The sequence below is a fragment of the Mauremys mutica genome, chromosome 13 (genome assembly GCF_020497125.1).
Source record: "Mauremys mutica isolate MM-2020 ecotype Southern chromosome 13, ASM2049712v1, whole genome shotgun sequence".
Taxonomy (NCBI): Eukaryota; Metazoa; Chordata; order Testudines; family Geoemydidae; genus Mauremys; species Mauremys mutica.
The window spans coordinates 23,901,229-23,973,317 of record NC_059084.1 but is presented as its reverse complement, the minus strand read 5'-3'; the positions used below and the strand labels follow the sequence as shown (position 1 = coordinate 23,973,317).

The 72,089-nt window shown below is 43.6% G+C and overlaps 1 long non-coding RNA gene across 1 annotated transcript; it reads left to right on the top strand.

The window, feature by feature from the left end:
- Nucleotides 1–44,487: 44,487 nt before the first annotated feature.
- Nucleotides 44,488–68,189, top strand: LOC123348948. Its single transcript, XR_006573287.1, has 3 exons — nt 44,488–44,588; nt 55,826–55,995; nt 68,074–68,189. It is a non-coding gene; the product is annotated as an uncharacterized LOC123348948 (long non-coding RNA).
- Nucleotides 68,190–72,089: the final 3,900 nt, after the last annotated feature.

Here is a 72,089-nt window from a genome sequence, read left to right as displayed (position 1 = left end):
GTCTTTTCCCTCAGAACAAGAGAGAGAAAAGAGACTCAACAAAGTGTTATGAGAGACTTCAGACTGGGTAAATGCCTGGGATTTCAAGTTCTCCGTTGCTAAAACCAAAGAATTGATCTTTACAAAAAGGAAAGCTACAAAAGAATGTAAATTATAGCAGCATGGAGAACAAATAGATATAGTTTAAAGATTTAAATTTCTAGGGATACTATTTGATACTAAATTACTCTGGAAAAATCATATAGGCTATGTTAAAGAAAGGAAGGGAAAGGAAGGATCAACCTGTTTAAAAGTATTGCTGGTATTAATTGGGGAGCGGATATGAAAACTCAGCCAATGGTATACAGAGCCTTAATCGGACCAGTCCTCAGTTATGGCTGTTTAGCTTTTAGGTCAGCATCAAATTCAGTACTTAAAAATTAGATTTAATGCAACAGCAGGTACTATGAGTTTTATGTGGAGCATTTGTTGCAACACCCATATGCACACTACAGATAGCTGCTAGTGAAATGCCAGTTACACTACAAATGAAACTACTTGACCTAACTTTCTGGGCCCAAGTTAATGGGAATCACAATGATGAAAATACAAAACAAATATACGAGAATTGTTGGGAATTTTCTAGGCAACCTATAGCACACAGTGTTAGAATTCCACATGCCCTTTGAGTTAAAATGTGAATGCAGGAGTTGAAAGACAAAGAAAAGCTAAATGAAGTCAAAACTTTTAGTCCTGAAAACATTAGTTATGGATGGAAAGCCACATGTCCAGAGGTAGATTTAGATTTATTTTATAAACTTAAGGGTAAAAAGGAGACAACAGGTATAAAAAATAAAGTGGACCAGTCTACAGATGAAAAGTGGAGTTGTTTTTGTCAAATGTATGCAGAGGGGTCCAAACAAGAACAAAACCAAACAAAACCAGGAAGAGTAGCGACATCATATCGTGCACCAAAATCAGACATTAGTCCATCTAAAAAAATGTCCGATTCTGTAGCTGTCATAACAGTTGAACTAGTGGCAACAACACTAGTGTGAAACTAGATCTGGGATGTATAGCCAGCAGTGGTGGTCATTATTTTGAATTCAATATCAGCCCTTATGGCAATCAAAAAGGATGTCTGCATACACAGAAGTGATTTAACCAATGAAATTATATTTCTAATAACAGAGTGAGCACAGATGGGAATACATGTCGCATTAGCCTGGATCCCAGTGCGTATCGGGATAACAGAATGAAATGGCAGACAAAGCAGCTAAATGTGCTGTAAGAAGTGGAGAGATTGGCACAGAAATTCCTGTGAGTAAAAAGGAATTCAAAAGCTGAATACAGAAAAATTTAAGAGAGGGAATGGCCAAAAAATCTGATCAATGAAAAAAGAGGAAGGTTTGGTTTGAATTGTGCCCTAGAGTTGAGGATAATGACATACTTCAGGGCCCGGATAGGAACAATGAAGTAATTTTGTTTAGGGTACTAACTGGCCATTGTGGTTCAAACAAAAATCTTTTTTGAATAAATGAAGATGGACTAATAATGTGCTGTAAGGTAGAAGAAACAGTTGATCACCTTTTATGGGTATGTAAGGGCTTTGATAATGAAAGGGAAAAGCATTCTGAGGAATTTAAAAGGCTTAAGGTTACAAGTTACATTGTTATTTGGTAAAAATAGCAGGGAAATGGGGTAGTATCAGAAAGGTGTTGTCACATTACCTGAAAGACACAGGGCAGAATGAGAGAATATAAACAACTAGGGATGTTGGAATGATAGCTGGTGGAAGCTATAGACAATCCAGTCAAGTCTGCTTTCCTCAGTTATAGGATTACACGGACCTTCCCTGGTGCTCTGAGCCCACTCGCTCCCACCTGCCACCTCCCCTCAAAGTGCTCCCTTCTCACTAGGGTTTGGCATCTTGCTTCCATATGCGTCATTACAAGGGACACCTGTCCTTATACAGGTCCAAATTTGTCTCCCCATTGACAGACCAGGTGCTAGCTCATTTAATTACTTTAAAGTATGTCAAAAACACTGATTCAGCAGGTGGCTGTAGAGCATGTTGTCTGGGTTATGTAAATGAACCTCACATCACTGCAAGCTTCCCGCAGTGATATTTTATTTTTGGTCTTTGTTCTGTTGTGTCTATGGCAGGCTGAATTTCCACCCTTCAGTGCTTCAGCCTCCCTTATTCCCCCATGGTAGGAGTATAATTCCTTTGTAGGTGACTTGACGGGAAGGGTGACTTCCTTCTACCCTTCAGGGGTCACAGCACTCCTGGGCTTGCCAGATGAGGGCTTAGTTAATTAACCCAGTTTTATTGACTGTCTCCTTGGCTTGTCTTAATCTCTGGGGCTCCTGGTAAATAACAGCAAAGGATTATTGCCCCTGTTTGCTAATGGTTATCAGCTCATTTTCCTTGCCCTTCTATTTCATTGGAAGCCATGGCAAAGCACATGACTTCGGGCTGCAGACTAGCATTGCTTCAAGGATTCATGCAAACCACATGGTAAATCATCAGCTGTATAACAACTGCTACTATTTAGTGAAGCTGCAACAAGATCAGCAAGGAACTGGATTGACTTATCTGAAGGAGTTTGGGTAGAAACAATCTGCTCTGTAGAGGACATGACATTATTTTCTAGGTGGCAGCGATGGGTGTGTGTGTGTGCAAATAACACGCCAGATAGGAAAGTGTTAGAGTTGCTATGGGATCATCTCTGGAGGGCAAGAAGCAGGGGCGGCTCTAGGCATTTCGCTGCCCCAAGCACGGCAGGCAGGCTGCCTTTGGCGGCTTGCCTGCGGGAGGTCCACTGGTCCCGGGACCAGCGGACCTCCTGCAGGCAAGCCACCGAAGGCACCCTGCCTGCTGCCCCTGTGGCACCGGCAGAGCGTCCCCCCGCGGCTTGCCGCCCCAAGCACGCACTTGGTGTGCTGGGGCCTGAAGCCGCCCCTGGCAAGAAGGTAACTTTCTCTCCTTGGGTCATTCAGTCCTCTACCTCTTTGCTGATACTGTGAACTAGAGGACAAAGGGTGATGGGGACACTGTCCCTTGGAAACAGAGTTGAGATCACTAGCTTAATTGCATGTGGGGCCAGATTATCATCCAATGTGCATGAAATGGGCAGAGCGCTTTTGAAAATCTGCACCTGAAGGGATGAGCACTTGGAAATATGGCCCATAGTCTATTGGGCAGTCAACAGATACTTATGACTCTAGGGCATCACTCAGCTGTGTTAGATTCATACTACAGTAATAAACTGGAGGAGAATGGTAATTGGGCACAGAGCCTATCACCTGAGCCAGGTTACCTGTCTTATCCTGGGATCAGATTTTCAAAACAGCTCATGGGCAGATTTTCAGGTGCTCAGGACCCATTTAGGCACCAAACTAAGGGGCAGATTTTCACAAATGTTCAACTCCCAGTGTGACATTTAGGGCCAAGTTTTCAAGAGCTCTGCATGCTATGTACACCCAATGTGCTGAGCAATTTTGAAAATCTGGCCGTTTATTGTGGTGCCTAAATGGGAACTGAGCTGTTTTGAAAATCCTGGGTCCAGTTTTGAGAGCTGAGTGCTTCCATAAATGCTGGCCTTGCTGTTTGTTTCAGCCAAATAGGGCATTCTCCAAAGTTCCAGGGAATGGCTCAGTGACCCAAAGCAGACATGGCAAATAAACTAGTGAATCAAACATTCACGAGATCTAGCAAACTGTTTGACACTGCAGTACACTAATTATCCCAATTATCTTGACAGCCTCTTGGTCCAGCGCCAGCTTTTTAGCCTGTTCCCTGATCCCTGTTTAATGATGGATCACTCCTGTAGTTAATTTTTATATTTATGAACCTGCCGTCATATTTTGTGGGTCTGTTAAATGTTATGTGCTGTAAAATTGTTTATGATTAATGATGACCCCTGTGCTACCTTAACTGCAGTGTATTATTATTGTAAATCCTGTGTTCAGTCTCCCATAGTTATGTGTTTTCCTTTCCCCTGTAGACACAGGCCACAAACTGACTAGAGGCAGCTGGTCCCCTATGGCAGGTCATGGACTAACATCAAATGAAACAAGCAGTGCTTGTGAAGCAGAGTGTGGGTAAGGGAGGAGGAGAAGGGGAGAGTGCTGTGTTTGAGGGGTAGGATGATAGACATTAGAAATACTAAGACTTTCAAAAATGACCTGTACTTCTGGGGCGGGAGTCAATATCTGGGACCTAACTTTAAAGGAGCCTGACTTTCAGAAACTCACCTTCTGAAAATCAAGCTTCTTTAAGGTGTCTCACATTGGGCACCCAAGAATTCAGTCATCTAAAATCACTAGGCACTTGTGAAAAATCTCAAGCGTATATCCCAAGCTTTCTTTTCATTTAGTTTTTATTAAACACTCAACATAGCTAGTAGCAGTTCTTCCTTTATGTAGAACAGCTACTAGCTATAGTGGGTGAACTTTAAAATCTTTGCTAGTTTAGATAAGCATCCAAAAGTTCAGGTTAGGGAAGGCAAATCCTGGCAATGATTTGGCATTTGTGAAAACCCTGGAACTTGTCTTTTAAGTTTTAGATGACAAAAAACCTTTTCAAGTTTAGCAAAACAGTGTTTGTTTGTTTTTTCTTTATTTCCCTCCCAATAAGACATTGTTTTTCAAAGGAAATGTCATTTTAAAACCTGTGTATTTCTGTGGAAACTTGTGTTTTGCAAACCCTATACAGTCTTGTTTGGAATTTATTCCTGAATCTTACTGTGTGTTAAGCAGGCAAATATATATATTAAAGATGCAACATCCCACAATTTACACAGGTCAAGAGGCAAATGGAAATCAAACCTCAGTGGTTGTGAATTTTGTTTTAAATATAGAAGCCATGATTTTTGAATAGGTTCTAAATAGATATAGAGGCTGAACTCCTAGCTCTGTTGAAGTCAAGGGAAGTTTTGCCACTACTGTTAATAGAGTCATAATTTCCCTCATGGATTTTAAGATCACTAGAATTTCACCTAGAGATGTATCTACAACAATAACACATATTTTCTAGAAAGAAATCCAATCTTGATTTAAAGACTTGAAGTGATGGAGAATCCATCACATCCCTTGGTGATCCAGTGGTTAATTATCTATTTGGCAAAATGGTTCTGGCTATGTCTACACTATTGGGGTAAATTGACCTAAGTTACACTACTCCAGCTATGTGAATAACATAGGTGGAGTCAACGTACCTTAGGTCAACTTACTGTGGTGTCTACACTGTGCTGGGTCGATGGGAGATGCTCTCCCGTTGACTTACCTTACTCCTGTTGTTCCCGATGGAGTACTGGAGTTGACCAGAGAGCGCTCTGCCGTCAATTTAGCGGGTCTTCACTAGACCTGCTAAATGAACCCCTGCTACATTGATCATGGCAGTGCCAATCCCACGGTAGTGTAGACATAGCCTCTGACTCATAGATTTTAAGGCCAGAAGGGACCATCAGGATCGTCTAGTTTGACCTCCTGCACATTGCAGGCCACAGATCTTCACCCATCCACTCCTGTAATAGACCCATTACCTCTGGCTGAGTTACAGATGTCCTCAAATCATGATTTAAAGACTTCAAATTACAGAGAATCCACCATTTACTCTAGTTTAAACCTACAAGTGGCCTGTGCCCTATGTTACAGAGGAAGACAACTTTCCCACTCCCCAACCAAGTCTCTGCCAATCTGACCTGGGAGAAAAATCCTTCCTGAACCTAAGTATCTTTGTCAGTTGGACCCTGAGCACATGGGCAAGATCCAACAGCCAAACACCTGGGAACAACACCTGTAGCAACTCAGAGCCATTCCCATCTCGTGTCCCATCTCTGGGTGTTGGGGATATTCGCTACTAGGAGTCATAGATGGGCCACATGCCTTTGTAGACAGTCTCATCGTACCATCCCCTCCATAAACGTATCAAGCTCAGTCTTGAAGCCATTTAGGTTTTTTTTCCCTCCACTGCTCCCCTTGAAAGAGTGATTTAGAATTTCACTTTTCTGATGGTTAGAAACCTTCATCTAATTTCAAGCCTAAACTTGTTGATGGCCAGTTTATAGCTATTTGTTCTTGTGTCAATATTGGCGCTTAAATTAAATAACTCCTCTCCCTCCCTGGTATTTATCTCTCTGAGGTACTTACAGAGAGCAATCATATCTCCCCTTGGCCTTCCACTATCCCTAGTGCAAATCTTTATCCCAACCTTATCTGAATGATCTAAATCTCTTGAATCATCACTCTTTTGACTGGAAATCATGCAGGAGCAAGGCTGCCCGGCGGGGGGGAAAGTGGGGCAATTTGCCCCAGACACTGGGCCCTGCAGGAGCCCCCACGAGAATATAATATTCTATAGTATTACAACTTTTTTTTATGGAAGGGGCCCCCGAAATTGCTTTGCCCCAGGCCCCCTGAATCCTCTGGGCGGCCCTGTGCAGGAGGCTGCAGCACATGTCCTTTCTCCTCCTTAATGAGCCCAGACTGAGCTGGGCCGCCTCCTGTTATCTGTCCCTTCCACCTGGAGTATGTGCAGCAGGGGTGAGGGAGCATGGCCTCCTGGGCCCACAGTGATTGGTCATGCCCCATTGGCTCAGTGTAGGGTACAGCCCATCACAGGAATGTTCCAAGAGTGGTCACCTGGTCAGAAGACAAGATACTGGGCTAGATGGACCGTTGGTCTGATCCGGTATGGCCGTTCTTATGTTCTTATGAGGTCTTCAGTTGCTATCCAGGTGATTCTGATACATATTTTTGGGAGTTTGTTGGGATGTTACTGTGATGGGCTGTACCAACCCCGCACTGGGCCAGTGGGGCAGGACCAATCACTCTGGGCCCAGGAGGCCATGCCCGCTTACCCCGTCTGTGCATACTCCAGGTGGAAGGGACAGATAAAAGGAGGTGGCCCAGCTCAGTCTGGACTGGCTGACGAGGAGGAAGGATATGTTCTGCAGTCTTCTGCAGATGTGCCTGCGACTCTCCAAGCAGTGAGAATTGTGGTCCCGGACTACAGTGCAGATGACCTGCTAACCGTGGAGACTGACTGGGATGCCAAGCCACTGCAGCCAGGGAGATGCCTGAGATGCACCTTGCGATAGGAAGTGACCCAGGGAATGTAGTAGAAGCCAATGCTTAAACCCTTGATGGGGAATTTTCCGGCTTCATAGGGCCCTGGTTCAGAACCCATTGGAGTAGATGGGTCCAGATTCTCCTACCCCGCCACTTGCCACTAGGTCTGGCCACTGTTTGTTTGGTCTGACCCAGAGGGTCAGAACCCCCAAGTGGTATTGCCTGCCCCATCAAGGAGGTTTAGGGACTATAAACTGTTTGGTTGTCCTGCTCCACCTGGGGTCTGTGGAAAAATTGTTTGCTCGACCCTGCCAGGGGTCCTGAGCCCGCCTTGTTGCAATTACCGGATCCTACAGGGAGTCCTGATGACAGTGTGATGGGGTGTCACCTCAGCATTGGGCCAATGGGGCAGCCCCACTCGACTCGCAGGGCCCCCCACGAGTTCTATTCTATTCTCACACTTCCTCCAATGCTTGGTCCCATTTGAAAAGTCCCAAAGCCATCATTTGGACTCCTTAACAAAACGATTAGCTTATTACACACAAGAAACAAAATGAGATCTAAATGGCAGCCTTAATGTATGTAAGCAGAGTCAGGATGAGCTCTACCCTGACATCTGGTGGTGAATTATGGGGAGTGTGGAAAGGAATTTCAAGTGTTTGCATTGGCACACCCATCCTGCCTAGCATAGCCCACGGCAGCCTGGGATGGTTATTTTGATAGCTATGGGATCCCCAATTTCTTTGTTATTGGGGCAGGTGGAATAAAGTGTTGTCAACCTGACTATGTGAACGAGGAATTATGAGACTGCTTTATGACAGAGAGTCTCACCATTAATTAAGTAGCACTTGCTAGACAAGGGACATGGGTGCCAAAACCCAGTGAATGGAGAGAGGTTGGGGGCTGGTGTGTGTACCTGATGGTATGGGCCCCTTTTGAGGGCCTGGAACACCAATTGCACCTCTGCCTCTCTCCACTGTTGAAGAGCAGAGCTAATTTTGATTCCATTAGGAGTCCATCTAGAGGCTGCTGAGCTGAATTCACTTTGGGCCAATGGTGCACCAGCACTGGGGCTCCCCTACTACAAGCTGAAATCACTAAGAGCTGAAATCACTAAAAGAGCTAAACTTACTGAGCTGAGATCACTGAGTGCTGTGTTAACTAGTGGGGGAGCCTGAAGATCTATCACTAAGTGGCTGGCAGAGCGGAGCAGTTTGCAGCATGGTTGGAGCGGCCCATGGAACAGTGAGCAGAGCAGAGCGGTTTGTGGGACGGTTGGAGCGGCCCACGGTACAGCGAGCGGAGCAGAGCAGAGCAGAGCGGAGTGGGGCAGTTTGCGGGGACAGCTGGAGCGGCTCACAGGTCGGCTGGAGGAGCGGCACAGCTGGTGGAGTGAAACCGGTCGTGGTGAAGGCTTCAGCAGAACTCCACAGAGAGGCGGAGCAGTCGGCCCCGGCCCACATAAGGTGCCCCTTAACACCCTGTGTACCCTTCCCCATTTCCATCCAGGCTGTGGGGGTAAAACTCTGCAGATAAACTTTTGAACTCTGGGGCGGCACTGACCAGGGACAGAGACTTTTGGGTTGTTGGACTTTGGGGTGATTGGACCTAAGAACCTAAGGGGAAAAGGACATTGCCAAAACTTACTTGGTGGGTCTTTTGCTCATGGTTTACGTTATGAATCCTGTTTGTGGTGTTTCCCCAATATGATGCCACATTGTTTCCCTCCTTTATTAAAAGGATTTTGCTATACTCAGACTCTATGCTTGCGAGAGGTGAAGTATTGCCTCCTAGAGGCGCCCTGGGGGGCGGTATGTAATTGTCCCAGGTCACTGGGTGGGGGCTCGAGCCGGTTTTGCATTGCGTTATTGAAACGGAACTCCTGGATACTGAACCCGGCCCTTGTTGCTGCCAACTCAGAGGGGCAGAAGGGTTACATGTAGAAATGAACACTAAACTCCCTAGCTTTGTTTCCAGATATATTGGCCAAGCACAGTGAGGTCTAACACTCATCTGGATGGCATTGCTCTGTCTGTAATGTAATGACATTTGAAGACTGTGTCCCATCACTTCCAAAATTTCAGGGAACGTTCTACTATTGATTGCGGTGACAATTGGAAAACCAAAACATGGAAAAAGCTTGACTACCAACCAGTACCCATTTGGTGCTTACAGGCATAGTATTGTGACATCAGAGGTAACCCAGCTAGTCATCACTCACTCCCTCTAGTTTATTTATATACTTCAGTCCCATTACTTGAAGTACCAATAGTCTCCCTCAGAGTCTAATCTCATGGGATTACCACTGCTGGTTGGCAGATTCAGGAGATTTGTGTAGTCTGGATGAATTTCAGCAAAGCATCCGAACTTTGGGGTGACTAGTCTCTGAACCGTTTGCTGTTCATCATTAATTTACAGTTTTTTCCACTTTTGCTCCCTTTAGACGACACTCTTGGGGCTAAATCTCGCAGTTCTTAACCAAATAATACTTTGGATTGCTTTAAATGAGTGTTCTGCATGAATGACTAAAGGATCTGGCACTTATTTTGAACTGTACATATCAACCCTGAGTCTAAGCTTACTTATATCAGTTTTTACGCTTGGCAACGTCAGTACAGCTTCTCCTGATTTACACTGCTGTAAATAAGAAACAGAATCAGACCATATCACTTTTAATTGTATACACTGAACACTTCACTTGGCTCATTTCACTTTGCTCTGGTTCTTTTCACTTCAGTAGTTTGGGTTGCCTTGGATTTCTCTCCCCGACGTGTCTGTGCCATAGTTCTGCCTTTGCTCATGTTAGCTGTCCTTTGGATTATTTTCTCACAGTTCAGTGTGTTTCCTTGTAATGCCACATCAGTTAGTCTTTACCTGCCCTATAGCGCCAGGCACTTCTGCCACGGCAGTTTGTGTAAATTTCGCTAGTACTTCTGCCTAGTTAACTAGGTCACTTTGGGGCTCAAGCCCGAATTGACGCATTTCCTCTGTCTTTTGTATGCTCACCTCATCTCATCTTGTCTAAGCAATCAGAGAAAAGAATTTACCCTGTGCAGCACATGGGCCAACCTGTGTCAGATAAACCTCTCACCCAACATTGTCAGATTCCATCTTGGATGCTGCCCGTGGTACCAAAGACTACCAGGTACCAAACAGGGCATATTGTCTCTGAGGAAGACATTGGAAGCTGGGCCTTTTGCTAACAACTAGATTCAAATGACCTAGTTCTTTATTACTCCGAAGCAAAGCACTTTTTGTATGATCTGGACAGCATCTTCAAAACAGCAGCAATTCCATGCAAAACATAAACCCCCCATTCTAATATAGATTTCTGATGCTGTACTTGTGTAGCTTTCGAGTAACATACACTGTGGCTCCTACAGACTGCCTTTGCAATCCCAGCCTATGGTTATGTGGACCTGATTCTGCTCTCACTCTCTCTGATGGAAGTCAGAACTAAGCCTGAGGTGAGCTCAGTGGAGTTACAACTGGTGGGAGAGGAGAATCAGTCCCATACATCTTTATTTATTTATTTTTAAAGTGGTCTGTGATCCTCTGGTTAAAATTGAGCCACCACCTTTGTTTTGTTTCAAAGAGAAAGGAAACTGAAGTCTTCCCAACTGGAATTTATTAGAGTAATGAAGGCTGGTCATCTTTCTAGCTCTGCTGAGATCAGCTTAATTCCTGAAAGATACCAGGTTGAGAGAGAGAAAAAAACCCTGGCATGGATGTTCACCAAGGTGAATACTGGATGATGTTAACCATCAGAAGTCATAATAGTGCAACCTGTTACCTCAGGGAAAGGTTCCTTGTCACAAGTGCTTTTGCTCTGTTTGATTTCAACACTGTGCACATTTTTCCAATGCGTGAGAGCCAGCTGCACTCAAAAGTAGAGACTTGTAAGCAGTGAAACTCCCAGAGCTGTGCCAATGCTATTGCTAGCCCAGAATTAGCCACCAGCATTTCAATATACGGGCCTAATTTTCAAACTTGGATGCCCAAATCTAGTATGTGGGATCCTCAATTTAGTACCTAAATTTAGTGCCTATTTTTTTTGTACCTCAGTGCTGATGTGAGATCCAAATATGAGGTTTGAGTATGCTGGTTAGGTGCTCAAGTTTGAGAATAGTCTGATGAAGTGCCTGGTGGCTAGGCAGCAAAAGCCATATCTTTCACAGGCAGCAGCCAGGGATGAACTTTCACAGCTATTTGCTGACAGCAGAAGAAGGTTCAGACTCAGGCATCCTGAATTGTATTCCAGGTTCTGGGAAGAGCATTCTCGAGTAGTTACAGACTATTCTGTCTCTGATCCGATTCTGTCTGACCATGTCCCCTTCAGCCTGTCCCTATCTCAGCCCTAGCCTCCCTTCCCTGCTTCAGCTCCTCAGAGCCATCCCACCTCTTCTCCCTCTCCTTGGTTCCTTAACCCAGTCCCCCATTCTCCTCCAGCTCCCCATTCCAGTCATCTGACTCCTTCCAGTCCCCCCTTTGTCCCCCCTTGGCTCCTCATCCCAGTCCCCCATCTCTTCATCCTAGTTTCCCCCTTTTTTTTATACCCCCACCCCAGCCTGCACCTCATCCCCCTTCATTTTAATCAGGTTGATTCCTCCTCCTCCTTCTCCATGCTGCACAAGAGTCAGCAGGCGAAGCACTGAGAGCATAAGAGGGACGATCTCCCTGCTCTTCCTTCCTCTGCCTCGCACCACAGTGGAGCATGCTCAGTGCAGACAGAACTTCTGGAGAATTTAGCTGTGGAACTCTAACAATTCTCTACTGAGCATGTGCAAATTGAGATTTTCAGAGAGGTATAGCTTTGGCTGGATTTTCAAGAGGATGGCACATCACCTACCAGCACAATAAGCCCTCTGGCAAATTTAAAGGGCCTTTCCTAAAGCATGGAGATGCTGGAGCTTCTCAACAAAACAGTTGTAAGAATGGTTTTAGCATGGGGAAGACAATGTATTGTCTCCTAGCTGAGAATCAGCTGAACCATTTTTGCTGAAAATTCCCCTCCTCACCCCCAAATATTCAGCCTGTGATAAATTCCTGATGTGGTTAAAGTATAGCGAAATTATAAGTAACTGAAAACGGGGTCTTATAATGGGAAGTGTCAGCCAACCTTAGCTGTAGGCATCCCTACCTACATTGTTTATAGTACACAGGATTAGTACATGTGATGTCTCTGGTACCAGCATCTCTAAAAAGGCTACTCCATGCTCGATGAGTGGTTACCCCTTTAGCTTAAGTGTTAGCAGCCTGTGCTTTTGATTCTGAGTTGTTTCCCCTGAGGGCAGTCATAGCTGTAGGTGGTCCCAGGTCTTTTTTTTGCCATTTTATATATTGGAAACTGAGGCACAAAGAGACTAAATGACTTGCCCCAGGTCACATAATGGTAGATCAGGGCACTGACCCCAGGGTTCCCCACTCCCAGTCTAGCACCCAAACCACTGGGCCATCCTTCCTCTGTACATATGGCCGCACTTAATTAAAGCCACTGGCAGGGTGGAAGCTGGCAGCTGGGCAGACTAACCATGCTAATTCCACCAGCAGCTTGGTATTGGAGATGCCTTTTTGTAGCAGGAGTAGGCAGGCATGGAAGATGCCATTTCTTTGGTTGATATAAAAGCACTGCATAGCTGAGGACCACAGGTGGAGTAACATGGGTAAAACTAGCATTGCTCTGCATGCTGCTGGACACTGAATCTGCCTTGCACCCAGGTTAGGGTGTCCTTTGTGGGTGCTTATGGACTACAGCCAGAGAGGCCCATCTTTAAACAGGGCTGGGACATTCAGCTTTCATGGGGGAGAAGGTAGTACCATTCTGAACCAGGGCTCAGATGTTTTGATGCAGGAGTAAAAAATAACAACCTGAGACTGAGCATAGAAAAGAAACATTAATAGGCGGAGATCCCTTCATGTCAGAGCAGGTGTCTATTAGTGAGCAAGGGCAAGTTTTCTTTTATCTCTCCCTGAGAAATAGAGGGGTTGGCAGGGAATGGAGGGGGCCGAAGGGCCCTCTAGGATAACCCAGACATGCATAATCAAAGATACAAAAGCAAATCAGCATCCCCTATATGCCAGCCCTTTACCTTTTCTGCCTGTAGCCTCAAGCTCCATCAATTATTTCCTATACAGACCTTGTCAGTGTCAACCTTAGTTTAAAAAAATAAAGAGAGAGAGAGAGAGAAACAAAACAAACTATAAAAAATCCCCTTGGACATATGAATTATTGATGCTCTCTCACTACTTATCTCTTTGGCGGCGGCTGTTGTTTTGGTTTCCTGTTGCACAATTGCGGGATAAAAAGAAATGTGCCGAGCTAGGATTCCCCGAAGAAGCGTGTTTTTCCCATGTGCCCCACAACACATTCATGTTCCGTCTCTCAGTTTCTTTATTTATGACAGAGGACTCATTTGCTCTTTGGTTTTGCACTAATCCTCTCCCTTCATTGATGGGAACATCACCTGGATGGAGGACTCCCTCCTCCCCAGGCCTGAAAAAGCACTTCCACCCCCTTGCTGCCAGCGCCGATAAGCTGTGATCTGCGTGAATGAAACATATCCTGGGAACACTGTGATGTACTGGGTATATCTAAATCTGATGGCGCAGGATGAACACGTTTGAACTCGTTATCTGTGGGTGGCCAAGCAGAGGCTCTCTGTGGGCTGGGAATGAAGACTGCTGATGACATACCTCATGGGACCCCAGGAATGTATGCACATATTGGAATAACACCCTACCCCCACTGATTCCAGCCCCAAGAGGGGTGTGAGTAATAATCGTGATACAGTGTGCTCTTCTGAGCAATCCAAAAGCGTTAAGGTATCTTGGAAAAATAAAAGCAATGCAAAACACCTCCTAGGGTTTTTTTTTTTTAAATAAAAAAAATCCCAATACTTTTATTCAACTGACTAAATAGCTTATGTTAACATTCCCCATTTAAAATACAGCATCAGCCTGCTTGTAAAATGAGCTTTGAAGTGCTGAGCTGACAAACCCCAGGGGAAAGTGTGGCTTTTATTAACAACTGCTGGTGCACTTCAGGAACCTAATTCTAATGTTTAGTGAAAATCTTTTCGGCAAGAGTAAAAGGAATCGTCGGATCGGGAAACCTGCTGGACATGGCAGGACAAATTGGTGCTATTTTACTATCTGTTCTCTGTTATCTGGTTCCTAACTGGAAAGTTTGACTGGCCACCTTGTCTGATTGCCATTATGGCAGGGGCACTGTAAACACGTTGCAATGGACCAAACTTGTGAATATCGAAGATTAGGTGTAAAATTTTCAAAAGCACTTAGGTGAGTTACCCCCACTGATTTTTCCCTGAGACTTAGGTTCTTAAGACCTAGATCCTCCAATGTGTGATTGGTGGCTAAATACCTCTGGGGAGCTGTTTAAGTCCCTAAATCACTTTTGGAAAAGGGACGTAGGCTCCTAAGTCAGGTAGGCACGTTTGAAAATTTTATACCTAGTCCATTATATTTACTATTATGATCTACTGCAAAGTATTTACAGTGCCACTGCGATAATGGCCCTCACACACGGTTCAAATTTTACCCTAGGTCAGTATTTAGCTGGATCAAAATTAATGCTGCTCTCAGTTACATCTATGCAACCCTAATATTCAAGTGTAAATGAAGGCAGGATAGAGCCAGATTTATATTAAATATATTTATATAATGTGAAAAATTGGGCCAAAATTCCATCATCTCATAAAGCTGTATGATACTGTATAGAATTTTATTTGAAATTAATGGAGGACTACAGGACCCTGTCTCCAGCCCAATTTCTGTGTTAGAGACGGGTAGATTAAGATGGTGAAATCCTGTCCTCATTGAAGTCAATGCAAAATTCTCATTGGCTTCAAAATGGTCGGTTGTTCCACTCTGTGTCTCTGTAGTTATAACCAGGGGCGGCTCCAGACCCCAGCACGCCAAGCGCGTGGTTGGGGCGGCAAGCCACTGGGGGCGCTCTGCCGGTCACCACGAGGGCGGCAGGCAGGCTGCCTTCGGCGGCTTGCTTGCGGAGGGTCCGCTGGTCCCACGGCTTCGGACCCTCCGCAGGCAAGCTGCCGAAGGCAGCCTGCCTGCCGTGCTTGGGGCGGCAAAATGCCTAGAGCTGCCCCTGGTTATAACAGGGAGCCGCGATGAATGGTTGTGCCTGCAGAGAGCCCCATTGACTTCAATGGGGTTTCACATAGGTGCAGCAGACCACCTGCGTTCTATCAGATATGGGATCAGTGCTTAAATTGGGCCGGTACAAGATCCACACATACAAAGGATCCTCAGCTGGAAGCTGAAGGGCTTGCAGCACTCTCGACTCCCTGCCTAAGGTTACTTCCATGGCAGTCTCCTAAATAGCCTGGCAGTGGCCCTACCTTATGGGAATCCTTGGATCCAAACCTTAGATTCTTCTCCCAGAGTCCTGGATATTGCCTAAATTCATCTTAGAGGATGCACCAGTCAACAGCTGTGCTACCTCTCATTGCCTCAGCTGGGGTGGGAGCTCTGGATATACATTTGTGAAATTTCACAACCACCCTTTCCGGCAAGATCAATATAAAGATCCCTGTTTTGTGAACCTAGAAGGTTACAGAATTTGTCCAAGGCCAAAGAGAGGGGTCAGTGTCAAAGCTGGGATTAGAACAGCAGTTGCTGGCTCTTGGACTCAGTGAGATGAGAATGGCTGATATAGAATGAAATATGAACATACTGAAATTTTCATATTGCCATTCAAGTATATTTGGGCTGGATTCATCAAAGGAATAAGCAGGAGAGAGATTTTTCATTTGTAGACTCACTGAATACAGGGAATTGCTATCCATTATTTATCTACTTTCACATTTTAATTAATAGTTCTAGTGGCCATTTATGATTTTCTATATTTATTGAAAGCCAGGACTTCAAAAATATTGAATTATGCTGCTGTCTGTACTTGTGCCTTTTTGTTTTTTAACTTCCCTCCTACTGCAGAGGACCGGAAACTGTCCCTGGAATTTTGTTATAATCTGTAAGTGGATAAATGAGGGAGGAGAACATCATTCATTTTCCATCCCTTTTGGTCATGCCAAAGGTTGGCTCCTTTGTTCCCTTTGCTTTTTACAATGCTACTGACAGATAAATCAGCCAAGGAAGCTGATGCACACTGGGACCACTAGAGGCCACCACACACCTCCTGAAGTAAACAGGCACAAACATAAATAAATAGACTGGAAAAAATCAGAAGTGGGGATAGAGAACTGGGGTTCCCAACTATCCTGGGGAGCAGTGCTGCTAATCTAGGTGCTTCATAAATGACATCCATCAGACACAGCTTTATAGTGTATGTTGTGCGCAATTCCTTGCAACAGCCAGACATCCTTACCTGTTCTGACATTATAGCACAAGTAAGACTGGAGAGAGTCCCTATTGCCTTGAAATAATATTGACTTCCAAATCTTCACCTGGTCAAAGCAGCACTAACTAGTCTAGAAGTTTTAGATGGGCAAGGTTTACTTGATCTTGCGGAAGCTGTTCCAGAAGTATTTGTGGATCTCAGAGAATGAGCTGCTCCTCAAACTACATAGTAATAATGCTCAAAGAAGTACTAGTTTCGTAGAGTCATAGGTTTTAAGGCCAGAAGGGACCATTGTGATTATCTAGTCTAACTTCCTGCATAACACTTACATAGGGCCAGAGTTTCACCCATGAACTTTTATGTCACTGTTTTATTCTCCTTGTTGATACAGAGGGAACATCTGCAACCCAGAATGTAGTAAAGATGAAAAACATAGGGCTCTATTGCTGTTACTCTGTTCAAGATTTTCCAAGCAGTGCATAGGACTGTGCCAAACTAGAGAACATTTTTCAAAGAATTTCCCACAAAATCTTGCCCATATTTGTGTCCCTAAAATTTCACAGAAATTGGCTCTTTGGTAGCAAAAAACATGAACTGGCAAAATATCACCTCTTTTTGCATTAGGAATACGCTGTCTCCAGACTGGGCTTGTTTTAATGTTAAAATTTCACAAATATGGGACTGAGTTTGACTTCACAACAACATATGGAGATGCCCACGTTTCAAATATTTAAGAATTCCATTGCACAGCTATTTCCCACAGCCAGAGTGGAGAGAGCGAGAGATACAGGGCACCTTCTTAATAAATTCATGGCTAAAGCACAAATAAAGATTTTTGAATAACATTAATAGCACTATCTCTGCTCATAGCATTATTGGAAGGAGGGTTGTGACTTTTTCTCTGGATGTGTTTATAGAGGAGAATGGGACATCACGTGGCCCCAATCCTGTAAATATTCATGCATGTGCTTAAGTTTATGCAAGTGAATAGTAGGGCTGGTCAAAATTGTTTCACAGAAACCTTTTTTGGGGGGTGGAGGGGTATGGAACAGTGAATTTTTGACAAAAATAAATTGCAGAAATTGTCCACTTTCCCTGAAAACTTTCTATTCTTTTTGTCAAAAACACCAATAAAGCCAAAATTTTTGGCCCAAAATATTTTTGTTTTCAGAAGTTTCCAGGTAATTTTTTTGTTTTTCTATGAAAAGTCTTTTCAGAATTTTTTTTGACCCGCTATAGTGAATAGTGCTATTGAAACCAACAGACCTGCTCAAATGTGACACATTAAGCACGTGCTGTGAACAGGAGTTGTGTGTGTCAAAGTTCAATGAGAATTTTGGACCCAGATTTTTAAAGCTATTTAGGCACCTAACTCCCCTTGACTTTAAATACATTTTAAAATGTGGCCCTTTGTTAATAGCCAAAGCTGTGATTGTTCCCTTTCTCTCTACTTTTCCTTCCCTCACACCCTTCAAACATGGTGAATGGAAAAAAGCAGCATGTCAGCTTGTGGAAGGAAAAATCAGTTTCTCTCAGAGCTGGCATAAGCAGACACATGGGCAATCAAAGTGAATGGGAGTTGTGTCTGTTTATGCCAGGGATGAATTTGGTTGTGTGTGTGAAGCAGAGATTTTTTTTGTTCTTCATCCGAGTCTGATAATTATGGAAAAATCAGCACAGAAGATTAGTAAAACCAATCAACCTGGAAGGGTTACAGTAAGATTCAAAGACAAAAGAGAGCCTAGACCATGGGAACCTTATTGTGTCTGCCACAGAAGAATGGCCCAGTTGATGAGCTGAAGGGATTCTATGTATGTTCTAGACAGGAAGGGGTTAAAATCTCCTTAAACAGCCAACAGCTGTTAGCTCTGCTAACAAAATGGGGTGGATTAGCAGGTGTTCCCCACAAAACAGTTAATGAGTTTAATTGGCAGTGGGGTAACTGATTCCCTGAGTATCTAGTAGTATCATCTTGTAGCAGAAGAGAGGCCAATATTGAGGATACAGTCTGTGTGCTGGGTTCAGGCAAGTCTCTTATGTATTTAGTTTAGGGGTGGCTGTGGTCAGCCTCTTGGCTTTTTGGATGGGGGATGATAGCAAGAGCAAATTTTCTGTGTTTGTGGTGAGGTCAAAAGGGAATGGGGGGGGGAGCCCTTTCTTTGTATTTAAAATACACTGCACTGCACCCTGTGCTTGGAGAGTGTCTTGCTTGACAACAAATAATAAGAGGCAGATTGGGGCTTCTCTGTGAAACCTATTAGCTTCCATTGACTGCCTGTGAATATTGTGCCATGCATGAATGGCTAGATGAGTGTCACTTATGAGATGCTCACCCATGTGTTCTCTAGAAAATGTGTGTTACCTGCTTAATGTTAGTATTATTAGCTACTTATTATGGTAGCCCCAATCTGCATCCCATTGTGGTATGGGGTGGCATGAAAACAGAACCTGATGTGGTCCCTTTGAAATCCCTTGCCTGGTTTTCTTGAATATGGATTGAGGCCAACAGCAGGGTTTGAACCCAGGACCTTCATCCCTAAAAACCTGAGTTCCTACAGCCTGAATGAAAGGAGTAACTCCATTAGCTGGAGTATAATCTTATGTGAGCCAACCACTAGGAAGGCATAAAGACACACACACACTGTTAATGTAGGTTATATACTTCTCTTTTCTGGAGACCTTCATCCTGAATGTTTGAGGTTCACCAGAGTGTAACTTCATTTTGGTGTCCTGTTCCCGAAATTGACCCTACCTGAGTTCTCAGTGGGTTTTGAACCAGATACCTTCACTGCTTAATGAGTGTCGCCACAGCTTGAGCTACGGGAGTCACTCCAATAGCTAAATGCTGTGGCAGACCCATATACATGGTGCACACCAAACATAGGCCATCCACTTCTCCCAGCCTGATTGTTCTTCTGTCCCTAATATATAGCACAATTTCACCTCTATCTAGATCTAAATTGAGTCCCTTGGGAGAAAAAAAACATGTATTTGATTTACAGGGGGAAAAGGCTTAACTTGATTTGCAAAAAAAAGCCACCCCAGAGGACTTTAACATTTTTTATCTCTATACGGTTCCCCCTTCCATAATTTAAGTAAAAATTATCTTTAAACAAACAATGGTTTTAAAAGACCCTCAGTTTCCCCCAATGTCATGTCCTGTTCACACTGAAAAGTGGACTGTAACTGAAGCATAGATAGCCAGGTCAGCTGGATCAGTCAATGAGGAAAGGACACCATGAAAATTACAGCTTTTGACATCAGAAATAGAGTTGGAAAGGAAATTTGATGAATATTTGGATTTTTTCAATGGCTAGATAGGCACAATTGAATTTTGTAAAGGAAACAAACAAACAAAAATAATTTATTAGATCTTTCATTGTTAGATCTTGCATTTCATTTCCTGTAGAAAATGAGTTCTGTCACCTGCAAAAGAGATTCAGTCAGTATAAGCTGGTTAAATGCACATCAGTTAAAGGATATACCAGTTAACGGTGGCTAAAACTATTAGAAGGGATATGTGTGTGTATGGAAGAGAGAGCAGATTAGGGCCAGCACCAGTGCAGATTCACAAAAGAGTAGAGAATTTCAAGAAGCCTGAAACGCCATTACTCTCTGTGCTGTCACTGGACTGGTTTGACTCCACATTGTCCCCAGATCCTCAGAAGAGCTCATTATGTTACATGAATATTGGGTGTTGAGCTCTTCTGAAAATCTGACCCCACATGACACAATGGAGCCCACAATGAGCTGACTTGTGCTGCAACTGACTTTCAATTTCCCAAAGTTTTGGGTTGCTCAGGTTAAGAAATTCCATCTTGAGGCTCATTTCTAGTGAGCGCAATGAAAAGAGAGGGAGTGTCTGTGTTGTAGTGGGTGGCTAACAGAGCCTGCCTTAGTTAAGAAAGGATGTTTGGCTTGAGTCCATTTTCCTAGCACTGGACAGCTTGCCTCTGAATTTTTTCTTGGTCCTCAGAGTCAGAACCTAAACCAGATCCAACTGTCCCTTTATAATTAAATTTTAATGTCTCAAAATGGGAGTTTTTGTTCATGTTTGAAATTTGAATGTGTTTAGAAAACATTTAGGTGGCTACATTTACAACTACGGTGAGCCTGGAAGTTCAAGTTCTACTGAAATGGAGGGTGAGGGAGGATTACACGGTTGTGTGTGACCATTGCAGTCTGTCTCAGCTGACTCAGGAAGACAGTAATACACTGATTTTGGGACCGAAGGCTCTTTCTGCACACACAACAGCTAGAGGATAGAAAGCTTCTAGAGTCATTTCATATGAAAGCTGAGATTCTGAAGAATGTAAACTCTTTCAAGACAGGTGCTATTTCCAGCTCTGGGGTCCCTGAGCATTCTTCACAGTGAAGTGAAAATGCTCTTCCTTCTTACTTTATTACGTAGCCTCTAGGTGGAGCTTGTGTATGGAGATTGCTGTGTAATTAATTTAATGTATACTACAAGCTTGCATGTGTTAAAGACAGACCTGCTGTGCTTCTGTGGATCAAATGGCCATGCCTCATGTTATATTTTAATGCTATAAAGATCAAAGTAGCTGGGCCAAAAAGGTGAGCATCTGTAGTGCTTCATTCGCAATGCATTTTGAGAAATTGGTTCTCCCCACACTGCATGATGGATCTGCCCATGATGCTTCAATTGCAATGCATACTGGAAATTTTGATGGCACCTCTGCTACTTTATAGAATCACCCATACATAAGTGGTTACGTTCCATCTTACTGGAAAATTGGCACTATTCATATTGAGCTGCACAGGTACTTTTTTACCAAGGGTCAAAGGGCTCATCTGGAAATTCCTTGTTGCTCTGGTGCATGGCCTCAGAATGTAGATACATTGATCAGTGTGCTAGAAACATAATCAGAAGATGAGCCATAATCCAGGGAAGGTTCCAAATACTAAAAGGGAGAAGAAGGGCTTGGCTAGAGAAGAGTCCTTACCAATGCACAAGACTTCCTCTTCTTTCTGGTAATGAGGCTGTCTCAATGTAATTACTAAACAAACTGCAGGTGCAGGGTGCATGTAATTAATATGTAGTTGCAGGAGGAAGTTAACAAGTAAATCCTCTGTAGTTGCTGTGTGAGGAAAGGATTCTTCCGTGGTATTTGTGCCATGTAACTCAGTGTTTCCATTTGTTCTGTCAGTAAGATTGCTAACGAATCATGACAGGAACTAGCTTTTGGTACAGAACAGTAGCAGAACTGAGGTATCATGAGATGCAAACTGTGCTTACATGAGGAAGCTAGGGGACTGCAGTAAATAATGTTTCTTGAGCGTACTACAATGCCAAGAAAACTACAGTGCAGCATGTTCCTGTTTGGTGGTGGTATCTGTAAAGAGCATGATACACCAGTTGTTTGTCATCTCAGCTACACTGACTTCCTGTTCGTTTCCATAAATCAGTGTTGATTTGATTAGTAGAACCTGACTGAGAGACCACATTGCTCCCTACAGACCACCATGGTTTTTATCACCTAGGGCACTCAAACTAAGAACCCCGCACTTAGGTGTCCGGGAGCTGTAGGTCAGGCATTTGGCGTGAGAATTCACTGGACTTCCTCTCCTCTAGTGGTCTGGCAGTTAGAGTTTACTGACCCATGGGGCTCATGCCTATCTCTTTTATTGAGTATTTGTGGAGAGTGGGTTATGTCTGATGGTGTTCAAGGGAGAGGCTTCTGTTTTCAGAAAGTCCATTTGCTGTAGAAAATTGATGCATCCTGAGAAGTTTTTGGAACAGAATTTCTATTGAAATTATACGGAGAGTGATTCTAAGGCTTTTCCTTAAGGCCTGCAGTAAAGTTATCCAACTTTGGTCACTCCCTTCTCTGTTTTTCGCTAAGCATGGATCTAAATGAGTAGAAGCATGACACATTAAAGCAATGATCCAACAGCTTGGGATGAAACCAGTGCAGGTAGCTACACACGACTTTTTAGAATATATATAGTCAAACAAAACTGCCAATGTCTTTAGCGGTTAAACAGACTCTCAAGTAAGTTATAAATGTTTGACTCTTTCCCCCTGTCTGCTTCTTAATCTGTTGCTCCATCCATTCCCATTGTCTCTCCTTTCTTCTGCCCTCCCCTTCCCTGTATGACTGGGACAGTGCTGGTGCTGAAGGAACCTGCACTTTAAGCTCTACTCATAGAATGTTTATTAGAATCCCCCTGGGTGCTGGTTGCTTGGCTCTCACAAATAAACTAGCCAACAAAGACCATTCCTGAGCAGCGGAGTTTCCCCTGGTTGGATAAAGTTGCTGCCTGAAGCAGTTTCAACTTTCCAGTTTATCGTTTATTTCCCATGCGCACACTCCATGGCATTACGTGTCCTACTCAGTATTAGACCCATCAGAGCTTTTGGCTATACCTCTGCTGCAAAACATCCTGCTTTATTCCATGCCATATAAAAAGCATAAACACGTGTCTTTGCAGTGCTAAGCATGTGCAGAATGATGCTCTGGGGAGGTGTGTCTATTTGCGCATGTGAAAATTCAGGTGCCCGTTGGAGTGACTGGGGATTTTTTCACGTGCTTATGGGTGGGGAGCAGAGGTGTCAGTGGAGTTTTTCGGAAGAGGGATGAACTCATCAGTGCACCTTTTAAGGACCCAGTGTGGTAGATGGTTGCACTTTCTGTGCCCTCCCTGAAAAACTGGTAGAGAGGCGTAGGAAAGCACATAACGGATTACTAGAGAGATTGTGACTGTTCTCTCCTTTTAGAGAAATACCATTTCACTGTAGTGCTGTAGCTTTCTTCCTTTGAGGATCTCAGTGTTTATACAGAATTAGCTGAAAAATTTCCATCAGAACAGTTTTTGGACAGAAAATAGCTTATTTTCCGTTTCATTTACTCACTCAGTTTTTTTAGGTTTTTGATGAAAATGCTTACATCTCCCCTCCTCCGCAAAAAAAAAAACCTGAAAAGATTTTTTTGGGGTAGGAGGGCTCTTTCTTTCTTCTGCTCTCCCCTATTCCCCCCCCCCCCCCGGTTTATCTTATTTTTTTCTTTTCTTTTCTTTTCTTTTCTTTTCCATTATGCCACTGGAGAAGGGAGGGAATGGGGATAGATAAGAAAAAACACAAAACCCCTCAATGTTTCCCATGAAAAACCACTGGCATTTTCCAACCAACTCTACACAGAATTCAGAGATCCTCTACACCACTCACTGTGGAGCTTAAATGCTGCATTTGTACGTGTTGTATGTATTGGGATAAACCTTAGCCATGGCATCTTCCCACATAAACCGTAGTTACTCTGCACAAATAGGTGTGGTTTTACATTGAGATAGCTATAGCAGTGTGCAGTCCTATGTGGAAACAAGACAAAGGTAGTTTTTACCTTGATGTAGCTTGTCAATCTAGCCCTAGACTATAAGTTCCTTGGGGCAGGGACTCTTTTTTGTTTGTTTGTTTGTTTGTACAACACCATATGAGCTCTAGTCTGTATTAATGTCTCTAGGCCCTACACTAATACAAATGATAATAAATACCCCCACCTGAGGTTTACCTCAACTATCTTCATCAAGGGAAAAGCTACAGTGTTTTGTCTCCACTAGGGTTTTATATCCAAGTTAGCTATCTCAGTGTAAAATACACCTTTTTTTTTTACAGCAGAAACAAAGCAATAGAGAAAAGCTGTAAAATAAAATAAAAATGGGAGCAGGGGGTAAGTAGTCTTCCTGCATCCCCTCCATTTTCTGAAGTCCCTAGCTGAATTTGGTCTGGTATTTCTTAAGTTTCAATAAAGACTTTGCTGAAATGTGTCCTATTTCAGTGACTGTGGCTTAAGTGTAAATAACATTTTCAGACACTGAATTGTTGTGTACTGCAAAGCATGTCATTGTCTGGTGCCTTCAAACGCTGCACATTGCAGTCTGCAAGTACATTTAACTCCTTGAGCATGGGACACGCTGAGCATTCCACTGCATCCCATTAGTCTGAATGAAATAGCAAGAGGATCAGGGATCTGTCCCCACCAGCGCACCCACTTTGGATGCATCCACACAAGTCCAGTCCTTCCAGCATTCAGTGTCAGTCTAGTGATGACAGCCTGGCTGAGGCCTTCTGGTTATTTCTCTCCTTCTCCAAGTTCTAGGTGAAACAAACAAACAATTCAAAGTCAGCAAAAAAGATGAAGCAAGAGGAACAAAGTTGTAGGCAGTTCTAGCCAGGATATTTTGCCTCTCTTTCATCAGGCGGGCTCTGAATGGGTTAAAGTCCACCCCAAAGTCACTGGGTCTGCACCACAAGTTATAGCATACAGGCTCTTTCCCTTTATAGCACAGATGATCTGTGTTCCCATTCTGAAAGGACCAAGGCTCTGCTAGCTACCATGCCTCTTTCTGAAAGCTCAACTCCTGTCCAAAGGCTACCCACTACTGTATGGTACTTTTTCCTTCTCCATTCCTGCCATGACTTGCAGGTGTGGCAGGGCAAGGCTACTCCAGTCCAGAGCAGCTCCTTAACCCTTTCCACTCTGGTGCAGAGTTTAATCCTCCCATCACAGGTTTGATATGCATCCCGGGGTCCATATGGGGCTGCTTTGTTGGATGAACATTGTACACTTGTATGGCACGGAACAAGGTTAACTGTCAGACCATTAATTCCATGCATATGCATGATGGATAATCTGCTAACAATGACATACAGGTTTTATTGACCCATTTCTGTCCCAGGGTATTAAAAACAACTAAAAGTATTAAAAGTAATATGAAAAAGAAGGGCCTAATTGGCTACAGCCATGTGGAGTAGCTGGTTTAAATCCAGCATGTGGTGTTTATCTAACTCTGTAGCAAGTGGAGCAATTGTATTCCAGGTGACTGCAAGAGAGAAATGGGGATGAGAATGTGGGGAAAAAGATCTGTCAATAGAACTTAACAATAAGAGACCAACAAAACATTGTGCCTTCCACAACAGAATGAGATTACTTTATTGTGATCATTTCTGGGTTTTAATCTGTCCTGGGCTCACTGAAAAAAATATCTATCAGGAGCTGAAAAATAGCAACTAGTGTAATCAGCAGTCCTTTCCAAGTGTGATTTGTCTATGCCAGGACTTATTCACATTGTCTATGGAGACATTAGGCAGCATAGGCTGGGAGCTAGAAAGACAGAGAGAGCCACAAGGTTTGTCTGTGTCCAGCAGTCTCAATTTAAAAAAAAAAAGTGCCCTGTATATTCATTACAGCAGAATCCTTCCTCATATCTACTACAAGGAACAGTACAGCAGATAACTCATAAACTAAGAACTTTAGAATCCACCAATGGACTTGAATATTCATGTTCAGATCCCAATAGAACTTTTCCAAATATCTGGGGTTTTGGTTTGGCCCATTGCTGCTACTTTTGGATCTTATCTTCGCCAAAGTTTTGGGGCATTTGGATATGGGATTTTGATTTGGGCTTATCACAGTGAGGAGCTGGGGAAATTGTGACCTGTTGTCAATACGTGTTTTTAAATGTGTGTTTTGAGCTGAGTTGCTTGGAAATTTAAAATTAGCTGTTGACAAAAGGCATTTTTTCTTAGCGCTGAGCATGTAGGACTGGATAAAATAAGAGTTAACTTGAATATTTCTCCAAAACCAACAACGTATTTAGACCATTTTTGAGATTTTAAAAGTTGAATTTTCTTTTTTTAATGGTCTTTCATTTCCACTAGACTCCTGGAACTGTGTTTTTTAAACTCTCTCTCTCTCTCTCAGCAATCCCTAGCAATACAGGGCAACGAGTCTATTGCTCTCAGACACTCCTAACCTCTAGTTTGAGTGTCAGTCTCTTCCCAAGCAGTCTTCGCTTTTCCCCTCCTGGATTCCAGGGAGTGCCTTTTTAATCCAGTCAAAGTCCCTTGTTCTCTGCTGTATTTCCTTTGTTAAACTGGTGCAGGTGGCTCAGCAGAGTGTCAGAGGTGGACTTCAAAGTACGTGCCTTGGCTTTGTCCCTGAAGTGTTTGCAAGAGAAGGGAGTATCAAGATCCACTCCCCTTTCCTGTGTGCATTTCCTGACAAACCTGCTAGTGAATTAATGCAAAATATGCACACAGTAAACAATACAACGACCTGGTCAACACATAATATTCATAAATTATTACAGGCAATTCCAAATCCATCACAACATGTGCTGTACCAGAGCCCATAAACTGGGATGTTTGCATCTTTTGGTGTGGGTACACTATCTGGTCAAGCAAATCTATGGAAGTCCATGCATCTCTCGTTGTAATTATACTTAGTACCTTATGTGAAAACATGGTGCTTTATTTTCCAGTGCACCCCGAAATAGCAAGTATGTATATAATTATTTTTGTTATCAAGCAAACTGTAAGTGCTTGTACTTACAGCTACCTGAATGTGCTGTTATGTAGCTGCTGAATAGCTGCTTGGACATGTGATACGTGTGCTCGATAGAGCTATTTGAGTGATTGGGTGAGAATAATTTATCAGATGAATTCAGCCCTTTCATTCTGTCCATGAAATAGCTGCATCCAGATCATAACTTATACCCATCTGTTCTTTTTCTAGCACTCAGAAACACTGAATGATTCCCACAGCAAGAGAGTTGGCAAATGGGAGTCAGAGGTCACATAGATCTTTTTTTCCTTTTAGAGGGACATCCACACTCCCCATTTGAAAATCGGTGAATGTGTCTCAAACTAGCTGAGCTTTCAAAATAGAAGGAAGTTTTTAAATTGGGAATTCTGTATATGGTGTGAACACTGCAGTAGTTAGAAGATAGAAGAATGGATGGATGATAGGGTTCAAAGGAGAGGTGACTGACTCTAGAATCTATGATGCAGAGTTAATGTAAAGCTGTATCTGGGACTGGGTGGCTCAGGGACTAGATCATGGAACAGAAATCTTTTGTTTCTAAGGGCAAGTTGCAGATTCAAATCCAGCCCAGATTGGTACTAGTAACTGTAATGTGTGATCGTGTGCTGGATGTTCAGTGTGTTATAGGAAATGAGTTGATGTTTTTAGCCCAATAGTCATAGATCCATACATTATAATCCATCAGTACAGCTAGCAGTACTTGGCATGCTGGTGGTCAGCCTCAGGAGAGAAACCAAGGACTGAATGAGCCTTGGTGAGGAATCTCCTCATCCTTAGAGGAGCTCCCTATAGGTCAGGGTGGAGGCATCCAGCTAGGACTGTGTGAAGGCAGCTTGCACCACCGGTGCCTGTTCTGAGCATGTTCTGGGGAGAGGGGAGCTCTGTCTTAGGGGCTAGTCAATCCAGCTCCTTTCACCAGCATTAAATTACCTGGGAACCAATGTCAAAAGTAATCTAGAGAATAGTAACTAAAGAGCAGTTCCTTCCTGCCAACAATGGCTTTGGATGGGAAAAGCTTCCCACAGGACAGTTCCTGAGGGAAGCTCCATAGCATGACGCCAGCTGACAGTCCGGTTCCCTTTCTCTAAAATGAGCAGGAAGCCATCACACAGAGTTGGATTATCAATCACGTTATTTCCTAGCACTGTTACAAGTGTGGTGGTGGGACACTGATTCTGATTTAGTCCACACCAATGCAATTACACTGACTTCTTTGGAGTTGCTCTAGATTAACATCAGTATAAGTGAGATCTTATGCCCCACTACTGGAAGCTACAGAAACATCCATCTACCTTTAGACAGGTGAGCAGTCCTCTGAGGAATTCCACTGAATTCTATGGGCCTAACCGCGTGTTGAAAGTCACACACATGTTTAATACCTTCCTGAATTAGGGCCACCATCAATGAAGTCTCCATGTCCCATGTGGCTGTCTCACACTCATGAATGAGAAAGGAAAGATGGAAGCTATGAGAGCTGAGGCAGTATGGCCTAGAGAGGATAGAGCACTGGACTGGGCCTGGTGAGACCTGGGTTCTAGTCCCACCTCTTCTCCTGGCTGTTGGGTGATCTTGCAGAGTCATTTTCCCTCTCTGTGCCTTGTTTCCTTCATGTATAAAATGGGATATTGCCCTCCTCTGTAAAGTGCTTTGAAAAGCACTAGATGAGAGAGAGGTGGTGGGGTGTTGCTATGTCAGAAAAATGCTCAAGAAAATAGACTAATAAGGTTCTGTGAAACTTTGAAGCGATGGTGATGAGGAGGGGAAGTAATGCTGGACTCTTTGAGTGTATGTACAGAGATGCTTGTTGGTTGGTTTCAAGGCTATTGAGCCAGAGCCAGAGAAATGCAGCTGCTACCATAAGGAATGGACAACACTGTCTAATATTTTTTTAAAAGGTATTAATGTTTTCTGTATTTTTGAAGCCAATTAACCAGTAGCAGGTTTATGATGCAGAATGGAACAGCACTGAATTCCTCCTGCTGGGGTTTTTATGACTGCTGTGCATGCTCGATTGAATGGTGCTTTTATGATTATTTTTACTTATTTATTTATTTTTGGCTGCTAGAGAATTAACATGAATAATTTTCCCATTTCACCATCTGCATTAGACCCCATCACATGGGCTCTCAATGAGTGCTGGGCGTAAAACACTTTTAAAGTGATTCTCTACATATTTCCTGCACACAGCAGTCTGCTAATGCATCGGCTAGAAATAGGTGATGGGGCTGCATGATTTAGAGAGGATCATTAGGGTTATGATGAGCTGTGCAACTGTCTTGTTTATTCACAGTTAGCAATTTAACTTTGGCATCCCTCGTCTCACGAAGATTCTCGGATTAATCTTTTATATGCAGGATTGCGTATTTGAAACATCCAGCTGCATGTGTGCTCAGACTCTGCAGCCCAAAAGTCTACCCCATTCACCCCTATTGAATTTGGCTCGCTGTGCCTGGCATCTTCTGTTTATGTGGAAGTGATGCGTGGACCGTGTCTGTTCCACCAGCGCTAAAGTGGGTTAATTAAAAAGAGTTTACAGATCGAAAGTATTAAACCACTCTCTGCAGACATTTCTCCCTCCCTCCCTGTCTCTGGGGTACAAGACCTTTAGCATAAAAGCCCTGCACCCTGACTCCTGATTCCACTGAAGTCACTAATAAATATTCTCTCTGTGATGCCTCTTGCGACACAGCATAAAGTGCCCACTTTTACTGTGACTATAATGATGGTGATTAAAAAACTAAAGTTATCTTGCCTGTCTGTCACACACAATTATTTGCACCAGGCATGTGGTTGAGTAGCATTTTGCCAGGCTCCTATGAATATGTATGGGGGGGGCAGTTTTAATGCAGGCCTGGATGCCAAAGGGAAAAGTCCCTAGTATTTCATACACCCACAGAAAGTGGGGAATACATCTTAATTTCCTTCATGTTGGAACATAGCAGTTAAGTCAGTCAAAAGGATTCACCTCTAATGACTCACAGATGGAAGGGGCTATGTGGGCTCAATTCCCCTCCCTTTGAGATGAACAGGAGTCATTTTATCAGCTTCAATGGGAGCTGCATCAAGGCCTGGAGCTGCTGCCATTTTGTAGTCAGTTCAGATGCGAGCTGGAGGAGTGCACAAGTGGCTTGGTTTGCAATAGATAGTCTTGGATTGCTGGTAGTAGGCAGCTCAATAGCTACATAGATAAATAGGGTGGGTGGGTACAGCAGGAACATATGGTCACAAGGGCAGCGAAGTGAGGCCTTTAATTTCACATTAGGATTCTCCTCATATTTGTTAGATAGAACAATATTAACCTTTTGAATTTATTTAGAAACTCATTAGTGCTCTCTACATAGGCCATTCTTTTCCTGATTAGCTCTCCTCATTACAATTCAAATATCTTTCTGCTACATTTACCACATTGTCCTGCTTCCTCTCATCTCTGTTGTTGCTCAGCTTAATTTATTAAGGCAGCGAAAAGGAGGGGGAGAAAATCAGTTGACATAAGCAGACTTCATTCTCCTGGCAGCTTTGGGGAAAGGAGGCGGAGGAGGCTCAGAGGGATGAGAGCTCATTGAGGGGGGAAGGTAGAAAAGTTAACTTTCCTGCAATCTTTGTTTTTGGTACCCTAATGTGGGGCATGCCTGTGGCAGGGGGCATGTTGGAGCTAGGAGGGTGCATGGCCACCACACGCTGTGCTTCAGTGATCCTTGGCCCACCTCTAGTCCTTGGTATGATCAGGAAAGCCTAGAAGTAGCGTAATGATACTTTCTTCCCCTCCTTGTGTCCTGCACCCAGTGTGGCCCCTAGAATCTTAAAATTCCACCTGTTCCTCAAGCAGGAAGTTGTTGGATTTTTCTAGAGGGATTCAGTGTTGCTCAGTGGAAATGAGCCTACCTAGCCAGCATCCCTCTGTAGAATCTGAGGAATGTTCAGGCTCCTGCACTGCATGTGGAGAAACAGAAATTCCCCAATGCCCAAGGTCCCTTCTGGAATTGGAATAAATTGACCAAGTGGGGTATATCCACCAACCCTAAAACCCTGATCTGTCTACTAGCTGATGGCGAAAACAAACCAATTTTATCCAATGCCATGGATAAAATTCCTTCCTTATTCCCAATGGGCTTTGTTACTCCTTGTTCCTGCATTTGTAACTAAATAGCTATATGATTTTGTTTTCTGTGTACTGCACCTTTAAATTTCTAGGAGCTGCCTGAAGGCAGGTGCCGTGGTAGACGCACGCTATACTCCTCTGCTTTCTTGTCTTGTTGTTTTCTTTAATTTTTTTTTCTTTTAAAAGTCCTTTACACTGAAACTGTAAGTTTGTTCTTTGTGTGTGGAAAACATGTCGAATTGCAGCTGATCCTGTTGTTATCCTATTGTTCAGGGGTTATTTTAAAGCCCAGAATATGTATTTAGGAGTACCACCTTTCAACGTATTTTTTTTCTCCTGGCCGAAAGTCAGGAATTGGTTGAATTGATCTTGATTTTTGTTCCTCTCTAATGAAATGTTAACTGACGCCATTGTCCAGATATTTAAAGGCCTGTAGGGTGTGCAGAATGGCAGGAAGTGTAAGCTAGAGGTGCACATGCTTGCATTTAGACATCTAGCTTCCTGATTTGAAGGGACAACAAAGCCAATGACAGATGCAGTCACTCACTCTGGGCCTCAGTTTGGCCCATGAAATGTCATTTGTTTTTTCCTTTGTAGTGTAATGAAACCTAATTGCTCCTGGCCCACAAGCATCTGGAGAGGTGAGACGCTGCACTCTCTGTGTTTGTGACTAAGAATGCTGATGTCTTTCTACAAGAGGTGATTAGATACAGTTGTGGGTGCGATACACTCGGCTGATGGGGGGGGGGGTCCAATTATCACTTGCCCCACCTCTTGTGTGGTGGCTGAGTGGTTAAGGTGCTTGACTAAGATTCTGAAGATTGCAGCTTTGAGTCTTGCTTGATCTCATGCTGAAAAGCCCCCTCCAGTTCACTCAGCTGCAGATGTGGGTACCTGCTCCATTGTGTTAGGGCAGTCAAAGGCAATTGCATGTGATGCTGGCCATATTGCTCCCTTGGGTAATGTTGGCTATGAAACTGACATGTCTTAACCATGTCAGCCCGATGAACCGTTGGAGGTACTTTGATCTCTTATGAGACAGGGCAGATTCGTTCCTATGTGAGGGACAGAGGGAGGAAGTGATTTGTCTGAGGTCATGCAAAAAAAGATGTATTGGAATGGAAAAGGTTCAGGAAAGGGCAACCAAGATTATTAGGGGTATGGAACCGCTTCCATATGAGGAGAGATTAATAAGGCTGGGACTTCTTGGCTTGGAAAAGAGATGACTAAGGTGGGATATGATAGAGATCTATAAAATCATGATTGTTGTGGAGCAAGTAAATAAGGAAGTGTTATTTACTCCTTCGCATAACACACTAACTAGGGGTCACCAAATGAAATTAATAGGCAGCAGGTTTAAAACAAACAAAAGGAAGTATTTCTTCATACAACACACAGTCAACATGTGGAACTCTTTGCCAGAGGATGTTGTGAAGGCCAAGGGTTCAAAAAGAACTAGATAAATTCTTGGAGGATAGGTCCATCAATGGCTATTAGCCAGGATGAGCAGGGATGGTATCCCTAGCCTCTGTTTGTTAGAATCTGGGAATGGGCTACAGGGGATTGATTGTTCCCTCTGGGGCACCTGGCATTGGCCACTGTCGGAAAACAGGATACTGGGCTACGTAGACCTTTGGTCTTATCCAGTATGGCCATTCTTATTAGTCCATGGTCAAGGCATGATTTGCACCCTCATCTCTTGTCCAGAGCCTTAAGCACAAAATCCTCCTCTCTCCTTGTTTGTTTTTCTGTGCTGGTTATAGTGTGGTTCTTTTTATGTCCTTTATAAAACCTGCCTTCCATGCAGCTAGGGAAACCAAAAGGAAAATGATAAAAACAAGCATAATTTTCCAGTGTGAAATTTTGGACTCCAGCAGAGGCCTAAAACAAAGTGAGGTAATTATTCCACTCAACTCAGCACCATTTGGAGAAGTGGGCTGTTTTGTACATCATCGTTTTAAAATAAGACACATGAAATGGAAAGCGTTCAGTGAGCAACACATATAACAAATGTCAGGGAAAATCAGACCCAAGAGCAAAGGGCAAAGGAGAGGGATGTACACTGCTTCCAACGAAGTAGTCAAGAGTCAGCCCGTGGGCCAAATCCAGATGCTTTTGAATGCACCCCAAAATCTTATTTACTTTATCATTATACTTTTTTTATTAGTATTTTCTCTGGAGTCTAAACCTTGATTCTACCAAGAAATCTGGACCTTGACAAAAAATTGACTACCTCTGGCTTACATGAAGGAGACTGAGTGAGGACCAGATAACTGCTATAGAATATCAGAGGGGGTGTTATGAAAAGGTCAGGGATCAGGCACTCTCATTAGTTAATGAGGACAGAACAAGAAGTAATGGCCTTGAGCAGTGGCAGGGAAAAGTCAGGCTAAGTATCCGGGCAAGCTTTAGGGCCTCAAAGTCATCCCTGATGTAAGTGAAGGTAGAGGAATTACACCAGGGATAAATATGGCCCTATGGCAATCAGGACAGTTAGACAATAGAAGCTGCCAAGTGTAGGTGTGGAACCAGTATCAGTGGAGATGTTGAAGTCTCAACTAGATGTGCATTTGTTAGAAATGGTTAAATTAATGTGTTCCTAGCACGCAGCCCTCAGGGCAGAAAGGGGCCTTGATTTGTTAGTCGTGATTGCAAAGGGAGTTGCCAGTAGTTGTGTGGGCAGTTGCAATTCAGCTTCTGTCTTGCTGTCCACTGCAGCAGATTTTCTCACTTGCAGCACATTCTCCCCATGTGATATGATTTTTTTTTTACACGATTGGCCTGTGGAACTCATTGCCACAGTATGCTATGGGTCCACGAGCTAAGAAAGCTGTGGAAGGATTAGATCTTTACATAGCTAATAAGGACATCACATTAATATTATTGAACAAAAATTTAGAAGAAAGGTAAGTCTTCATGCTTCGGGGCATAAGTCTCTAACTGGCAGGGGTTAAAAAAAAACAACTTTCCCTTGCAGTGGGTTATACAATTATTACCCATTTGGAAGGCTCCTTGCACCTTCCTCTGAAGCTTCTGGTACTGGCCATTACTGACGACAGCTGAGATCCTCATTTGTGATCGAGGAGGTCACAGCTTAGGAGTGGGGTGATACAAAAGTGGCTTTAAGACATCTTTGGAGTACTCCCCCACTCCTGGGCAGGCTGTGTGCCCATCTAGTCTGCCAGCATAACTAAGAACAAACTGAGGGCTGCCCTAAATTATACCTGCTACTTGTAGCCCCAAGGGATCTCGTTATGTCCCCTTTCCCATGGACAGCTGTTCTATTCGATTCGGTTCAGGTTCTTGCACTGCCCTCAGCACTGTAGTATCTGAACACTTTCCAGGAGTGCATTAGGTGACATGACTAACATGCTGGCCACAGATGTGGGGCATGACATAGTAGCTGTTATACAAAGTGACACAGAACTAGTGGCAGTGGTGAAGTGCAAAACAGCCCAAATACGGGGGAATACAAGACTAGATATGCCACTGGTCTGATCTAGTGTAAGAATTCTTATTTGCTAATGGCAACAAAACTCCATAAAGTATTGCCCCAATTAAAACAGCACGTCCCTTGGAATGCCTTGTAGGTTCTGGCTTAACAGATTCTGGGATATATCTGAAGAGGTTTGGTTGTAAGAAGTGAACTGTGGGAGGTTTATAGAATGGAGAAGTCTGAATCCCCTCTCCCTGCATTTACACGGCCCATTAGAGGTCCTTTCCAACCCACTCATTTCCAGATGCAATAATTTAACTAGACACATAAGGGGCTTTTTAACCCCCCACCAAGATTGAAAATATTTTCAATTTAGCTAGAATGATGCATTCTAACAGACTGAGTGCAAATGTGTTTATTTCACTGAACATGTAATGCAGAGCCAGCTAGAGTCTCAGGGTCAGGAGGAAGGGATACAGTTTGAAAAGATTTTGGGGGGGAGGGGATGAGGGGGATAGACTGTGTTCATTGAGAGAGAAATATGGGGAAAGTCAGTGTGCTGCAGATTTCCTTTTGGGCATCTCTGAGTCATTGTTTGCTTTTAAATTAAACAAATCACGGAGGAGGAAGAATGCAAAATCATTTCGTTTTAATGCTTTGTTTTATATGGTGATGAAATAAGAGGCTGAAAAAGCCTGAAGGACTAACTGTGCCTGACAGCACCAACATGGGAGGAAGTGAGGTCTAGCACTGACAATGGAGCAATGGGGACCGAACCAGCAGCATCCTGAATTTAATTTCAGGCTGAGGCAATGACTGTAGTGCTTTGCTGCTTACGGTGCATGCAAAAATGGTGCACCTCCCTTCTCTGGTTGTCCCTTAGCCAGAGAGGTGGGGTGTTATTGGATTCGTGGTGCTTGCATTGCTCTTGGCTTCAGGATGTCTGTCTTGTCTTGAGCACTCCACACAGAGGATTTGTAACTTTGCTTCCGAACTTGTCACTAAGGTCTTGCTCATGTGATTGCTCCATTGTTCTGAGGAAACTTACAGAGTTGCCTTATGGTATGAAAAGGAAAATGTTGAAGATACTTGAGGTATTGTATCTCTATGTATAAAAAAATGAAATTACAATTTTGAGTGGAGAGAAATGGGTGTGTTAAGGCACCATAACTGAGCAGCTGAGTACTGTGAACATCTACTGTGTGGTGTGGTGGGTACGTACAGAAAAATCTCCAAGATAGAAGAAGTGGGTAGCAAACTTTCAGTAGCGGGACTAGAGTAACAAGTACCCTAGGTTAAGGGAACAAATTCCTACTCAAAGAAACCTTTCTGATGCTCAGATTTAGGGTAGACTCTGTCACCTTTCCTCACCTTACTCTACAAATAGCCCCAATGAAGAGAATGGTTCAGGGAGGGTGACAGGATTCAGGCTTTACATCTAATCCCAAACCCATTGAAGTTAAGGGAGAGATTCCCATTGATTCCAACTGGTGTTGGATGAGGCAATTAGGGCCATATTTCCAAAAGCACTCCAGGCGAAATTTCTCGGTGCTCAGGATTCCACTCATGCTGAGTTCCTCTGATAAATCTGATCACGTAGCTAAGAGCCGGCTGGAAGCTAAGCTCTTTTGAAAATCTTGCCCCAGTTGTGGGCACTGAGAATCTGGTGCTGCTTTTGAAAGTGAAGCATCCTGTACTTAGTCCATTGCAAAAGGAAAGGGAGTGACATCCAGGGACTTGAATGGCTTCAGAGAAATTTGTGCCTTGAGTCTGCTGGGGACCAGGAAAGATGGTAACATGGGTGAACGGCAAGAGGGCCCGTAGAAGTCTCAGGGAAAGTTGTAATGGGGAACAGTGGCGGAGCTGGATAAGGAGGCTGGGGGAGTGAATGGTTGCTGAGTCGGGTGGTGAAAAAAGCAGGAGAACCACATTAGTATATTGCATAATTTTTTGTTAAAAAGCTCCTCATTTTCATGTGTTTTATTGCTGGCTGCAACCTATATTTATGTCTGGAAATGTTGCCTTTTGCTTTTCTAATTCCATGACTGATTTTGAATTGTGGCAATCTATTCTTTATTTTCTTTTTTAAAAGCATGTGTGGACTCCTATTGTGTATGTACTTTGATATGCAAAATACACCTTAGACCCTTTTCATGGTGTGCTTATTATTTTGATTCTTTACTTCCCAGTTGTGAGATCAGGTGAACAGTGAAGCAGCCTACTATCAGGTTTCTGAGGCACTATCAGAAGAAATGCTAAAGTGATTACTTAACATTTACAGGGAAATAATGTGCCGGATAGATGACTTGGGTGTAGTGGACTTTTACTTGTTGACCTATTGTGTCCCTGAAAGCCCAACTTTCTAAGATTCTCTGATATGATGTCTTACATTTTATAGTGATTTATCTTAAAGGATTCTACTCTTTCGGGGGGACTCTACTAACAACATACAAATATCATGTCTTCCACTAGTGAAATGCGGCCATCTCTAGGGTGAAAGGCAGCAACTGTTAACAGAGCACAGCAACAGCAAGTGACAGTTTGGAAAGGAAGTTGAGAAGACAGCTCTATTGAAACTTCTGAACTTTAGACAGATGGTGAATTTTAGATGGGCTGGTTATAAATTATCCAGATGGACTGGACAAGGCACTACCACCTCTATCTTGCAAAAGGTTCCATGGAATCTTGAGTAACCAAGTGTCACGGAGTGTGGGGGAGTCAGGGCCCTGCACCCCCCACTTCCTGCGATTCACCGTGACTCTCAGCCAGCCAGTAAAACAGAAGGTTTATTAGATGACAGGAACCCAGTCCCAAGCAGGGTTTGTAGGTACAATCAGGACCCCTCAGCCAGGTCCCTCTGGGGGGCAAGGATCTTAGACCTCAGACTTGGGGCTCCCTCTTCCCAGCCAGCCCAAAACTAAAATAAAAAACCCCTCCAGCAGGCTCTCTCCCCCTCCATCTCTCCCCGGGCAAAGGTGTCGACTTGCCCCACCCCCCTTCCTGGCTCTGGTACCATCCCTCACCTAAAGTCATCCCCTGCTCTCCTATCCCCCATGCAGACAGTCCCAGTAAAACTAAACGACATTCCCAGGTCAATCTATCCCGCACCCTACTGCATCACACCAAGATAGGCCAGGCTTTATCCCATTCTAAGGCAGGATCTCCAGCAACAGAGCAAGTCCTAAGTGCTGTACTGAAGCATCATGATAATGAATGAGACTTAACAACAGTGGCTGCAGGTCATGGCCCGGAGCTTTCATGTTTAGGGACAGATTTGTAAAGTGGTATCTATCTCGCCTCTCTTGCTGATGGGTGCAATTTGTGCTCGCAATTTTTGTGCATGCAGTTAATTGCAGGTGCAAGTCCATTCACTTGGATGGCTACCTTGGGCTCACAATCAGGTGATCAGCTGTTTAAATGGTGGAACACGTGCCTACAATTTAATTTCAGGTGCGAAAGACGTGGGTATGTATTTTGCTGGCATCTACGAAAATGGAGGCTGGGTAGAGACTCCTTTGGTAATCTGTGTCTGAATCCATGTTTCACACAATCTGGCCACTTCTGCCCTAGCTACGTTGTTTAGCTCCCAGTCTTCCTGTCCTTTCCCCACTGTAGACCTTTCATAGGTTTCTGCAAATACAGCTTCCTCCTAATGCGACTCATGCAGCTTCCTTGGAGAAACTTCAGCGTATGCAAACTATCCTTGATCTAGTTAGTCAGGCAAATATTTGGACACCTAAAACAGTCATAAAGTGGTATGACGTCTATCAAGTCAGGAGTGAGCATAAAGCAGTTGAAATTGTAAGGCTCTCTCTGTGGTGCTTTATCGAAAAATATTCATCGCCGCTAAGAATGGATGCAGGAGCCGGCTGTACAGCAAATTTGATTTATAATTTATAGTCTTGTTTTACACGGCAGAAGCTTTCCACATGCATAAGCTCCATGTTCCTGACACTGACTTTTATTTTCACAGGCTTACTGTTCTATCAGATATTTTAGTGTGTAGGGACTACAAGGCTTGGAGACTGTAATGGACATAGATCTCTCTCCTCTCTCTGTTGGGTTGAATCTCTACTATATCAGTAGAGACAAATATTTGATGACTGCTTAGTGGGCTATTTTAAACAATTTTTGGGGGGGGATGTCTCAGTCAAGTTCTTCATGTGTTCTACTCCAATCTCTGGAGTCTGAAACTTGGCCTAGAAATTTCACAAAATGAGGCTATTTTGCAAGATTTCTGCTAATTCTTGTTTCTAGATGGGTTTGAAATGCCAGAAGAATAAATCTTTCTTGTGACATTTTAGTACTTCTGGGTCCAGGAGAGGCACAGGTTCAGGGAAGTGAAGAATGCTGAAAAATGAAGCACTGAATATCTCTGAACTTGCAAAAAGTTCTGGTTTAGATTTCATTCAAATTTTGGACAGTGGTTCTTGGTCACTATTATTTTCAGTACAAGTGAAATATGCCACAGAAATGTCAAGATTACGTGCAAGGAGACTGAGTCTCAGAATTGTGCATGCACATTTGTACATGCAGTTACTACAGTTGCCTCCACACTTTTTGCACAAATATTACCAGCTAGAAGATTAGGGATTGAGGTGAAGGTTTAGGGTATTCTCCTAGAGGCAATATGGGGTAGTGGTGGAAAGGAGTCTTTTAATTGCTTCGATTTACAGACTGGCTGAGTTAATTTGTTATCTTTTTGCTGCTCAATGCTAATAAATTGAAATAATGTGTTGTTCAGATACCATTTGTTTTAATGCTGCTGGGTGCAGGTGTGATAATTGGGCCTACAAATTTATGCTAATTGTAAGCTCAATTGCAAAAAAAATATGAAAGATACAATAACCTATAACAACAAATGTTAATAGAAAGTAGGTCAAGTTGCTTTCTGTAATGAATGCTATAAAGAGGTGGAAAAGAACCAGACAGACTAAATTAATTCAAACAAAAACCATGATGATATAATTCAAGGACTATGTTGAAATGATGCTTGGTAAAAACAGATGATGTGGAACTGGAAATCAATGAACTAAAACTGGGTGTGTCAGATATTAGGCCTAATTGGCTGACAAAATAAAGATGGGAGGGCTATTACACATACCATTCCCTTTGTGCATCCTTAAAGAAACAGACTTAGGGGGGAAAATAGGAAAGAACAGACAGATGCTATTGTGGCAAGCTTCACTGTCATGGCTGCCACCTCCACTATTTCCTGGGGCCCTGAGCCTTCATCATCCTTATCCTGAAATGTCCTGACTAGAACGGGCCAGAGAGAGGGACCCAGTTGACATCACCACCCTACCAGCTCCAGCTGAATCCCAGACACCACCTGAGATGAAATGGGATTGGACTTTAACAACAGCAGCAAGAACAACAGCCGTAGCTCATCTCAACTCGCTTCTTCTCTTTTCCCCAGCAGGACAGTTATTACTGTCTTTGATACCATCTAAGTGACTGTCAAACAAGGGCTTTGTCCTTCTAAAACTCTCTCCAGCTAAAGGGAAAGAAATGCAGATGGCATAAAAAGAAATGTTGTTACAATGAAAGCCTGACTGAATACTTTACATTTCAAATGCTTTTCCTACTTTTCTGTATCTTGAATAAAAGGTTAAAACGCCATTTAATGGTGTGTTTGCCATGGTACCAAGCAGGCTGGAGTCTCTGTATACCATTGTTTAACAGTGTTTAATGTTGGACAGTGACTGGGTTATGTTAACCCCTTCGGTCCATTTATTCCATCTAAATTAATACAGCCGTGCTCATTGTTCTCTTCCTGTTGTCAGGTGCCTGGACCTCCTTGAATAGGCTTATTCTTTTCATTATTGCTCAAATGTATCTAGGCCAACATTTTTGCTAGTGCATTTCTGAAAAACAGGGCCCAATTTACAGTTGTGTAAAATCAGTGGAGCTGGTTGAAAAAAATCTCAATTTTTTTAAATTTTTAAACCCTACTCCCCCCCATGCACTTTCTGTGAAAACTTTTACACCCCAGCCCTCCTCTCCCCTTCACCCTTCTCCCATTACCCCACACACCCCACATTGCCAACCAGCTCTAAATGAGACTAGATCGGTAAGATGTCTTACTAATAGACAAATATTTTAGTCTCAGTATGTAACAGGGATAAGTGACCTGCCACCGCTAAGGTGTAGTGGCATGGGCCCTAGCAGCCAAGCATTCTTGTGTGCAGATTTGCAGGTTGTAGCTCTTTTATTGGCAGAGAGTGCAGCTCCTCTGGACTGTCTCTTTATGAGTCCCAGTTAACCTCCTCTGTTTTTATCTTGCTACTTGAAGGCAGAGATTGACTCTCGGGTTGTTAAGACAGCACCTGTACTTTTACATGAATAGTCAAATCCAGATTGTAGGTGCAGTTAAACAAGATACAGTTTATTGAAGAGGCAGAGAGAATAAACACTTAAATGTAATCTCCTGCAGTAATGGGCTCATGCTGTAGTATGAGTAAGGAAATTTTTGTTACAAAAATTATTGACATGTTGTTAGAAGACCCCTCTCTTAACCCTCCAGCCTGCCAGTCTGTGCCACGAGCAATCACAATGCGTGAAAAATGTCTGAAACGGTACCAGCCGACTCTTGTTATCTCAGCCTGCAGAGCTCACAAAATCTGTCCATTCCCTACCTTGAAGCTAACAGTTGGTCACCTCATCCTAGTTCCTGACAGGTGTTTGTAGCCCTCCTGCTCATATACGCCTGGTCTACACACAGATTTTTGTACTGGTATAACTATGTTGGTTAAAAAAAAAATCACATCTCTAACCAATATAATTATACCAGTAAAGCCCCTAGTATGGACAGAAGCTATGCCTGTATAAAGTACCTTTATACTAGTATATCTAGTACCCTTTCTGTATGAGCTGTACCAGTATAAAGCACCCTACTCCTGGTAAAGCTGTGCCCACATTAGGGGCATTAGTACAACTTCTGAGTGTCAACAGTCCCTGAGTCACCACCCTTACAGGTCTTACTCTGGGTGCTCTGATGTGTAGAGCCTTGCAAATCTGCAGATATCCATGGACCATGTTTGCAGATTGTGGATGGACGCGGATCCAAAGTTTGTATTGGTGCAGGGCTCTACCGATGCGCTAATGTTCCTCATGAGCTTGTTGAAACATTACACTTTTGCAGAATTATGCCATTATTCTGTGATTTACAAAATGATTCTGTTCTCAGTTTCGCCAGAGTAAATCAGGAGTAACTCACTGAAGTAAATGGAGTTACACGAGGGTAAAACCAGTGAGTTTTAGGCCAATCGCATTTTCCATTTTCTTTCCCATTGTATGTGCATTTTGGTGAACACTGGCCTATTTCAAAGAGCTATTTTGACTCGCGCATATAGTTAATACCTTCATTAGCTTTTCAAAGGAAATACCCTCTTTCTATGCTTGTGTGGTAGAGACAGGTCCATGAGCATTCTGCTGAACTCACTCCTGGCCCTAATGGATTTGCAGAACATAAAGCCTGCAATTTCTTTCAAAGGGGACATTTAAACAGTTCACATGGATAAAATGTACAGTACCTTTTAACTCTATAAAAATAGTTATTTCACATACCATCCACTTTTGTAGTGAAGGAATACTCTTCCCTATGGCTGTGAAACATGGACACTTTATAGCAGGTGTTTGAAGCAATTAGAGCATTTTCACATGTGCCATCTGCATCTCCTCAAATGGTGGGACCGGATACCAAACATCAAAGTCCTGGACTGGTGCTGCATGACTAGTGTTGAATCCCTAATCGTCCAGGTGCAACCTCGCCAGGCTGGTCACCTTGTACATATGGACGATATGTGACTAGCATGGCAATATGCTAGTAGAGAGTGAGGGCTGGAATTCAAACTCCATCTCAACGGAGAGAGAATTTTGAAAGTCTCTGTGGCTTGGTCTACACTATGTTGATATAACTTATGTTGATATAACTCTGTCTCTCAGGGTGTGGAAAATCCACAAGCCCGTAGCTTTTTGACGTTCCTGACTAACGTGTGCACCTGCAAAATATTTTCTGTAGCAAAGCATTAGAGCCCATTAAAAGAACATTGTTGCAAAGTAATAAACACAGTGAAAGATCTATATCCCTTTGGCTAACATAAGAATATTAATAGAATAAAACTTAATTGTCAGCAGAAGAACAATAGTAACTTAAAAAAAGTATTGAAGAGTGTTGCACTTTATGCTTTTTCCACTTTCAGCTAATTTGTAAAGTGTCAAGAGAATTTAATTAGACTACAGATTTGAAGAGGGAAAAATACTTCAAATGACGGTAATACCTTTTCATTTGTATCCTTCATTGTAATAGCTTTCCCCTGACTTCACCAAGTCCTTTTGGTATAGGTTTGCAAATGATTTGAGTGTACTGTATTTTGCATTTTACACATCCCTTTTTACTGTGTGTTTATCTGAGATATTGACATGGCCCCCATCATTAAGAATCTCATAGTATTCAATATATTTATCTTCACAACACTCCTGTGAGGAAGGGGTATTATCCCTATTTCACAGGTGGAAGAGTGAGATACAGAGAGACTGACTTGTCCAAGATCACACTAGATGTTTATTACAGAGCAGAGAATTGAATCTGGGTATCTCAAGTCCCAGGCAAATGCTGAATGGGAAACTATTTTCTGATCCTGCAAAATTTTTCAAGATTTCAAACAATTTTCCCATCCTAAACCAGACAGAAAATCAAAACCTCAAACATGTTCTTAAACTGAAAATCTGAAAAAAAAAATAATTCAGTTTGGGTCAGTTGAAACATTCAAAACAATCAAAATCAACATAAAGCCTTTTGGAAATGATCAAAACATAGAAACAGCATTTAGATAATTTTGAAATATGTTGTCTAGATTTTGACCATTTTCAATTTTTTAAAACTATAATTAGCTGAAATGTCAAAATGAAAAGTCACTTTGAAAGAGGAATTTTTCATTCAGAAACTGTCTAAATGAAACATTTGGACAACTTTTGAAACTTTTTTTTTTTTCAAAATATTTTCAAGTAAAAAAATTTGTCACAACTGACCTTTTTCCACAAAAAGGTTCCGTTTCTGCAAATTAGCATTTTCAGCTGAAAAAATGTTTGGCAATTATTCAACTAATCAGCTGTAGCCAGAATCACTGTACCGTTCTTATACCTGGTCACTATACCATTCTTAGGCCTGCTCTACACTTAAAAATTAGGTCAGCCAGCTATAGTGATCAGACGTGTGAAATATTCATACTCCAGAGTGCCCTAGCTCTGTTGACCTAACACCTTGTGTAGACACAGCTAAGTCAACAGAAGAAGGCTTCCTTCAACCTAGCTATTGTGTCAGGAGGAGGTGGAGTTCCTATAGTGATGGAAAGACCTCTCCCATTACTGGTAGGAAGCACTTGCAGCACTACAGTAGTATAGCTGTGCTGTTGGAGCACCTATGATGTAGGTAAGGCCTTAATTTCATAACCTTCTTTTTAGGCTATATTTAGCCAATAGTTGCATCAAAAGCTGCTATGTATGGCACATTTAGGGTTGTGTTTTACAATTGAGAGCTGTAAGATATGCAGGAGATGCCCATGCTTAGCGGTGTCTAACTCTTTATTCAAATGAAGTGTGATTAAGAGGATAAAATCAAATGCACACCTGTTTGCCTAAAGCATATGATGTACCCTAAAACACCAGTGTAAACTAAATTGTTCATTGTCTGTTGTGACAACTGGGTGTGCAAATTTACCCTAATTGTGAGTTCAGCACTAAGCAGTGAGTGTAAGTTCATAAGATGTCATGATAACAATAAACGTTTGGGAATACCTTAAGTTTGTTCTGGCCCATGCAGCAGGTTTGTCTGAGAGAGAGGAACTGATTGGACACTGGCTGTTCCCTGCTAGTGCCCACACCTCAAACATCTCTCTGCCCCGCCCAACATACCCATAGTGCTCACAATTAGTGGCACAGGCCGATTCATAGAATGGGTGTTTGGATTTCATTTCTAGGTGACAAAGCTTTTGGGGACTGCAGGGCACTGGTCAGCGCACAGCAAGTGCAATGGCATACTTCATTGTTAGAAAAGCTGAGTTGGGCTCAAGTCACAAAGTTTGAATCCAGAGTTGGACTTTCCCTAAATTTAGGGAGTGTTCAGACCTAGGTTTCCAGTTCTTGAACCTATTGTCTGATCCTGTGGATCTTGAACTTCAGACAGCTCCAGGCAACAAAGATTTAAGCCAATGAGGAACAACGAGGCTTGGCTGCCTTTGGAGGAGTATCTGCCACTGTTCTCCTGTGGGACATTGCTTTATACTAGGAAGGATATGGAGGTTATTGGAAGTTCATCAGGTGGGTGCTGCTCTGTTGTTTCCACTCAACCCTCCTACTTTCTTCCAATGCAATAGGTGTCACTTAGAAAATCACTCTTACATTTTAGCTACTCTTTGTGGTGAAATGTTTATGCTTATAAGACTCATGCATGAAGGACCAAAAGGCACTCTGTTATGTTGTACAACGAAATGGTAACTTGTGAGTGCATCGCTTGGGTGCCTAAGATTGATTATTACAAACTACCTTTCTGACTGCTATTGCCCCCAAATATTGTTTAGAATCAGTGCCTAGGCCACCAGATGTGTTCACACAAATGTTTCCAGGTGCACAATTTATGCAGACTATGGCTTTTTGCTGGGCATTGTTGCTATGAATGTCTTCCTCGATTAATTATAATCACTGCATGCATTTTATTAGTATTGTTTAATGGCATCCAAAAGTTTCCAGTGTGCTTTGTAGACATGATACAACAGGAGATAACAGGGATGCAGTGAGGAAGGACAAGGTGCTTAGATACCACAGTGATAGACACAGCATAAGAACAGGATGGAATAGAACAGACGTGTTATAGTGATGTGTATGCCTCAGAGGTTCTATGAAAGTCTCTTTTTACTTCTTTTAGGGAAATGCAAAACTCATTCTGTCTCTTCCAATTCTTGGCCTAGCCAGGATCAATTCCCCCTATTATAGTGCAATCTTGAGTGTCCTTCCCTTGCTTGTTCCAATTCTCCTGTTATCCAAAAGAAGGTAATGGGTGGTGGAGACTTCAGACCAGGGAGTGTCATGTAATTGTGATTGGATCTGCCACTCCTTAAGTCTTCCTGGAAGGTTGTTTTCTGTAGGAAGAGTACTACTTCTTTCTTCACTACAGGAGTCCCCCCAACAGAAGGCTGGCTGGCTCAGTATCACATCAGCACATCTATTTTTCATGTGTGATTTAAATCTTAAAACAGTGCATGAAGACTGATGGGTGCCCAAAAAAAAGAGAGAGAGAATTGAGGCTGTACTGTGACTTCCCTTGAGATGTGCCAGGGGTTGATTTGGATAAGAACCTCAATTCCAAGATTGATCAAAATCTTTCCCAAACCTCATCAGTTTGCGAAGTTGTCAGGAAGTCTTTCCAGGGAGATTTCTCATACTTCCTGCTTCTGATCGGGCTGGAAAGATGGCAAAAACAGCCTTTCTGTTTGCATCCTGGCACATTTTCAAGCCTCTGGAAAGCATCATCTGGACTTTTAGAGTCAAAGTTCAGGTTGGTTCTTGCTTTATCAGAATGGTTCTCTCATCCCTAATGGCAGGCATTTCATGGCTTGCTCATTTATTTCAGATGCAGAGATTTGATAAGTCAAAGCTGAAATAAGTTTGATTTAACAGGTGGGATTTTTCATGGGATTGGTTCAGGTAGCCAACAGGTGCAACTGGTGTCCCAATAGATTGGAAAGCATAGAAAGCCAGGTCACTAAAGATAAACCCAAACCAAATGCCTCCAAACTTTGGTGAAGTTTGCATCTAGATCTGAACTTTGCAGCTCATGCTTTGCCTAATGATCGCTATGTTGTCAGGCTGTGGTTCAGCATAGACCCCATCCTGTGCTTCAGGATATAATTTGCTGGATAGCTCCACACAGACACTCTGGGACAGAGACATACAGTTGTAGTAGCACATGATGTTCCTGCAATGTCTGTACACTTATGAGCCACTGTGTCTGTCAGGGCAACTTTCTTCTCCTTTAGAATGTCCCCTGAGTCATGCTATTTAGCTTAGAGCTGATTGGAATATGAGGTTTTTTTACCTATGGAAAACTTTCATGAAAACAAAAACCAAAAATAAATAAATATCATTTTCACTGAAATTTTTGGTGAAAATTTCCAAATATTTGTTGGAAAATCAAAAACTGACTTTTTTCCACATGAGGCTGAAAAAGTTTTTTTGGTTTTCAGTAGTTTTTGGATAAAAATTTAATTTTTCTTTTTTAGTTTTCCAGTGAAAAAATTAAAACATTCAAGGAAACAAGATACTTTCCATGACAATTTTTTGTTTAGCTGAAAAGTTAGTTTTCCCCTCCTGGGGAGAAGTTCAGTGGAAAACTTTTGAACACCCCTAGTTTAGTCCTCCATCTCTAAACTTTTTCTCAGACCTCAAATTAAAAGTTATTCATGTTTGTTTTCCTGTGACCGACCACTCTCTAACAGAAAATAAATCTTCAAGAAAGGCTCTCTTCCATTCTTTAGCCTCATGAAAGTTTTGTATTCTCGCTGACTGATCATATAGCTCCTCATTTAAAACACTAAAAATGCCACTTACATTTTTCTCCAGGATCCTGTTTGTCTGGTGTCAGACACTGTAACCTAAACAAAATAAGCCTTGAGGGGAGAAAAATCTTTCTAACTCTATTTGTATCTAACTTGGGAAGTGGGGATAATATAGGGGAAATGCTTACAGATTTCCTTTGGCTTCTCCTCCAGCTGCTTTTGTGTCTCAGATTACAGCCAATGGAAGTTTTGCCATTGATTTTGGTGGAATCAGGGTTGCATGTGCAAATCAGTCAGCTGGGGTCACAATCCAGTGTGCATGCACAAAACAAGCATTTCCTTACGTTTCTGGAGGCAATCCAAGCCTATCCACAAGGAAGATAGATCTGTACACCAATGTCCATGCTCCAAAATATCCCCCTGATCATGGCTTTTCTGGATTGTGGAGAGATGCTATTACCCAGATGCCAGAACATCATTCTGGGGCCTTTGTAAGCTTAGTCAGATTCTACTCTAAAGAGTAACTTTGCAAAAAACAAGCTTTTTGAGGTTCCATGGATATTGTCTCTTGATTTCCAAATCAGATGCACTTTTTCTACCAGCCAGTATGACATACTGTACTGAGAGTCTAACTGGGCGCTCTGATCAGCATCATCACCATTAATAAGGATTCTCAAATTCAGCACCCAGTGACACTTATGCAGCCCTGTTGCCTTTGCCGGAGTTGTACAATTGTAACTGATTGGAATTTAGTAAATGATTCTTTTATTGGTGCACAAGATGGAACAAATGCCAGCTCAAGCTCTCAGAGCTGTGTGGGTTCTGCAGGGCAAGTGGCAGTAAACCAAACCAAAACAGTATTTTAGTCCTCAGTGTAGGGAGATGCGGTTATGCCTACCCACAGGGGGTAGGAAAGTGCCATTTTTACATTAGTTACTTTCCAGAATAGAACCATGCTTCAAGCCATCCTTGTTGTCAGGCCCTTTAATCCAAGAACGTCTGTGTATGGTTGCCACTTCCAGAAGGCAGAACGTTCAAGAATTAAGTCGCATCCTCAGCCAATGATGATGAATATACTGCAGTGTCTTACATGGCTCCTGAAAACATTTGCCCTTATGCCTTTAGTAAACTGTATTAATCAGACCTGGCTACGATCCATGAGATTGCTGTGATGAGATTAGTAAACTTGCAGTTCAAAGGCTAGTCAGCAATCCTTCCTTTAGGCAAATGCATGGCAACTTTCAGTCCTATCTTTTGACTGTATCACCCACCGCAACTTTCAGAAGGGGTCTGGTTCATTTTTTATCTGTTTTGAGCAAACCCACCTGCTATCAGACCCAGTGAACTGTTCAGTTAGTGTCAGAAATAAAATGTGAAAGGAGAAAAAGCATTAGATTCTTGTCAGGTAGATGAAAACTTCGTTTCTTTCCCTCCTTCCACCCCCGTCTCTGCAGAACTCACCGTATGTAGAAGGTGACCTTTCCCCTCCTCCCGCTCCTCCAGAGCTGAAAGAGATTCAGATGACACATCTGATGACAGATAGATACCAGCATGTGCAAATTGTGCTTGAACTTGCTCCGGAGAAAATTGTTACAAGGTCCGTGTACAGACTCGGCTGCATCAGAGAGAGCACAGATCATAGCCAAATGTTTGTGTCATTTGGAAACACCACTCAGAGGGGACGCGGAGAGATGAACAGATGAGCGTTTTAAACTCTAAAGGTTACTGTAGAGTACATGAAATAGGGCTCAGGGTTTGACTTTTGAAGAATGTTCTCCATCTGGGGAAAGTTCAGAGGAAATCAGATTAATCTCAACAGTCCAGAGTTTTGTTTCTTTCATTTTTCTAAGTGACTTTTTTTTTTAAATTGGGAGAGTCTGAAATCTCTATGGCTGCAAGATTTGGCTGATATACTTGTTTATTCATCCTGGGACAGGGGAGAAGGTGGAGTGGATAGACATAGTAGCATTTCTTAACCATAGAAGCTACCCAGGAGATTCTTGCAGATTGGCCTCATCCTTGCACCAAGAACTGACAAGATGCGTCATTGTGCCAGATTCTGATTATAGTTTCACTAGAGTAAATCTAAATAACTTCAGTGAAGCTTTTTGAAGTTAAAACTGTAGTAACTGGGATCAGAGCTGCAGTGGAGACACCCTGGATTTATACTTGTATCACTAAAATTAGGTTCTGGCCTAGTGTCATCTGAATCTAGAGGTCCAGTGATCAATGCAATGTAGACAATCCAAAGGTGTGAAAGAAAGAGTAGCAGATCTAGAGTGAAATCCTGGCCCTATTGAAGTCAGTGGCAAAACTTCCGTTGACTTCAATGGGGCTAAGATTTCATCCCTAGATCCTGGGAAAAAAAGAGAGCATGGTTTTAATCAGAAAAGAAACAGATCAGAAATCCAAATCTCCAGGCTTGGAGCAAAATGCTGCCTTCAGGTGCATGCACGTAACCCTCGGTGACTTTATTTGGGGTTGTGAGTGTGTAGCTGAGGGCAGAATTAAAGTCAGAAGATGCTAACACCTACCATACCAGGTCACCAAGGCTTTTAAAAGTGTATCACTGCACTGAACTAAGTCATGAGATATACAGCATACAGTAGGCCAAACTTTCAAATGAGTGACCAAAACTGGAGTATGTGCATCTCTAGCTACCTGCTTGTGGATCATACCTGCTAGTCATTTTCTGGACACAAAACCACAGGTGTAAATTTTTGGGGGGTGGGGGGAGAGTTTCAAATTCCACCCACAAGGTCACAGCCCTTTTGAATATGTGTCCTTGTCTGTCCAAATAGCATCTCCAGTTCAATCTACTGTACAGGCCATAACCCGTTAATGCACAGGGGTTAATGAAGACCCTTGGGGTCAGTTTGCTAAAAGGCATCAATTGCAGTATGATATATATGATTCAAGCAAACATGCCCATTTTGCAGCAGCCACACCCCACTACTTGCTGCAAGGTAAGGCAGGTGGGGGACAGAGGAGTGAGCCCCTGGTAGTATTTCACTTTAAGATTACAAAGCATTTGTGGAACTTTTGGGATCAAAGGTGCTACACATACATGACAGATTTTTATGAGCCCTTCTGGTGAGTCAATGTAGCTGCATATTGTGGCTTCAGCAGGATGAGAGTTTACAGCACAGTCTAAAGCTTAGCCATTCTTTCAGGGTGTTCTGGGACACAGCTCTGCTCCAAACAACAATCAGCATTTATCAAATCTGCTCAGGCTCTATCCTTTTAGAAAATAGACTGTGAAGCCAAGGGGACAGCAAGAAATGTATGACGCTGGTGTGTGGCTGCTTCAAAGGACTGTATTACACTCGTCCAGCAATACACAGGGATAGACAAATGAAACCTTCAGGGCTGGCATGCAGTTAACTTGTTTGCCAAACTCATTATGGAGAAGTCACATGTTTCCCTTTCTTTCACAGAGGGACATTCGTGCTGATAATAAATAATTCAGGTTGGGTATAAGCAGGTGCAACTCCAGTGAAATCAATGTGGTTGCACCTGCTTACACAGAGTGCCCAGATCCCTTACTGTACTAGTGCTTTGTATGGTTTTAAGCCAACTTTGTGCTTCTCTACTCTCCCGGCCACCAGGGATTCATTCAACCCCTAATGTAATTCAGAGCAGCTTCAGGGCTCCCCTAAATAACACCCAAATGCAGTGACTCTCACAGCTTGCTGGAGCACAGTGTATTCTGATCTCATCCTCTCCAACCTATAGCACATCCCTACAACTCATAGGGAATCCTCAGATGGCGCTTTAAACCAGCTTCTTTATGCTGGAGTAATCCAAAAATACCTGAATGGGAGCCAGAATCTAGCCCTAGGGCTAAATTTAATCTTATAAATTTAGAAACAAAAGCAGTAAACCCCCTGTAGAAAACTTTACTCCTAAGGAGGAAATCCTGCAGCATTTTCTGCTTCCTTCTCTGCTAATGTTAACTATTCTTGGGAATCCTCTGTATTATTCAGGACACTGTTCTGCAGTTTGGTCTTTGCACATTGTTCAAAGTCTATTTACAAATTCTCAGGTGTACACTAATCCAGGGTCTGTCCAACATCCATCGAAGCCCAGGGAAAGACTCTTGATAAGAGCAGATGTAAAGGGCAGCAAAAAAGGAAGCTGTTTGTTATGTACAATAACAAGTTTCATTGGTCCTATAAATCCCAGGACCTATGCTACTTAATCTTGAGGGTTGTATGCTGGCATTTCATCTATTAATTGTTTGCATACGTACAGACCTCCTGTATAGAGCACTCCTGTAACAACTCCCTCTGACTACAATGGGCAGTGGGTCAGGCCTCCAGACAGGGAGTTTACACCAGCTAAGTTTCCAGAATCATTGCTCACACAGCTCAGTAATGAGAGTGCTGGATGAGCATGGTTGGAATTACGCTGGCTAGACCATTTGCACCTTTTGAAAGGGGAGGACAGAGGGTACGTCTACACTACGGGACTATTCCGAATTTGCATAAACCGGTTTTGTAAAACAGATTTTATAAAATCGAGTGCGCGCGGCCACACTAAACACATTAAATCGGTGGTGTGCGTCCATGGTCCGAGGCTAGCGTCGATTTCTGGAGCGTTGCACTGTGGGTAGCTATTCCCTAGCTATCCCATAGTTCCCGCAGCCTCCCCCGCCCCTTGGAACTTCCGGGTTGAGATCCCAGTGCCTGATGGGGCAAAAATCATTGTCGCGGGTGGTTCTGGGTAAATGTCGTCAGTCACTCCTTCGTCTGGGAAAGCAACGGCAGACAAGCATTTCGCGCCTTTTTCCCCTGGATTGCCCTGGCAGATGCCATAGCATGGCAATCATGGAGCTTTTTTTGCCGTTTGTGACTCTCACCGTATGTGTACTAGATGCCGCTCACACAGGCGATTCAGCAGCGCTACACAGAAGCATGCTTTTGCTTTTGCATGACAGCAGAGATGGTTACTAGCCATATTGCACCATCCAAATCCTTCCATAAATTGGAACTGAGGATGATCATGGCTACCAGTCCTTTTGTACCATTTGCTGCTAGTGCCCTGGTCAATCAGCCAGGGGCGCAAAAGCCAAGAGTGGTTACTAGCCATATTGTACCTTCCATCGTTTTGTACCATTGGCTGCTGTCATAAGTGCCCCTGGCCGATCAGCCAGGGGCGCAAAAGCAAAAATTGGGAATGACTCCCTGAGTCAATCCCTCCTTTTTGGTATCTAAAAATAGAATCAGTGCTGCCTAATATAGGCAAGTGTGCTAGAGAACCACCTGCTCTGTGTCAGAGCCCGCAGAAATTATTATCTGTATGCTATTCACAGGGGGTGCTCCTGTAACAACCCCACCTGTTGATTCCGTTCTTCCCCCAGCCTTTCTTGGCTACCGTAGCATTGTCCCCCCACTTGTGTGATGAATTAATAAAGAATGCAGGAATAAGACACACTGACTTGTTAGTGAGAAATGAGTGGAAGGCAGCCTCCAGCTGCTATGATAGTCCAGACAGGACATTAAGCAGTGTGTAGGAGAGAAGCCCAGCATCCCACTGCTAGTCCAGGGCAACTGAATCTTTTCTTTACACATGAAGGGTGGGGGCTGATGGAGCTCAGCCCCTGTTGCTATGATGAGGATGGTTACCAGCCATATTGCACCATCCATCCACCAGAAAAAATTAGGGCCAATAGGCTGATGACGAGGACGGTTACCAGTCCTTTTGTACCATCAGCTGAGGCTGATGATGAGGATGGATTTCCATCTTTTTGCACAATCAGCTTATGCTGATGATGAGGATGGATTTCCATCCTTTTGTACCATCAGCCGCCCATGACGGGGGGGGAGCAAGGATGTTGGTGTTGAGTGCTGCACTATCGCGTCTATCTGCAGCATTCAGTAAAGATAGGGTGACATGTAAAAGAGTCAGAGGATTGTTTTACCGTTCGCTCGTGGGGTGGGTGGGGGGTTGAGTAGATTGCCAAGCTATGCCCTGACCCGCGGGCACTGTGTTTGACCCTAGAAGCATTTGGAGCTCAGCCAAGAATGCAAATAATTTTAGGAGGCTGCAGGAACTGTGGATAGCTTCAGTCCTCCAGTCCATGCGCATCCATTTGATTCTTTGGCTTTCCGTTACGCTTGTCACGCTGCAGTGCGCTGAGTCCCTGCTATGGCGTCTGTCTGGAGATTTTTAAAAAAGGATTCTGAATTTCATCTTCTGTAACGGAGCGCTGATAGAACGGATAGAACGGATTTGCCTGCCCTTACAGCGATCACATCCGCATGGTCCATGCGGGAGCTCTTTTTTTTATTTTGATTTCGGACTGCATCGCCACCCGTGCTGATCGGAGCTCCACGCTGGGCAAACAGGAAATATTCAAAAGTTCGCGGGGCTTTTCCTGTTTACCTGACCACTGCATCCGAGTTCAGATTGCAGTCCAGAGCGGTCACTGGTGCACTGTGGGATAGCTCCCGGAGGCCAATACCGTCGATCAGCGTCCACACTAACCCTAATCCGATATGTTAATACCTATACTAGCGTTACTCCTCTCGTTAGGGAGGAGTACAGAAACCGGTTTAAAGAGCCATTAAAATCGATATAAGGTGCCTCCTAGTGTGGACGGTTTTGGCGTTAAATCGGTTTTACGCTCCTAAAACCGATTTAAACGCCTAGTGTAGACCAGGCCAGAGTCATGAAAGTAACTGCCCTCCATTCTGGCAGATGAATCCAAGCTCTGCTAGTGATTATTAGAACTAGCCCTATTCACGCAGCTGCATCGAATGCAGCTAGCTCTGTAAGGAGAGTGGGAAACTCAGCAGCCCTGTTTACATAGTGGTCTCAGACCTAGCTCTGCCACACTTCGTAACACTTATGGATTCTCCATTGATAAGAATGATCTGAGACACCGCTCTTTAACAGCCCATAGAAGGCAGCCCCTAGCCAGAGTATGCAGCCCTAAGAGCTCTCCAAGAGAGAGCAAAATGCACATTATGGTCATGCAGGTTTCTTCGCAGAATTTGCCCCAGTGGTGGCCTGTAATGGGAAATGACACATTCATGTTGAAAGCCTTAAATGTTCCTTAGGCACATTGACAAAAATTGTGCGTGATGCTCCTTAGGCAGCTGAAGAAACACGGCAGAGAACATTTCCTCTCAGCTAATAATAAACCTTTTTTATTTTCATAAGAGAGGAAGGAAAATGTAACTGTTAGAATGCTGGGCTTTGTTGTGCCTCTCATAAGGGTGTTGTCCAGTGATGAGAGTAGGGGCTGGATTCATCTATGGTTCTGCCATTGTAACTCAGGGCACAGGGCCCTAAATGGTGGAAAATCTTCCTAGACGGGAGCTGTGCTGGTACAAGGTGTCCTCAACCCCTTCTGTATCAGGGGACCTGCATCCACTTAATACCCGCCCTCCCCCAAGGTGAATCCCCTGGTGCTGCAGAGGCCCTCCATTGGTACAATGAGTCATAATGACCAGAGCCCAGGGAGTCATGTGATATTCAGGAGATTTACTGTCCAGTGTACCCACCTGTGTTTCCACACCTGAGTTTCACGAAGGCTCCAGTTCAAAAGAAACCCCAAACTCAATGCTGGACTGAACAGAAACTATCCAGCTTCCTCTGGTTTATTGTGAAAAATGCCCTGTGGAGCTGGCTTGAACATGTGCATCAAAATAAAATTTTTCCAATAAAAACAGAACCAAAAAAACTGATGCTTTCCCCTGCATTTTTCAACCAGCTGCAATGTTCAAACTGCATATTTAGTATGATCTTAACTCGAGCCGAGCCACAGAAGGTTTGCTCACCCAAAACTGAACAGAGCCCTCTGTTAGTGTTATAGGAGTACTCTACAAAAGAGATGTTGTATATAATATACATGCACCTATATAATGTCAAAAACACCCCACATTAAAAATGTTAAGGTTGCAAAGTCAGGCACTCAAAACTTAGGAAATGCCAGAATTAAAGATAACCTGTGCAACCTTCAGTGGGTCCCCTTGTGCATATGCATTATGCTATTCCTTTTAATTACACAATCACATACTATTTTTTCCCACAGGACCTCTGCCTTGTTCAGTAAATGGGTAGTTATTCAATATTTTTTCTGCTCCTCGTTCAGTGGTGGCCCCCGTCCTTATTTAATGAATGCCATCCAAACTCTGCTCTGAATACAAAATGACTAATGTCCTCTTGTGTATTTCTACAGAGCTCATCACTTTAGTAGCCGAGAACTTCAGAAACAATAATGAATATCTCTTGAAATATGCCTGTGAGATTAGGTGGTATTATCCCATTTTACAGCTGGGTAACTGAGGCAGAGAGAAATTGTCCACCAGTTTTGGGTGCCCAAATTGAGACATGTAGGACCTGATTTTTTTCAGAGTACTTAGAATTTTTATAGCACTTCATATATTCAAACACAGCACCCATTGACTTCCATTGGCAGAAGTGCTGAGCATTCACTACTGCAATCTGACTCCTGATGTCTAATGCTGAGCAACCAGAAAATGCAGAACATGTGAAAATGTTAGTTTAAGTGACTTATCCAGCATCACAAAGGAACTCTGTGCAGAGGGAGGAAATCCAGTTCTCCAGGGCAGCATTCAACTGCATCCTTTCTCTTCCTGTAATCCCCTACTTCATTCACTACTAGTACTGAATGAATAATGGATTTTCTGATTTGCTGGAAATTCTGAAAAATTAAAAAAAAATCATTTCAGTTCAAAGCACAATGAAGTTTTTCAAATTTTTCAGCAAATTGACAAGTTAAAAAAAATCCGCAAAACAAAATGTTTCATTTGCATTTCAATTAGTTGTAAATGTGTTTTAATTTTATAAATAAATGTGAAGAAAATTTGAAAAAGTCCTTTCAAACTGAAAACTTGAAACATTTTGTTTTGAAAACATCAAAGTGAAATATGACTTTTTTTTTTCTACATGAACAATTGAGCAAAACTACAGTGTATTTGTTAAATGTTTTGGTGTCACCAAATCTGGATTTTTTTTTTTTTTTTTTTGCAGGGCGTGGGGCGGAGGTTAAGCTGAAAACTTTTGCTCAGCATTCACCAACCACTTTCCAACTTCTGCAGGGTCCTACAGACAGCATCTTCCTTCCCTACACAGCCCTGATTCATCCCCAGAGCATGTCCATTTTGTGCACTGAATAATATAGGGAGTCCTACTGAAAAATAGTATGTGAGCATATAATTGAAGACTGTATCATAATGCAAATGTACAAAGGGGACCCATTAAGGTTTCACAGGCAACCTACAAGTTGGCATTTCCTAACTTTTAAGTGTTTGACTTTGCAACCTTAACACTATTTTCATGTAGTTTTTTTTAAAAAGTAATTTCTTATTAAAACACTGAACAAAAAATAGAAATTTCATCATGTGGGCCCATACTGTGACCCCCTCCCCCACTTGGATCATTTGCTGGGCTCAGACCTCTAGGTCCACAGCGCAGCAGGGCCGCTACCACTTTGAGCTAACAGAGTAACTTGTAGCTGTAGTAGCTGTTGTTTTCTATGTGGACCAGTCAGTAGAATGGGGGATAAGACACACACTTTGCCAGGGGATTTTGCAGCTATTTGCTGACCGCAAAGGAATCATAGGACTGGAAGGGACCTTGAGAGGTCATCTAGTCCAGTCCCCTGCCCTCATGGCAGGATTAAGGATTATCTAGACCATCTCTGACAGGTGTTTGTCTAACTTGCTCTTAAAAATCTCCAATGATGGAGATTCCACAACCTCCCCAGGCAATTTATTCCAGTGCTTAACCACCGTGACAGTTAGGAAGTTTTTCCTAATGTCCAACCTAAACCTCCCTTGCTGCAATTTAAGCCCATCACTTCTTGTCCTGTTCTCAGAGGTTAAGAACAACAATTTTTCTCCCTCCTCCTTGTAACAACCTTTTATGTACTTGAAAATTGTTATCATGTCCCCTCTATCTTCTCTTTTTCAGACTAAACAAACCCATTTTTTTCAATCTTCTCTCATACGTCATGTTTTCTAGACCTTAGTCATTTTTTATCGCTCTTCTCTGGACTTTCTCCAGTTTGTCCACATCTTTCCTGAAATGTGGTGCCTAGAACTGGACACAATATTCCAGATGAGGCCTAATCAGTGCTGGGTAGAGCAGAAGAATTTCTTCTTGCGTCTTGCTTACAACTCTCCTGTTAATACATCCCAGAATGATGTTCTCTTTTTTTGCAACAGTGCTACACTGTTGACTCATATTTAGCTCGTGGTCCGCTATGACCCTCCAGATCCCTTTCCACAGTACTCCTTCCTAGGCAGTCATTTCCCACTTTGTGTATGTGCAACTGATTGGTCTTTCCTAAGTGGAGTACTTTGTATTTATCCTACTGAATTTCATCCTATTTACTTCAGACCATTTCTCCATGTAGAGACTGAGGACTCCTGGGTTTTGTAGGTGAGCATTCCTTAGTGGTTATAGGCCATTCTGTCCTTGTGCCCCAGTCTGTCTCTGTTCCACTGTGTACCTCTCCATGCCCCCATCACTTGGCTCATGCCCACCACCTCCTCTACTCCTTCGCCCTTCCCCTCTGTGCCCATCCACCCTCTCCTGCCCCTCTGTGTCTATCCAGTATTCCTACCCTCCTCCCCTGGCACAGGCACTGCAGAAAACAGCTCAGGTTGCCCTTTGAGCAGGGCCGACTCCAGGGTTTCTGCCGCCCCAAGCAGCAAAAAGAAAGAAAGGGGAAAAAAAAACTGTGACCACGATCAGCTCTACCGCCGCCTCTTCAGTCTTTTGCAGCAGGTCCTTCTCTCCGAGAGGGAGTGAGGGACCCACCGCCGAAGATCCGGACGTGCCGCCCCTCACCGTTGGCCTCCCCAAGCAGCTGCTTGCTGGGCTGGTGCCTGGAGCCGGCCCTGCCTTTGAGGACCCTTTTCACAAATTTCTCACATGGAGAATATGAGGGGATAGGACTCTGTGTGTGCGTGTGGGGCGCGGGGGAAGGAGAGGGTTTCTGTTGCAGAGATTCCAAGCCCATAAGGAAGCCCAGGAGGCTGCTGTAACTTAGATGGGTTCCCAGAGTTATCTAAGTTATACCAGTGGCCTCTTCAGCCCCCAGAGCACCTCAGGATCAAGCGGGTGCAAAGGCAGCTGAAAGCCACCTCAGGATTATTGGACATGTATTATTTGTTTTGCATTAGCACCCAAAGGCCCCAGTCAGGCCTGGGAGCCCAATGTGCTAGGCTCTGTACAGACACCCAGGAAGACTCAGAACCTGTCCTGAAGAGCTTCTGAGGCTTGTAGTGGCTGATTCATCCTGTGTCATTTCCTCTTGTGTATGGAGCCTGTAGCTTTTATTCTTGCCGTTCCCGTACCTGTGAGCACTGGGAGTTGGTAGTACTGATCTCTCTTTGGAGGTGCTGTGCTCTTCTTTTATTCCATTTGCTTTCCTGCCTAAGCTCTGGGATGATAAATGTGAATTTTCTCAAAATTTTATTGCGTAAAATGTCAGGGAATGACCCGAGCTAGGGTTGATATTTATAACCTGTCTTGTCTGATCCTGTTGAAGGTTAATTTACCCTGTAATTAAGCACTTGCCTGTTTGCCCTTACCCGTTTTTTTTCTTTTATATTAATTTTGTGTGTTGCAGCAAGGGATTTTATTTCTTTGAGGTCTAGATCGTTGTAGCAGATCGACTGTATTTGGTTTCCATTTCCAGACATTCTTGATTTACAGTCATTTATAAAGGTGGCTTGAACAGCCCAGCGCTGGCTGCAGTAAATCGTGCCAGGCAGTAGATGACGTTCTGTCACCGGAGCAAGGCTTTATTGATCACTACTATGCTTCTTTAGGGCCAATCATCTGTTTTCATCTTGTACATTCAGAGCTTTGTAAGTGTCACCTCACTTCCTCAGGGAGGGAGCTGGTGAGCAGCAGCCAGTGAGGTTAAAAATTTGAAATACCCTAAGGGTTGCTGGACACAACCAATGGCAGATTATAGCAGGATCTAAACAATTAGGGAGGCAATACTGCACAGTGGATAGGGCCATTGGTTCTGCCACTGGCCTGCTGGTGACCTTGGACAACTCACTTTGCTTCAGTTTCCCCATCAGTAAAATGGGGATAATGATACCGATCTCCTTTGTAATGTGCTTTGAGATCCACCGCTAAAAAGTGCTGTGTAAGAGCTAGGTGGTAGCATTATTATCTGTGTTCTGCATTCTGACAGGGCCCCCTAATTCTGTGACTATGCTACCCTTTACCTATGAGCAGTTTTGGATCCTATCCAACCCCCATTTCCTGCCCCCATCCCATCCCCTCACTCCTGCCCCACCCCCTCTGCTGCTAACCTACTTTTGGCTGATTCACTTGATCCATCACTGGAACATCAGCAATACCCATCCCCTTCTGGAATGTTAGTATCATTTAAAATGCCTCTTTGAAGGTATCTCTGTTCCAAATGGGACTTCTGTCAATGAGAAGCCACTGGGTGGGAGTTTTCTAAAAGTGCCTCAAGTGACTTAAGAGCACAAGTTCCATGGACAGTCAATAATGCCTGTGTGCCTAAGTTGTTTAGGGGCTTTTGAAAACCCCACCAGCTGTCTCCTAGGCAGTCCAGCTCTCTGGTGATAGGGCTGTGAAACAAAGCTGTGAGTTTCTCTCCTGACGTGCAAACTTTGAGAATTTATTTGTTTTTTTTATTTATGGCCATAGCTCTGGTGGTCATCACTGTCGTATCTGAAGGAGGTCCCTGTGCTGGCATACATGTGGCTCTGCATATAACATGGGACACACTCTCTTGGGGTAGTCTCTTTGGGTTACTCCAAAGTTCTGGTCAGGGATTTGGAATGGCTGACCCCGAGACATTATAGTACCCTTCCATTCCAATAGCAACGAACTTTGAAATTAGTATGAACTTGAACCTCTGTCTCTAGGGATGCCTGTGCACTAGCCCAACTTCTCCCGGATAATACTAATATAAACCTGCTTCAATACTGCAGTCTGACACAGTACAGTTTAACTTCCTTGCATTCTTCACTACAAAGCCATCTGTGGCTCAAACGGTGAACTTGACTTCACTGAAGAATTGTAGTATTGTAGGTTGCATTGCTCCGGGTAGTATATTTTAGAGTTCAGGGTCTGACTTTTGAGAAATGGTTAGACTAGGAAAAGAGACTAACTGGCTAGGAAGAGAAGTGTGTGAAAGAGGGATAAACCCCTTTCAGATGAAATAAGAACTGACTTAAACCAGAAATTCAAATTTGATCTGAACTGTCCAGCTGAATTTTTTTGGAGGCTCAGAAAAATTGATTAACTTCTAGAATTAAATCTATTTTAATTTCACATGCTTCTGCATTTCCAAGTAAAACAAGAAGCTGAACAGATGAAATATTATGAGAGAAGCTGTTCTCTTGGCATTTCCAGCCTCATCAGAAAAAAGGAGGTACTAGAAATCTCACCAGGAAAACCCAGTATTAAAGATCCAAAGGAATGGACAGTAAGATCTTTTAAAGAAACCTTCCAATAGGAGTGTAAAATACTTGACTGCACTCCTTAAATGATGATGTGGGGAATGAACTGGCATGATTAACACTGTCATGAGACTGTGAGAGGCTCTGACCCCTCTTCCTGTTTTCCGGTCAGAGAATCTGGCCACTAACTGGCTGTTCAGAGTCAAGGTCTGACCAGTTAGCTTGGCTGATTTCTGTTTGGTAGGGTTACAGTGACAACCTTAGATGGGTCATGGGGTCTCCATGTCCACCTTCGAAAGGTTCTGCTTGCATATGAACTGTTGAAATTAAGTCTTGTACGAAGCGCGATGGTCACCTGGCTTTTATTCCTGGCGTTTGCACTTGCTTTAAATAACACATGGGGAGTATTGCCCAGGCAAACTGCATTGCACCTCACCTCTTGGGGTGGAATGCAGTCACTGTTTATCTTTTACACATGCAGTGAGATCCTCTATCTGGCAGGTCCCTTTTGAGGGGAATCCCTCCCAGCTTGCTGAATGTTTAAGTGGGGCTCCTGGCCAGCTACAAGGTGCATGTGAGATCGGGGCTGGAAGCTGGTGGAATGTCAGAGGTGACCTCTCCTCATTGCTCCCTTATGGAACACAGCTAGAATTCAGAAAGCTTCCTTTGTATTCAGCTTAGAAGTTGTCCATGAGTGAGATGAACTTGGTGGATCCAGCCCAGATACTGCTCATACTATAGAGTGGTTTAAAAAAAAAAAAAAGCCATGAAGCTACCCATCCTGCTGTTTATAACGCAAATACTTTGCAATTATACAGTGCTTTTTACAGCTATAGAGCTCAAAGCGCTGTACAAGGAGGGGCCATTCTCATTATCCCCATTCTACAGGTAGGATAACTGAGGCACAGAAAGGTGAAGTGACTTCTCTAAGATCACAAAGCAAGCCAGTGGCAGAGCTAGGAAGAGAGCCCAGGTCTCTGACTCCGCCCACAGCTGCCCTCTTTGCAGGAAAAAAGGGGGGCCATTAAGGTTATAATAAAACTGGATAACTACTGAATGGAATGGAGAAGAACAATTGAATGCCTCCAGAGAAAGATACCCACTCTGCTTTTACGAGCACTCTACCTATATCTCTTTCTTTAACAAACCAACAAATTGTTGGACAAAAACTGGTTGTGAGAAAGGACCGTTGAGGCACATAAGGCTCTACAGCATGTCAGTCACATGATCTGTGATATAGTCAGAAGGTCCAAATGCCTTTTCAAGCTAATGGTGTGTGTGTAGTAATAGCTTCTGGCCCTGGAATCCAGGCTAGCAGCTGGTGCCACTAATTGGTAGCCCTGAGGAAGCGCATGTCTGCAGTAGGCAGATGAGTTGATTTCGTGAGCGGTGAAAGGATTAGGATTGTTGCCTTGCTAATTCTATCATTCAGTGTAGTCTTTAATCAAGATGAAAAGTCGAGGGGCTAACAAACAACAGCTTTGCCCGATTACTCGAGTCCAGCTCACTCAAACCTGACAGCCATTGCCTGGAACTGTCAGGCTTGTAGCAACTTGTAACAGCGCCTGAGTTGCAGCTGTTCGTTCTCCTCCCCTGTGGTGTCTGCTGGACGATGCTAGAAATAACATCAGAGAATAATATGTCAGGTCTTTGGCCTTTTTTCAGGCTGCCCGGTTTGTTCTTTGAGGGGCCCATGTCAAGTCCTATAAAAATAGCCAAATACCTCCAACTAAGTCAAGCAGCAGTGAATAGGCCACCTAATATGAGCTTCAGTACAGACTAGTTAAATGCAATATCATTGCTCTTCCCTCTCCCCTTCTGGATCTGGTGTCCTGTGCAATATATCCGGGGAATTAAAGAGCACAGCCCTATAGCATACAGATACAGCAGAAAGAGCATTTATTGAGCAGTAAAACATTAAAAGGAGATTGTTGGCGAACGGATGTTTTGAGTGGTTAATGGAGGTGAGATGCATTGCTGATGCCAATGGAAAGGGATGCAATTTGTATCTGGAGCGGGAAATTGGCCTTTGGTGTTTCACTAGGGTTCTGGGTGGAAGGAGATTATGGGGTACCCCCTAATGTCCTATTTAATCTCTGGATGCGTGTCCCTACAATCATCCCCTTTGATTTTCCATGTGAAATCTAATAGCATCCCGAAAATCATCCAATCTGATTTCTTTGTGTCCCTCCCAATGCCCTTCTTGAGAGTTGGGCATTTGCTTTCACTGTCTTGCATCGCTCTCAGGGTCCCCTTCTCATGCTCCACAAGAGAATGAGGGTCCCCTTCAATGTCCCATTTTAACTGGAATCATCCCATCTGAAACTCCTTTTGGGATAGTCTCCTTGGCTGAAGTTGTATAGGCCCAATCCCCACACAGCTCTTTTTGCTCTCTGCACAGCAGCTTGCTCAGCTCACATAGTGGAGACCAGAAGAACTCTCAGAGCATCGCTTCACAGTGAGATCCAGAGAAAATAGTGGCTTTTACCAAACTCCTCATTAACTTTCCCTGGTGTGTTCCGCCCCCTCCACGCACACTTTTCCATTAGGTTTGTGACTGAGACTGAACCTTGCTCCAGATGGCAGTGGGTTGGGGAGATGAAACTTCGCTGCAATTATAGCTCACAGATGCACAGACAAGGGAAGTGGTGAAAAATTGCAATGACAAGGTTGTTTGAGTAGCTTGTGATGCTTTGGCTTTAGAGATATCCCGGCCTAATGTGCCTACACAGTAATGGCAAACTAAAGACCATGTCATTCTATTTCAGCCTAATATAGCAAAGGAAGAAACCCTGCACAAACTGGACTCCTGCATGCATGCATGCGTTTTCCAAGCATTAAGAGGATGTTTTAAACACATGCTGCCCAGCTACCAGAGGTTCAGAAGTTTGAGAGAAAGTATTTTGAATACCATACTCATACTCTGATATTTTTCATACGCAGAGAGTTAGGATGCTCTGATGGCCTGGCATAATGTGGCTATTCAGGGATGTAAAGGGGAGCAAGACTCCCCACCCCATTCCCTGTGTGCATCTCTGCTGAAGGTACAAAGGGAAGAATCTCAATCCATGTTTTTTCTAGCTAACATGAAGCCTGAGCTATACACGAGAGAGAGAGAAGAACCTTCCAAAAGAGAGGCTGGCACTGGTGGGTGCCCTACATACAGCCTGTATACAGGTCTCTCGCAACTTACGCACATTTAATATGCGCGATTTCAACTATACGCGTATGGCCGGAGTGGGGGGCGTGGCCTCAAGTGGGGGGCGTGGCCTCAAGATTTAAAGGTCCTGGGGCACCAGCTGCGGCGGGGCCGGGGGGGGGCATTTAAAGGGTGGCGGGGAGCACGGTGGAGCCCTTTGAATGCCCCCCCGGGCCCGGCTGCAGGAGCTGCGGTTGGGGTTTAAAGGGCTTGGGGATATAATTTTGGCTATATGCGGTTTTCGCTTTATGCGATAACCGCGGAACCGAACCCCTGCCTAAGATGAGACTTGCCTGTATTGCATATGGAGAAGATAGTAAAATCTGGTAAAGAAAGGGCAGGTCTGGTAAAGCACAGGAATGAGAATGAAGAAACCTGGGGTCCATTTCCAGCTCTGCCAGACATGCAGTGTGTGACCTAGGGGAAGTGACTCGGGCAGATTTTTGACTGGCTCTAATGTGACTGCACAGGGGTGTAAGAATGATTAAAATACCATGTTTCACTTCCCTGTATGGCTGCACTAGGGCACTCAGCATCACCACTTAGGCATGAGGGTGGAGGGGCTGCGTTTCCGATAGTCCACTGTGCCTGGGGAGGGAATGTGGAGGGGTAGGTAGATGGTAGAACCTGGGCAAAATTGAGAGGGTGCAAGTGCGGGAAACAATCTGCACCCTTTTCAGGGCTGCAGGAAGTTCCTTCCATCCAGAAACAAGTGGGGATGAGTGGAGGAATTGTGGCTCTGATTCACAATTCCTGTCCTGAGCTTGCCTTGGGGTGGCACAGCTGCATGCTTGACTTTCTCTGGTCCTTGAGCTAAATCTCAATCTAGTCCTTACTCTGGCTCTTATCTAAATATTGGGGATAACACTGTTCTACCTCATAAGTTCAGTGTGTGATGAGGTCTGTTCCTTACTCTGGGTACTGTGCTTTGAGATCCTATTTAGTTAAAATTCAAGCTTTTCTTTCTTTGTGCCTTCCCCCCCTCCATATTTGACTCTCATTCTGGCTACTCTCTGTTCCATTTTTACCATCATTTGTTACTGGATTTCTCTCTCGCGCTCCTCTGTTCTCAACAATCCCACTGGACTTTCCAAACCTTCTGTGTTAAAAAGCCGTTGAAAATAGGCAAAACAAATTTTCCTCATCTCCAATCTTGGCCTCTTCTGATCAGCATTAAGGGACCGTTAAAGGTTAGTACAGATTAAAGTATCCTTGATAACCAACATATTGAGTCTTAGAGCATCATATATTAAACATGCAAACAGATACTTTTAACAATAGCCACCACATCTTGCAATATGTATTATTAAAGCCAGGCAGTTCTGAATCATCTGTCACTGTCATTGCTACTACACACTGCAATATTCATGTGTTAGAGAGCAGGATAAGTGAGGATGTTCTATGTCTCCCCAGATATTTGTGCAGTCTCTGTGCAGGTGGTAGTGCTGAGCCTTGGAAGCTGTATTTTGATAGTGTTTATTACATGGATTCTGGATATAACCAACCTTAGGAGACAAGCACTGTAAGGAAGGCCGTGTACACCGGCTCATTAACATGATTCCTGTACTATAAAGAAGAGCAGCTGGAAGTTACTCTTTGATACTTTGCAGAGCACACACATGCACCACGGCAAATTCACACTCTGAGAGAACCTGGTGCAAGCCGGGTTCCAGGCCTCATGTCCACGAGGAGCCACCTGCAACCACCGCTCTGTTCCGGGGGTGGGTTGGAGCTGTGTAGCTCAGGTCCCAGTGTGGGCAGAGCCAGTTCAGCTAAGATTGGTACTAGTTTAGCAACTCGCTCAGGCATCCTGCTACGGTGCCCCAGCTGACTTTAGTGGACTCACAGAACCCAAGGACTCTGTAATTGAGCTAGAGCCACTCTAGGTCCATATTGGCTGAGGGAATCCAAGAGCATCTGTTTCTGCTTGTGCAACTTGCTGCCCTCTCGCTCAGACACCTGCAATCAATACAATTTAAGTGGACAAAACCTATTTGCACTCCGGGTATGCAAGCAAATGGGGCTTGCTCATGTAAGTGTTTGCATGTAGTGCTGAGTATGCACAGACAGCCCACATCTGAAAATCTTGGCCCATGGGTCTTGCCTCCAGTTGGCAGACACAAGAGAATGCCAGTCTGGATGAGCAAACACTGGCAGCTGGCATTATAATGCTTCACTTACCATATCCCTGAAAGCAGCAATGAGGTGCCACCTAGTCCTTCCGAACAAAAGAGTGATAACCACTACTTTAGTCTCCTGTCTTAGCAGAATAGATGATTGTTATGGAGGCAAGAATCCCACTCTGGGTATTGCTTCTCCACTGCCAGAGCTTTTCCACCAATGCAACTCCTGTGGCTTCAGTGAGGCCGTACCCATTCGTGCTGGCGTAAGTGAGGAGAATCATAGCCTGAGGCTGCAGGTTGCATGAAAGGTGACATTGTGATAGTAATGTATGGTAATGCTAATGGGCAGGATAATAGCAGGGACTTCGGAACGAGCTCAAGGAGCAAGCCCTGAGCTACAATTAAGACTACTGATGATCAGTGACTTTCTGCCTAGAGCTACCGAGGGACTTTATGGCATGATGAAGACAAGGAGCCTCCCAGAGATGTTCTCAGGCGCTGTTACATTCTAGCCTCTAGACTGATGAAATTAATGAGACTGTGCTTTATATAACCATGTGCGACTCACCCTAATGAACAAAAACAATCCAGGGTGCTTCATAATGGGGCTTCTGGTTTTATATCTCAGTATTTGCTATGAATTATTTAAAGTGTTTGGAGTAAGCATAGAGATTTGTGAGTAGTGAATTCTCCACTGATTCAGCCTCATCTCAGGTGAATTGAAAGTAGCAGCTTTGATTCTATTTTGGGCTAGTCTGCAACCTGCAGTGTTTGCCCACTTGAAAACATCTCTGTCATCTGGTTTCATCTGGCTATTGGTCATGTCATCTTTCTTATCTTCCTCCTCCTCCCCGCCTTTCCTTATAAGAATAAGGAGTGTTCTTCTCTAAATGTTAGATCTGCTGGCCCTGGCTGTGCTTCGAACACATTGGCTGCAGATCTCCCTGAAAAGAAAGCAGAGCAATTCAGCAGCTTAATTTAAGGAAAATAACTAATTATGGCAAGACCGTTTTTAGGCCCCAGTTCAGGAAACTGTCTAAGCACATGCACTGACTTGAATGGGATTTAAGCACATGCCAAAAGTTAAGTGCAATCTTAAGTATTTTCCTGATTGGGCCTCAGTGTCCTCAGGCCAGCTATCTGGTCAGCTGTGACCTTGATCCTGAAAGGTGCTGAGTGACCTCAACTCCTATTAAAGTCAGCAGGAACTCTGCTGCTTGTTCTCAGCCGTCTGGACTCCAGCCAGTGTAAAGTAGATGGAGCCCTGGGAAAATAGGGGACACCCCTTCCATCCTGCATGAGCTAATCTGTTGGAGTCAAAGCCATGTTGGTCAGAGGCAGCAGAAAGGGCATCACAGGAGAACAGCTGCCAGCTATTACTGATGAGGTGTCAGGATGGGGATGTGGGCAGTCTGACCTAGTAGTCGGAACAGGGGTGATCAATGACAGGGGTCAGAGTCCAGGAACCAAGTCAGGGGTCAGAATCGGGATCAGGAACCCAGCCCGGGGTCAGAACCAGAATCAAGAACCAGGGATCAAGCAAGAGTCCGATCCAGTGCAGCAGCCAGTCAGGAAGTCTCTCAGTTGCTATGCCTCTTTCTAGCTTACCTAGTATGGATGGGCCAACCAGTGGGGGTGGTCATCGTCCCCAGGCAGGATCTTCATGGGCAGTGCCTCTAGGAGGGATCAGAGTTCTGCTAGATGTACTGATTCCATAAGGACAGTCCAAATATTCAGGGCTTTGCCTTATATAGGCACCTATTACCCTCCACTCCCTGTCTTGATTTTTTCACACTAGCTGTCTGGTCACCCTAGAGCCACCCAGGGTGTCAGAACTGCCTGGGAACCCCTGGGCCCAGGCTTGAGGCCCATGGGCCTTTATAACAGGTGCGTGATCCACTGTACCCATGCAGAGCCAGATGCTTCTCACAGACTGGGTCCAGGCTGGCAGATTCATTTGAGTATCAAGCTGTGATCAGGGACTAAAGAAACCTGTAAGAAACAAGCAGGCTCACAGAAGCTCTTGGCATCAGCAGCGGCTCCAGGCACCAGCAAGCCAAGCATGTGCCTGGGGTGGCAAGCCGCGGGGGGTGCCCTGCCGGTCCCTGCGAGGGCGGCAGTCAGGCAGCCCTCAGCGGCGTGCCTGTGGGAGGTCCGCTAGTCCCGTGGATTTGGCAGCAATTTGGCGGCAGGTACGCCGAATCCGCGGGATCGGGGACTTCCCACAGGCAAGCTGCCAAAGGCAGCCTGACTGCCGTGCTTGGGCAGCAAAAAAACTAGATCCACCCCTGCTTGGCATGTATGTTCCAAGCAAATGAGTAGATCAAACCATATTAATAGGAGTGGAGCTCGGCAGTTGCCAAGGCACCAGTGTTTGGAGGAAGGGCTGGAGGAAAGTGTGAAATCCTTCTGATCTTTAGAAGTTACAATCAGTTTTTCATTCTGTGTGCAATGAGTCACTTAGTGGTGACTTTTTCATTCACTCTCTGCCTTGAGGTCACACTGAGGCTTTGAACTTTGAGGTTGTAAGAAGACATTATTCTGGGTGCAGCCTTGGAACAGAGAGCCCGCAGGCAAGCTTGGAAAGGAATGAAGATGGCGACAGGAGAGAGAATGAAAATAGACAGTTGGGATTTCCCAAAGCTAAGTGCTGGTACACCAAGCTTTACTACTTCGCAGCAGCTCTGAACCTGCCACTGCTGATGGCCAAAGGGGATTGAGCTGAACATCCATCGTCTGTGATTTGTGACCAGGGAGTTGCGAGCCTCTGTTATTTCACAGAATGAGAATCTGGCTTGAAATGCTTCATGCCCTGGTTTTACTGACATTAGAAGGACACAGATGTTAGGGCCATGCTGTTTCTAATTTCCATCTCCTCCTCGTTCGTATGACAAGCATCCAGTTGACCAGTGGAAAGGCAGACCCTCACCCTAGAAGGAAATGAGTCAGGAAGCTAGTGATATTGAGTATCACGTACATAGTCCACATTTCCACCATTTCATGGCAAGAATATCAGGCCAGTACTGGGCATCTGAGCAGAGACTGTATGAATTACCTAGCCCTAAAGCATTTCCCGTATAAAAACAAGTGTTAGGGCTCATCTACATGGGGAGACTCCAGAAAATTTAATCTGAATTTATTACAATTGTGAATTTAAAGTGGATTATTTAAACTGCATTAAAACCCCTGTGTGTACGCACTCATTCAGAATTAAAGTGGTCTTAATTTGATTTAGCTTAATTCACTTCCAAAATGAATTCATGTTTGAATGTAGACCTGGACTTAGTTTAAGTTGACCCAGCTATGTTGCTCAAGGGTGTGAAAAATCCACCCAGTTAAACCAACCTTACTCCTGGTGTAGACAATGCTAGGTTGACAGAAGAATTCTTCCATCGATCTAGCTACCGCCTCTCGGGGAGGTGGATTCACTATGCCAATGAGAGAATCCCTCCCATCACAGTAGTGAGTATCTGCACTGAAGTGCTACATTGGTGCAGCTGCTTCTGTAGCATTTCAAGTATGGAAGGAGTGGTGGATGATCTTAATCCTTAAGTGTCAACCACTTTTCATATTTGATTCATAGATTTCAAAGCAAAAAGGGTCAATGTGATCATCTAGTCTGACCTCCTGTATAACACAGGCCAGAGACCTTCCCCCAAATAATTGCTAGAGCAGAGCTTTTAGAAAAAAGTCCAATCTTAAAATTGTCAGTGATGGAGAATCTACCACGACCCTTGGTAAATTGTTCCCATGGTTAATCACTCTCACTGTTAAAAATGTATGCCTTTATTTCTAGTCTGAGTTTATCTAGCTTAAACTTCCAGCCATTGGATTGTGTTACACTTTTCTCTGCTAGATTTGTGAGCCCATTATTAAATATTAAGTAGATATTTATAGACTGTAATCAAATCTCCTCTTAACCTTCTCTTTGTTAAGCTAAATAGACTCAAGGAACTCAATCTATCATGCTAAGGCATGCTTTCCAATCCTTTAATCATTCTCATGGCTCTTCTCTGACTCCTCTCCAATTTATCAACATCCTTCTTGAATTGGGGCACCAAAACTGGACATAGTCTCCAGTAGTGGTCACACTGGTGCCAAATACAAAGTTCAAATAATCTCTTTGCTCCTCATAGAATATCAGGGTTGGAAGGGACCTCAGGAGGTCATCTAGTCCAACCCCCTGCTTAAAGTAGGACCAATCCCCAGACAGATTTTTACCCTAGATCCCTAAATGGCCCCCTCAAGGATTGAGCTCACAACCCGGAGTTTAACAGGCCAATGCTCAAACCAGTGAGCTATCTGATCCCTACTAAAGTTTCCTCTGTTAGTGTGATCCTGGAACCCAAACTCTTTTGGCCACAACGTCACACTGGGAGCTCATGTCCAGTTGATTATCCACCATGCCCTCAAATCTTTTTCAGAGTCACTACTTCACAGGATAGAGTCCCCCATCCTGTAAATACGGCCTACAGTCTTTGTTGCTAGACGTATACATGTATGCTTAGCCATATTAAATTGCATATTGTTTGCTTACACCCTAGGCTTCCCTTATCAGTTCTGATTTAATTTCCGATTTATATTCATTGATATAAACTTCTCCTTTCTTCCATTATATATATTATTTTTATAGCTTCCTTCACTTCCCCTTTAAAACCAGTCATTTTAAAACCAGTATGACCCTCTTCCTCAGTTGTAGATTTTGGGGCATTTAGTAAGGTGTTCTTATGAGTCCCAATTATTAGTCAAATGTTTGTGATAAATTCGTCCTGACAGCTGATTTGGTTTATACTTGTTTTCATCTTTGTGAAATTGGCCCTATTAAATCACCATATACTGCTGGTCTGGACTTTATTCTGCTTGCACATTATAAATGTCATCAAGTCATGATCGTTTGTATGTAACCTACCATTATTTTTTAGTTCTGTAATCAGTTCTCTCTCTTATCTTCTAGGACAAGTTCTTATATAGAATCCTCCCATTTTAGCTGCAACAATTTTTGTGTTAGGAAATTGTCATCTATAATGTTTAGAAATTAGAAGAATTCTTGAATACTGGCAGCATGGCACCTCTAGCATAAGTCACTCTAACTGAAGCCCCCCTTGATCACACAGTTTTTTAACCCCTTACACATTATAGATAGCTGTGTAAGAAGCCAGTCATCCTGTTCCCTAGTATGATTTGGTGGTCTGTAGTAAACATCATCTAATATCCCATCTTGTGCTTTATCCATTAGGATATTGATCCATAAACATTCAGCCTAATTTTCTTCTGAGTTATCAGTGACTCGGAAACAGGTAATGCCATTGATTTTAACATTCAAATCGTGAAAATCATCCCACCAGGATTCAGTAATACCAACTAGATCAAATTTATGCTCCCACATAAGCAACTGCAATTCCTCTTGTTTGTTACCAAGGCTCCTAGCATTGGTGTATAGGCAATTCAAGAGTGGCTTCTCTTCATTTCCTTTGGTTACTTGATTAATTTTGTCCTCAACATCTCAATTTTGGGGTGAGTGCTCATATCTTCCCTCTTTTCATATTCCGCTCTTGCTATTAGTTTAACACCCCCCACATCCCTCCCCCCACACCACACACCCTGACTTGTCTAGCCAGCCTGTCCCTGAGGAGATTGGTTCCCCTTCCACTGACATAGAAGCCATCCAAATTATACAGCTCTCACTTCCCACATAAGGTGGACCAATGTTCCACAAAACCAAAACTCAACACCATTTCCCTAGCCAGTAGTTCACTTCCCAAATCTTCTGCTTTCCGTTCTCCTTCTCTTGTGGGACAGGAAAGATCTCCGGGAAGATCACTTGGACGTTCTTCTTCTTCAGGACGCTTCTGAGTTCCCTGAAGTCCCAGATTCTCAAAGGTACTTAGGTGTTGCTCCGCTTAGCATGGCAATCCCTAAGCTCTAGGCAGTCTGCAGACTGATGGATTCCTCATCCCTGAGTCAGATGGCTAAGAAAGGGATGCTCAGAATCCAGCAAGCTGAGCAGGAAGCTAATTAAGCTAGCTAGGGAGAGGAGCAGAGCTTAGGTGCCTAAAAAGCTTACCTGGTTCATCTGGCTGATGGGGTAGAGATAGGTGCCTCCCTCTGTCCAGGATCCTCAGCCACAAACCCATTCCTGGAGCTAGGCCACATCAGCTACTCACGGTAGCCCATGTTCTAGGAGATGACACCATCTGTCTCTCTTCCCCCTCCCCCACACGCACACTCGATGCCTCTCTCATGCTCACCCTCTGTTTCCCTGCTGTGTCCCCAGCTGACCTTCATGTATGTGTGGTGCCACTCCCCCGTGCTGGGGTCCTGACTCCACCCCTCCTGTTGTGGGGTCCAAGAGGTATCAGGTCTGGCATGCTTAGAGCATGCCCACAGGATCAGCCCCCACTGGTGTGTTCCCCTGCCTACTCTGAATGTGCTGCTTTGGGACCTTCAGGGCTTTGGTGTGAGCTAGGGCTCTGAACGGCGGTGCAGTGTCAGGGCTTAGCTGGCTTTGTGAA